This window comes from Phascolarctos cinereus, unplaced genomic scaffold (genome assembly GCF_003287225.1).
Source record: "Phascolarctos cinereus isolate Bilbo 61053 unplaced genomic scaffold, phaCin_HiC Scaffold_4;HRSCAF=312, whole genome shotgun sequence".
Lineage (NCBI taxonomy): Eukaryota > Metazoa > Chordata > Mammalia > Diprotodontia > Phascolarctidae > Phascolarctos > Phascolarctos cinereus.
Window position 1 is genome coordinate 587,139,307 of NW_027555847.1, and position 72,089 is coordinate 587,211,395.

The 72,089-nt window shown below is 39.4% G+C and overlaps 1 protein-coding gene, 1 non-coding gene and 1 pseudogene across 2 annotated transcripts; all 3 read right to left on the reverse strand.

Moving 5' to 3' along the window:
- Positions 1–23,698: 23,698 nt before the first annotated feature.
- CFAP418 (cilia and flagella associated protein 418) lies at positions 23,699–55,670 on the reverse strand. Its single transcript, XM_020968798.2, has 6 exons — positions 54,654–55,670; positions 50,130–50,220; positions 48,118–48,182; positions 47,539–47,604; positions 33,052–33,147; positions 23,699–25,453 (listed from the first exon to the last, which is right to left on the reverse strand). The coding sequence occupies exons 1-6, from the start codon at positions 54,863–54,865 to the stop codon at positions 25,294–25,296; spliced, it is 690 nt and encodes a 229-aa protein (XP_020824457.1). The 5' UTR covers positions 54,866–55,670; the 3' UTR covers positions 23,699–25,293.
- Positions 26,477–29,804, reverse strand: LOC144457203 (survival motor neuron protein pseudogene; annotated as a pseudogene).
- Positions 55,445–55,526, reverse strand: TRNAS-AGA (transfer RNA serine (anticodon AGA)). Its single transcript has one exon. It is a non-coding gene; the product is annotated as a tRNA-Ser (tRNA).
- Positions 55,671–72,089: the final 16,419 nt, after the last annotated feature.

The window sequence follows — 72,089 nt, forward strand, 5'->3', positions numbered from 1 at the left end:
GTGCTCTATCCACTATTCTTTAATCTCCTTATGATATATAAGTAACACAAGGATCTCTGAATCACATGGTCTGGGCAAGGCCAGAGGTATGAAGCACATGCAGTACTCAATGCTCCTGAGTACCTTGGAATGAGATTGAAATGTGATTGGGAAATATTTACCAAAATCAATAAAAATACAATAAAACATAGATAATATTGATATGTGATTTTCTAAGTCAGTATGCAGCCAGCAGAGATCCATATATAAGGGTTAGTGGCCCTAGTTCTATCTGAGTATGATACCATTATTCTAGGCAACACTCTAAGACTATAACTTTCAGAGGAGGTGCTGACCTGTATTGGAAGAGGGTCTTTCCTCACCTGGGAGTTCCTGTGTCAATGAAATCACAGGTTCAGGCCCTACCTCTTACACTTTTTTAGCCTAATTCCAAATTGCTTTCCAGAAGAGTTGGACCATATCATATCTCTGCCAATAGCATGCTAATGCAGGCATACCATTTTAAAGGAAATTTTCTTTATCCCATTTTCCAGCTCAGTCCACTCACCATTTCCCTCCAATATTCTGTCCACATGTTCTCATTCCTCTGATATTTTTTAATTTTTATGGTAGCTTCATGCCATTTATAAATAATCAAATAAGCATAATATATCCCCTCCTCACCAAAGCCCAGCTGAAGAGCACATATAGAAACAGTACTTACATATCATTAATACAAAATGGAAGACATAGTCATCAACATATAGCAACATATGAAATGTTTCATACAAAGCATATACAATTATCCCTTCCCCATCGTGGAGGCAATGGGAAGGGCCTGGCACCCCTGTGATCTGGAAAATCTGCGTGAAAGTTTTTGACCCTACCTTTGGACCAGAGAAGAAATATGAATTATTATGGTATTAAAAGATAAAATGTGTTGATATTATATAACACTATACATATATTTTATGCATTTCTGAATTTCTAAACTTTTTTCTGTGTCATCTGCTGGCCTTTGCCTGTTGTCTGTGGCTTCTGCAAAACTCCCCAAAATTCCCAGTTAATTTCTTAATGCAACCCACAATATATTGAAACCAGTGGGGAAAGTCGAGATGTGGAGGGGATAGATAACTGTATTATACATGCAAGCATTAGTATTGTTCGGTGACATGAGTAACTGCCTTTCCAATTTCTCTTGCAAATTCATTAATTAGTCCTTAGCACAGTTCCTGGCACATAGTAGATGCTTAACAAATGTTTGTTTGATTGATTGATTGATTGATTGGTGGTTCTAGCTGGTTCTGTACCCTCTGACCTTTCTCTACCTATACCTGAGCTGGTTGATATTTTAGCCTGATTGTCACCATCTTCAGACCTGATGTCCTCCGTTTCCAGGCCTGAGCCTAGGATAGCCCAGAATGACTCTCAGTTATCTCAGACACTATGGATAGTCTCTGGGGTGGAGGGAGGGAGGATTTGTGAAGGAGAGGGAAGGGGAGTGCTTCACAGTCCAAGCATTAGGCAGGAAAGAGTCCACCTTTCTGTCCAGTCTTCTCCCATTTGGTCTGTGTCAGCCTCCGTGAAGAAACCTCTCCTGTTGCCCTTGACAGAGATATGAATAGGGCAGGGGAGAGATAAAGTCTCCTGAGGGACCATGTCCTATATAATCAGGCACCATAGCCAAAGTTAGACTGTGTTCTTTCAAACAACTGCTCTCCCCATGTCTCCTTTATGATGAGAAGAAAAAAACCAAACAAACCTCAAACCTAGGCAGGAGACTTTCCTGTATGCTTTAAATAGATTTAAACTATTCTATGTGACACAATGGCTCTAGGAGAAGAAAGCTGCCCCCCCCATTCATCTTAGGATGCCAGGAATGCTACTTGCTTCGTGGGGAGTGGAGGTATCAGTGAAGAGATGGGGGCAGGCAGAGGTGTCAAGCCCCCCCCCCTCCCACCTGCTGAGCAGTGAGAGCTGAAATTTCCCTATCCAAGAACCTGGGCTCCAGGCCAAGGAATTGTAGGGACAGGAAGTCTTGTCATTGTATCTGCTTGGGGACATTTCTTTCTCTTTCTCTTTCTCTGTCTGGAATAGGGTACCTCCGTCATTCCTTTTCTTTAATCTCAGGGGGCCCGGGGATTAAGCAGACCTGTTTCTGTCATCCCTACAAGGGTTAAGAAGCTGGTTATGCCCTGCGTGGGTGTTAGTGGATTTGCAAAGTCTTTAAATAAAATTCATAGGATCACAGATCTGGAAGGGACTTCAGGGGCCATGCAATCCACCCCCCCAGCCCATTTTACAGGTGGGGAAACTAAGGCCCAGGGAGGTTAAATGATTTGCCCTAGGTCCTTAAGTAGTAAGCAACAGAGTCAGAATTTGAACCGAGGTCCTTTGACTTTAAATCCATATGAAGATGTAAAATCTTTAGAGGAAGAGAAGATTTACATTATCCTTGGCATCATTTTATTGCAAGAGCAGGCCAGAGGATGCCCAGGTTTGGTGGGGTGAGAACGATATAATCTCTTTATCTATCTATCTGGATCTAGAATCCATCTATCTTATATGTAAGATCTTATAGATCTTATAAATATATATATATATATATACATACATACACATAAACATACACATAAGAAATAGATCTTATTTGTACATTGTTGTTTGCATTCCATCTCTCCCATTAGACTGTAAGCTCCTTGAAGGCAGGGACTGTGATTTCACCTATCTTTGTATCTCCAGTATTTAGCACATAGTCTGGCACAGAGCTGATGTTAATAAATGCTTGTTGTTGATAATGACGATGATGGTGATGGTGACAGGCTGGCTTCCTGGACATAGCATCATCTATAGTTTAGCGCAGCCTTAGCCCTTTAAATGTTCCTTTCTTTCTCCTTCCCTTTTCTTCCTGCTCAGAGCCAAGTAGGAAGAATATGGAATCTAGGGGGGAAATTGCACCTCTTCTTATATTTTATTGTTTAGTCAGCAAGTGTAAGGTGATGCAGTGTGTAGAGTGCTGGATTTGGAGTCGGGATGACCTCAATTCAAAACTTGCTTAAGATACTTACTGTGTGGCCCTGGGCAAATCACTTACCTTCTTTTGACTTCAGTTTCCTTATCAGTAAAATTAGCCCTTTCCTTGTGAAAAAAAAAGGTAGATATTAAATGTTTTGCAAATGTTAAAACACTGTATAAATTATTATTATTATTATTATTACATACCTAATTCATTAGATCCATAATCTCACTTAGACATGTTCTCTGTCTAACAGGGCAGATTACAGTCCGGCTATGGTCTTATCCTTTAGGGAGGTGATACAGTTCCCACAGTTCCCAGTAGGATATTTTAGGAAGAACATTGCTAAGGGGGACAGCATCCAGAAGAAGGCAACCAGATAGTTGAATGGTTTCAAGATTGTACCATAGGAGGACCAAAGGAACTAGAGATGTTTTAGCCCACAGAAGAGGAGCCTAAACCCAGGGTTTTGTTTGGTTGATTTAGGGTCTCAGAAAGCATTTATTACTGAATTATGGATTGGATGATTGAATTATGGAATGAATGGATTACTGAATGAGTGGCCTTGCCTTGTCAGAACTTTCTGGGAAGCATTTGAACTATTCTGGATCCTCGCAAGAGCTGACTTAGCACCTAATGGTTTTCAAAGAATATCACGCTCAACTTTCTCATTCTATCTTCACGATGGCCCTGTGAGATGGATACTACCATTGTTATCATTAGCTCCCCATTTTACAGTGAGGGAACAGGGAAAGGAGAAGCTAAGGGCCTGTGGTCACTCAGCTAGTGACACAGTCCACGTATTTCAAATGCTATTGCCTGGAAAAGGGATTATTAGACTTGTTCTACGTGGCCCCAGAAGACAACCGTGAAACAATTGGTGGAAGTTACAAAGAAGCACATGTAGGCTTGATTGAAAGGAAAGCTTCTGAACACAAGGGGCTAGCCAGCTGTAAAATGGACTGTTTTAGGAGGCAGGGAATTTCCCTAACTTTAATAAGAAAAGGCAAGATTGGTATTTGAGGAAATTTGGTGATTTAGTGGATAGAGCACTAGGCTTGGTGCCAAAAAGACTTGAGTTCAAATTCAGCATTGTATACTAGCTGTGTGACTATGGAAAGTGGTTTACTCTCAGCCTCAGTTATCTCATCTGGCCTCTAAAATGCTTTCAGCTCTAAATCTATGTATGATCCTATCTTCCTGAGAAGATATAGTGGGTGCAGGAAAGGGGAGAGAGTGAGAGTTGGACTAAAACAGGGGTGGGGAACCTGTGGCCTTCTATGTCCTTGGGTACAGCCTTTTGACTGAGTCCAAGGGGATTTGTTCTGTGAAGTTTGGATTCAGTCAAAGGGCAGCACTTGAGGACCTAGAGGGCCACATGCGGCTTCAAGGCTGCAAGTTCCCCACCCCTACACTAAATGGTTTCTGAGATCCTCTCCCATCCTGAGATCCTGTGATTCTTGCCTTTGTCCTCCTAGAAGTCCTTCCAAAGAGGATCTTCTCAGGATGCTGGAGGCCTTCCTTGGAGCCTTTCAACATTTCCTGGAACTCAGCATAATTATCCTCCTTGTTTGTTTATTTGTTTATTTAATGCCACTCCTTTTGTGTGGATCATATTGGTAATGTACTGCGACCTATTATTCTCACCATTAGCCTCTCCATTGCTCTTTGAATCACCAGCAGTTTTGACTGTGGTGTTCCATGATTGACAGCCATACATCACCTTCATGATACCACAAGGTAGGTCCCCTATAGACATATAGCAACACAAAGCTCCTTAATAGCTGCAGCTAATTCTCAGTAATAAATGAGGCATTAAAAACCTTATCAAAGATCATAGGGTCATAGATTTAAAGCTTCAAAGACCTTGGAGGACATCATATTCAATCTCCTTCATTTTACAGATAATGAAACTGAGACTCGGTTTAAGTGCATTTGTTAAGGGCATTTGTCCAGAGCTATACAAGCATTTCAAATAAAATTTGAACTTAGGTCTTCCTGACTCTGCAAACAGAACTCTATCCATTGCACTACCTAGCTGCCTCTAATGTGCTTGGGTATAAAAGCATAAACAAAGGTGTTTGCTAATGGAAGACAAGGGGCAGCTAGGTGACAGGGTAGATAGGTTGCTGGACCTGGAATCAGGAAGACTTCTCTTCATGAGTTCAAATCCAGCCTGCGACACTTCCTAGCGGTGTGACTCTGGGTAAGTCACTTAACGCTGTTTGTCTCAGTTTTCTCATTTATAAAATGGGAAGGAAATGGCAAGCCGCTCTAGTATCTTTGCCAAGAAAACCCCAAATGGAGTCACAAAGAGTGAGACACAATTAAACAACAACAATGGAAGAGTTCCTTCATGTGCTCCTGTTTGCAAGTGACATTGAGTGGGAAGCAGTCAAACCCCAGAATACTCTAAGGTCTCCTCTATTAGATCCACAGTCACTAAAAACTTATTGAGACGAATTTAACACAAAATTTGTGCTAATTTCAGCTGGACCTTCACTGCTTCATAGAGAATATGGCAGCTGGGATGGGATGGGCTTAAGCAAATGAAGGGGAAAGTCCATTCCAAGAACATGGAAAGGCACAGAGACAGAATGGGAGATAGATAGATGACTGGAATGAAAAGTATGTGAAGGGGAGTGGAATGAGATACAACTCATTTGGAGTTATATTAAGGAGAGCTTTGGCTATCAGAGTGGTCTGGAAGACAAGGGGAAGGGCATTCTAGCATACCAGCAGCCCAAAGTCTGGATTCCTTCTGAGGCAGTCCAAACCATAGCATAGCACTGAGTCTGGAAGAATTTAGGAATCTGTGGAGAGCGTGCTTAATCACCTTATTCTCAATTTAAAAAAATTATCAAGAGCAAAAATATTTTTTTTGGTACTATTACTAAATAAACCATTTTAAAATTCTTTATTTTATTTTATCTCTTTAATATCTTTTTGTGTGTTTTATGGTATAATATATTTGTAATACATACATATACTTTATAAATAAACAATTTTTAAAAAGTGATAGGGGTACAGTGTCACAATAATTTGGAGAACATTGGCCTAGAACATGGAGCGCATAAGTCACATAGCTAGCCTGGGTCAGGGGCCAGTCTGCTCTAAGCTAAGTGGCCTCTCAACAGTTAGTTTCATATTGAACTGAAATCTTCTTCCTTGTAGATTAGAGTCACTACTTCTAGTTATTCCCTTCTTCTCTCCTTCACCCCCTACCCACACCCCACTGAAGCAACAGAGAATGAAAAAGTATCTTTCCAAATCCAAATTGACTATTTCCGAGGTTTCAAACAGTGATTAAGATGTTTAGTCTAGGTTATGCAGTGGAGAGATTACTGGACCTGAGTTTGAATTTTGCCTCTGACGTTTAATGGCTGTGTGACCCTGGGGAAGTCAATTAACTTTTTTTTTACCCTCAGTTTCCTCATTTGTAAAATGTGGATAATAATAACTCCCACCTCAGAGTTGTTATGAGGATTTAATGAGATAATGTCTGTAAAATGCTTTGCAAACCTTAAAGGGTTATGTAAATGCTAACTGTTGTTGATGTTATTATGTCTCCACTGTATACGTGGTCCTATCCCATGGAGTTTGAGAGTTTTGAGAGAGGCCCCTGGAGCATGAGTATGACATTGACCGAACATTCCTGAACTTTTCCACATCATTCTGCTTCTGGAGGGAAGATTTAGTTTGCCTTTAACTGAGTTTTTTTCGTGCACCAAATAGAGGACTTTGCAAATCCTGGGGAAGGCCACCTCCATAACATCCTGAGAGAGAGGGCAATTCTAACAGCCGAGGCAGCTCCCAGAAGGCTCAAAGGGCTCCTGAGAAGGCACTCAGACCCCAGCATGTTGTCTGGCCCAGACTTGACCCCTTGTCTGGGTGCTGCACTATGAACCATGCCCTTGTGGGGGGATTAGGGTGGGGCAGACACTCAACAGCTGACCTGAATCCTGCCCAGTTTACCCTGAGGGTTCTCTAGAATTGAGTTTCTTCTCCATCCCCCTGTTCACTCCCTCACCTCAAGCTCTGTTGGTGACAGTTTGGGGCGGGGTGGGTGGGTTAACAGGGTGAAATAAGGTCCCACGGACAAGCCTCAACAGCTCATTCTGACAGGGCTGAGAATGGAGACTTGCCCCTTGCTGAAGTTCTACCACCTCGTTACCTCCACCCCACAGAATCCAGGACTGGCTTAATTAGTTTTTTTCAGAATTTCCATGTCCTGTACTATGCATCTCATGCAAATCAGGTAACATTTCTTTGGTTGTGTTGATCATTAAAATTATTTTGTTTTATCCTGGATATTTTATTTTTTATCTTAATAATTTTTTCTTGTTTGTGATGAGCAGAGTCCTCCAAAGCTTGGTCCCCATGAATGATGTCTGGGTCTCGGAGGTGCTGTGGTCTGCTGAGAGGTTTTTGAAACTATGAATAGGGAGAGTTTGAAGAATTATCAGTTTGGATATTGAAGTTTCTGAGAATGATGGCGAAGTAAGGAAGAGGGGGATGGGAAGATTTTAGCCCATTCAAAGTCACAAAGGTTAGTTAGTATTCCTCGGAGATTAGTAGATTACCAGTGCCAAAGAAAGAAAAGAATGGTATGGTCAGATGGCATAGACTTCAAAGGACAGTTTGGTTTTGTCTAGCTCAAGAATTCTGGGATTTTAAGAATACTCTTTCTCTCCCCCTCTGCTCCAATCCCAGCCTCAGAAAGAATTGTAGTTAATCATGCAAACAAAAATCTCTCATGCCAGAGCAGACCCTGTGTACTAAGAATGTGTTTAAGAACGAGTGTTTTCCCTTTTCTAATCTATTAAGCATATTCACACTTCCTTCCTGTGTTGAACCATGGCTTATCAAGGGTAAGTATAAAGTCAGGGTATAAATGACCCGTGTGCAGCTGACGTCTTTCCTGTTCTGTCTTGACCCCATTCCCGTCCCATCCCTCCCATCCCTCCCATCCCCCACCACCCTCCAACTCCTTAGCCTCCCACTGTTTCTGCTAACTTGCTGGTCCAGCTATTTCATCTAACTACCTAGCGATAGGATCACTCCCTTCCTTAGAGTATTTCTGTCCACTCTGCTTTTTTTTTTTTTTAGGAATACATCAGGACTTGTTTATCGTGTGTGACGTTAGAGAGAAGTCATGGAGAATGACTTCTCCCAGGGGAAGGGACATTTGAGGATGAGGTGTCTCAGTGGAAAACCTGACCCTCAGCTGGCTTCAAGGGTAGTGGAGATCTGCCCAAACCACCACAAAGGCCAGTGGGAGTCAAAGCATATGCTATAGGATGAGACGAGTGATCTGTGGTATAGAAATAGCCACCATCAGGGACATCTTCTCAAGAGTGAATGACCCCGGCAGAGATATTGCAGCACCCTTCGGTGACAGGGGTGAGAAGGGGCAGAAAAGACTAGTTATCCAGGTTGTTAAACTATAAGGCATTTGCAGTGTTGAGGGAAGGACACTGATCCTGAGAGCTCTTGGAGCAGTTAGGCACCGATGCCTGGTTTCACATTAATCCCCTTCTTCCTGCCAGCTGCTGCCCCTGGCAGCAGCCTTCTGGCCACCTGTGCTTGGCCAGTGGCCAGGTGCTGATTGGCTGAATGGACAAAGGTATTTCAGGGGGGAGGAGAGGGAGGGGCAGGGCAAGGAATGGAACTGGGCTGTATAACCGATGGCTAGCACTAGGTCTTCCTGTGTTGTGGCTGGAATCCAGGGGCCAATGGGCACAGAGGGGCTCAACTTTCCAGGTACAGTGCTCAAGCTCTGTATAGGTATTTTTGTTTGGAAAAGCATTCATTTGTTCAACATTCAGTGCCTACCCTGTACAGAATATATTGTCTAGCAGTTAATGGCATTTCCCACGCATTTTTCATCCCACGATAGGAAGGGAACAAACATTTATTAAGTGCCTGCTATGTGCCAGACACTGTGCTAAGTGCTTTACAGCTATTATCTCATTTAATTCTGGGAGGTAGGTGCTGTTATTATCCCCCTTTTACAGTTGGGGAAACTAAGGCAAATGAAGGTTAAATTACTTGCCCAGAGTCACACAGATAGTAAGTGTCTGAGGCTGGATTTGAACCCAGGTCTTCCTGACCTCAGGCCTGTTACTTTATTCACTGCTCCCCATAGCTACCAGTATACCTCCTTCCTGCTTGTTCAGGGTAAAGGAGGGAGGGAAGGGAGACTGAAAAGTAGATCGGGGATGGGTTGAAAGGGTAAGGGGAAACAAGAGCTCTTGGAGAGCTTGATTGCTAAGGAGTAGGCTGATTTAATCCATGCTCATTATTTCTGTTTTGTTGTCTATGTTGCTAATAAAGGCCTCAGCTATTGTGATGGATTAAATATATTGAAACTGAAACTCTGGTTGCACTTGGTTGTTAGTGCTGTCCTTCTACATACCCCCACATTACTTTGTATTTACTTTGCGTATAGTTTGCATCTTTTCATTTGTGTACATGTCTAGAATGTAATTGTCTTGAAGGCAGGGATTGCTTCTTTTTTAATCTTTTATTTCTGTCACTTAGGATATTATCTGACACAAAGTAGGTGCTTAATGAATGTTGAAATAATGGAATGAATCCAGTTTTTCTACTTGAGAGGTTCTATAATTGCCAGTTTCATAACGTGCAATCAGTGCCCCTTGTGTGGGGAGGTACAAAAGAGATACAGATGGAAACAGATATATTTTCTTTTTTTATCTCCTTTGATCTTTATTTTATTAAATTTTTTTATGAATTTATTTTGATTTATCAACAATCACTTCCATATGCTTTTGAGTTTAAAATTTTTCTCCCCCTCCCTCTCCACCTCCCTCTCCAAGATGGCGCACAATCTGATATAGGCTATGCATATACATTCCTATTAAACATATTTTCATATTAATGATGTTGTAAGTAAGAATTAGAACCAATAGGAGGAACCACCAGAAAAAGGAAACAAAACTCAACAGAAGAAAAAAAATAGCAAATAGTATGCTTCCATCTGCATTCAAACTCCATAGTTTTTCTTTGGATGTCGATAGCATTTTCCATCATGAGGCCTCTGGAGATGTCTTAGATCCTTGTATTGCTCGGAAGGGTTAAGTTTATCAATGTTAGTCATTGCACAACATGGCTGCTATTGTGTACAACGTTCTCTTGGTTCTGCTCACTTCACTCAACATCAGACCATACAAGTCTTTCCAGGTTTCTCTGAAGTCAGCCTGAAAACAGATAAATATTCTCTAGGGCTATATCCCAAAGAGATCATACAAATGGGAAAAGGACCCACATGTACAAAAATAGTTATAGCAGCTCTTTTTGTGGTGGCAAAGAAGTGGAAATTGAGAGGATGCCCATCAACTGGGGAATGGCTGAGCAAGTTGTGGTATATGAGTGTAATGGAATACTATTGAGCTATAAGAAATGATGAACAGGCTGACTTTAAAAAAACCTGGAAAGACTTGTATGGTTTGTGCTGAGTAAAGTGAGCAGAACGAAAAGAACGCTGTACACAATAACAGCCATGTTGTGCGATGACTAATATTGATAAACTTAACCCTTCCCAGCAATACAAGGATCTAAGACATCTCCAGAGGCCTCGTGATAGAAAATGCTATCCACATCCAGAAAAAGAACTATGGAAGTTGAATTGCTATTTTTTTCTCTCTTCTGGTGGTTCCTCCTATTGGTTTTAATGTTTACTTACAACATCACTAATGTGAAAATATGTTTAATAGGAATGTAAATGTATAGCCTATATCAGATTGTGCGCCTGTCTTGGGGAGGGTGGCAGGGAGGAAGGGGGAGAAAAATTTTTAAACTCAAAAGCATATGGAGGGACAGCTAGGTGGCACAGTGGATAGAGCACCGGCCCTGAAGTCAGGAGTACCTGAGTTCAAATCCGGTCTCAGACCAAACACTTGACACTTACTAGCTGTGTGACCCTGGGCAAGTCACTTAACCCCAATTGCCTTAAAAAAAAAGCATATGGAAGTGATTGTTGATAAATCAAAATAAATTAATCAAATAAATAAAAAAAGAAAACATATATTTTTCAAAGTGTTTTTAATCTCCCACTCTAGGGTGGGAGAAAAAAAATACTACAAAACAAGAAGTTTAACAAATAGATGTTTCTCTTATTATAAAAAAAATACTTTGGAGACTCTGGATATCTTTCCTGAATAACCTATTCAAACATGGAGACCTTGGTTTATTGGCCTCATAAATGTTGTCAACAGAAGATCATTCTCCCTTGAAATTTATTTACTTGGCTATGCTAAAGGTTTACATTGGTTTTTAATCTCCACATGAGGGAGGGAGAATCCTTTACTTACTATCCGTGTTTATGTCTTACTACCAGAGCAATAAATAGCAATTTTGGTACCTAGAGCAACCAAAGTAGCAGGGGTGGGAGATAGCCAGTGAAAGGAGGAAGCATGATCTTGGGAGCCAAAAGATTTCTAAATTTCTACAAGGGGAAGAAGTGCCTCAGGGATTAAGCCCTAAGGGTAGGGTGGAACAGGATCTGAAATTTGATCTGGGATGATACTGCCTCCTGCTCTAAATCTGCCACCCTAGGGCAAAACTCCAGATACCTGGCCCTTGTTTGTTGATGACACACGGTAGGGAGAGGGAACATACTTTATGACAGAATCAGGAATCCAAAATGATCTTGAGAAGTTAGAATTTTGGGTTGGATAAAATAAGATGAACTTTTAATTGAGATAAATATAAAATTTTACATATTTTTTCTTTCAAAAATCAATTTCACAAGTACAAGCTGGGGAGAGGTGGCTAGAAAACAGTTTGGCTGAAAATGATCTGGGGACTTTAGTGGATTAGAAGCTTAACATGAATCAGTTGTGTAATAGAGTGGCCCCCAAACCCTAACGTTAGGTGGATTTAAGAGAGTTTTGGTGTTAGCTAGGTAATAGTCCCACTGCATTCTTCTCTGGTCAGATCACACTTGGAATGTTGTGTTCAGTGCTGGGTATCAAGTTTTGGGAAGGATGGTTAGCCTGGAGAAGAGGAAGCTGCTGGAAGTGAGGGGAGAGGAACTACCTCTGAATATTGGAAAGGCAGAAGGATGAGATTTGTTCTGTTTGGTCAAAGAAGGCAGAACTAGGTAGAAAAGGCAAATTCCGTCTTGAAATCAGGAAATGCTCCCTAAAACTCAGAGATATTCAGGACTGGAATGGGCTGTCATGGGAAGTAAGATGGATATAACAGCACGCTTCTCACAGGGCTGTTGTGATGATCCAATGAGATAATATTTGGAAAGCGTTTAGCACAGTGCCTGGCACACAGTAGGTGCTACATAAATGCTAGCTATTCTTATTAAGTATTAGATTACTTGTAATCTACTACTGGAGGTCTTTAAACAAAGGCTGTATGGCCACTTGTCCAGTGTGTTATAGTGGAGATTGTTACCCATGAATTGGACAAACTAGCAGCTGATAAGGTCTCTTTCTGCCTCTGAGATCCTGTGATTCTAGTTAAGTCTCTGTTTCTTTCTTTATTTCCCCAGATAGGATTTCTTGTTTCCATGAGTTTTATGTTATAGAGAGCTCTAAGGAATGGATTTGATCAAAGTCTCAGTGAAGCATGTTGATTCACTTCCAAGGGAAGTCAAAACTCAAACACAAGGGTATAGATACTTTCTGAAGGAAAGACAAGGCAGAGATCTTTACCAGTCCACCAAAGGATGAATTCTTTGGCTACAGCCAAATAGAATGTAATACATTTATTAGTAGGTAGAAACATTTATCTAATATATTTGTGTGTATTTATAATATATAATAAAATACACACACATATATACACATAAAGAGAGAGAGAGAGAACATATTATTAAGTGCTGACTATGTATTTAGCACTGGAAATAAAAATGTAGCAAAAAAGGAAGACAGTCTCTACCCTCAGGGAGCTTACATTCTAATAAAGGAAGACTGCAGTACCCACAAGGAGAGCAAGGTCCAGAAATCCCCACAGTCATGGCCCCAATGAGATTTGAAATAAGCATGGCATTGTCAAATGGAGATTTGGGCAAGAGCTCATCACTATAGGAGGAGGCTGTAGACCAGGGATGGGGAACCTGAGGCCTTGAGGCCACATGTGGCCTTCTAGACCCATAAGTGCGGCCTTTTAACTGAATCCAAATTTTACAGAATAAATCAGGGTTTGTAAATAAAGCAAGATCCCCACCCCTGCTCTAGACCTAAAAGCATTGCTAGATTAAAGTTGGCCATTGGAGCAAAGGTCCAGAAGAAGTCTCTAGAGTCACGGGCCAATCCAGATTTAGACTATTTGTCTATAATGATTTCTTTCATGCTTTTGATACTTTTTTTCTCCATCATTCTACAATTTGAGCTACTTTGAGCCATGTCTAAACTAGGCCACCTGTACTCTGGTCATCCTCTTATTCAGCAGTGTACAGGTGAATGTTTAGCAACCAGCACTCTGGAAAAAAAATACCCTTGGCACACTTGTAAGTGTAATATGCATCATCAACATTTTCTCCATCAGTTTCTTAAGTCTAGATGATCAGTAAAACACTAAGCCAAGTCCTAATTTGGGGCATTTGCTGATTTCCCAGCTATAAATGCTCCCACTGAAAACTGAACAATCAGGGCCTGGTAAGAGCTGCTTCCAGGACATCCCTGCAGGCTCAGAACACAAATGTTGCCCCTATATCCTGTCCCTGTGTCCTGCTAGAGGTGAGCCATTTCTAAACCCTCCCCACTAACCCCCTTTTTAGCTCCAATTGATGGATTTTCTTCCTCTGTTGGAATGTTACCTTCTTGGAACCAGGGACCTCCTCACTTGTTTCTATTTGAATCTCCAGTCGTCAGCATAATGGCTGGGACATCATGAGCATTTCATCAGTGCCTTTTCATTTATGTATTCAGGGTCCAAGAATTCAAAAGGCTGTGCCTTCTCATTTCTTCTGAAGGAGGCGAGGCATACATATAGGCTAGGGTGGGCTAGATTAGCTATAATTCATTACTACAGTATTAGGCAAAGCCAACTCCAGAGGCCTTGAGAATGTTTTTTAGAAACAAAAGCAGGCTTGTTCTGTATATTGAAATTATTTTTTTAAATTTTATTTATAATTTATGGAGTAAAACAAGCATTTCCAGGGCTGGTGCTCTATTCACTGAGCCACCTAGCTGTCCCAATATAGTATAATTTTTAAAAAATGTTTGCACATGAAACTACAAATCAAGCATACAACTTGCTGTTCCTTTTAAATATAGAATAAAGTTATCATGTAAATTTCTTTTTTTCTCCCCCCCATGGCTACCATTAGACACAAATATATATGTAAAATCATTCTATACATACTTCTATTTAGCAGTTCTTCCTCTGGATGTAGATAGCGTCTTCCTACATATGTCCTTTGTAGTTAATTTGGGTATTTATAATAGTCAAAATGATGTAGTTGTTCAAAGTTGTTCTTAAAACAACATTGCTGTTCCTGTGTACAACATTCTCTTGGTTCTGCTCATTTTGCTCTTCATTATTTTGTGCAAGTCAATCCATGTTTTTCTAAGATCATTTGAGCTTATCATTTCTTATAGCACAGTAGTATTTCCAGCAATACTACTAGTAGGTGTATTTCCAAAGATGATCACGGAAAAAGGAAAAATTCCTATATGTTCTAAAATATTTATAGCAGCTTTCTTTGTGGGGGCAAAGAACTGAAAATTGCAGGGTTGTATATTGAAATAAAAAAAAATTCTGGAAGAGTTCACAGAGGAACAAAAGCCTGAAATGAAAAAGGATGCCTTTTACCCAATGCAGGCCTGCCCCCTATAGCTAAGATGATGAAATCAGCATTTTTCTCTCTAAGTGGGTGCTAGGGTTGGTCATTTAAAATACTAGGCTCCCAAATTCAATTCTGCAAAGTTTTTTTCCTTCTCTTATTTTGATTAGGTGACACTAAGAAGCCTCTCCCAGAGGCCTTAGTTTTTGCCAGCCTTGGGGATCCCTTAGAGGAGTGGCTGTGTCTGAGCTCAGAATGTCATCTAATGACAGGCCACACTAACTAGGATGAACCCAGGACCTGGAGTCAGAAGAGGAGGGTTCAAATTCTGGCCCTGCCATTTCAGTCCCATTCGATAATCATTGAAGTGACTTTTATTCATGGGGACCTTACTAGCTCAGTGACTCCCGGCAAGTAGAGGAACCTCTCAGGGCCTCTGGGTCCTTATCTGTGAAATGAGAAGGCCAGACAAAGTGGCTTCTAAGGGCCCTCCCGCTCTAATCTATGATTGGTTGCTAAGTGCCCATTTAAAACTAGACTAGTCTAGCTCATCCTAATAAGGAGTTGCCCAAGAAGGAAATTTACAAAGCTAATTACACATGCATTGTCCATAATGCAATGAGTTTCTTGCCCTGATATTTTGTCAATGAAGACTCAATCTTCCTGAGTTCAAATCTGTCCTCAGACACTCTATAGCTGTGTGACCCTGGGTAAGTCACTTAACCCTGTTTGACTCAGTTTCCTCATCTGTAAAAACAGCTGGAGAAGGAAATGGCAAATCACTTCAGTGTCTCTGCCAAGAAAACCCCAAATGTGGTCACAGAGTCGGACATGACTGAAAAATGATGCAACACTGTGAAATAAGCCTGTAACTCTGTGTGACTGGTGGCACAATTCTGTGGTCACGATTTTGTGACTAATCTGCTGATTTGAAATTAGAGTCGGAATCTTAGGCCAGAGGCTTTCTACTGGGTTTCATTTTATAGCATTTCTGTTTGGGAGCTGTGCAGTTATTGATAAATAGCTGAGTAATTTAATTTTGGTCACATTGTCATCAGTGATGACAGAAAACAAGACATGGATGAATAAAACGCTAGAAGCCATGAGCTCAAATCTTGCCTAGGACATTTACTAGCTGTGTAATCCTGGGCAAGTCACTTATAATAATAGCTGGCATTTATAAAGTGCCTTATGGTTTGCAAAGTGCTTTACAGACATTCCATTTGACCCTTACAACCCTGGGAGGTAGGTAGTATTATTATCTCCATTTTTCAGGTGAGAAAACTGAGGCAACCAAGGTTTGGTGACTTGCCCAGGGTCTAATGCCAGATTTGAACCCACATCATCCTGACCTGAGGTCTGGTGGTCTTAGCTATGGCTAAATAGCCACTTAGCCTCTTCTGAGACTCACTTGCCTTTATCAGCAAAATGAGGGAAATAATGGTATTTACTCCTTGGTTTTGTTGTAAAGATGAAATGAGATATAGACATACCTCAGAGATGTTGTGGGTTCAGTTCTAGACCACCACAATAAAGTGAATATCGAAGTCACATGAATTTTTTTGTTTCCCAGTACATATAAAGTTATATTTACACTATACTGTAGTCTATTAAGTATGTAATAATATTATGTCTAAAAAAGCAATGTATATAACTTAACTAAAAAAGATTTTATTGCTAAAACATGCTAACCATCATCTGAGCATGTTGTAATCTTTTTGCTGGTGGAGGGTCTTGCCTCGATGTTGATGGCTGCTGACTGATCAGGGTGGTGGTTGCGGAAAGTTGGAGTGGCTGTGGCGATTTCTTAAAATAAGACAAAAATGAAGTCTGCCTCATCAATTGTCTCTTCTTTTCACTTGAATACTTAGAGGCCATAGTAGGGTTATTAATTGGCCTGATCTCAATATTATTGTATCTCAGGGAACAGGGAGGCCCAAGGAAAGGGGAAGAGATGGGGAATGGCAGGTTGTCAGAGCAGTCAGAACCTACAACATTTATGGATTAAGTTCATCATCTTATATAGACAGGGTTTGTGGCACCTTAAAACAGTTACAATAATAACATCCAAGATCATTGATCACAGATCACGTAACAGATATAATAATAAAGAACATGTTTGAAATATTGTGAGAATTACCAAAATGTGATACAGAGACACGATGTGAGCACATGCTGTTGGAAAAATGTCACCCATAGACTTGCTCGACACGGGGTTGCCACAAACCTTTGATTTGTAAAAAACGTGATATCTTCGAAGTATGATAAAACAAGGCATGCCTGTAATGCGCATAGGAGAGAAGCGCTTTGGCAGACTTAAGGTGCTATGTATCTTATTTCTATTACAGATTTTATTTGACTTGGGATGTCATAGGCATCAACTCTTCCTACTAGTTGGCTATTTTTTTGTGAATGGATTTTTCTTTCCATGGGCTGATGTTTCTGTTGTGGTGTTTGCCAGAAGAAAGCTGACTCATCACTCTCCTGGCCAGGAAGAACGTGGCCTACAACTTTCCTTTACACCAAGACATTTATGCCTCTAATTCCTTGAGGGAGGCAGCATGACCTCTGGTTTTGGAGTCTGACGATCTGAGTTATTTATTGGGTTATGTGGTCCAGGGCAACTCACTTGACTTTTCTGCTTAGTTTCTTCATCAGTCAAATGAGGATAATAATATTTATACTATCTAATTTATAAAGTAGTTGTGAGGCGCGGGTGGACTGCTCTCTGGGAGGTATCAATCAGGTGAAGCCCACCCCTCGAAATACAGAGGAGTCCAAGCTGGGTTGAAAGCACAAAAGTTATATTAGGAGGAAAATCAGACACTAATGCCAAGGTGTGCTCCCCTCCTCCCCAGCCCCCACCCCCACCCCATACAAAGTACAAAGAAGCCCATAGCCCAAGAGAGGCAGGGGAGATTATGCGTGAAAACCTCAAAGGGGAGATTCAGGGAGGGGTTGGGGAAAAGAATGGACAATCTTTCCCATGAACAGGTGGACATAGAAGCGGGATGTTTTGCAGGAACGTTTGACCACCAGGTTGGTTTGGGCCAGTTTGGGGGGGGTCACAGCTCAGCAAGGTCAGCCAGTGAACACTAGCAAAGGCGCCTGGGAGTGAGCAAGACTTTGGCTCACTGCAGGCTCCTGGTTGGCTCCTTTCAACAAACAGGCTTACTGGGTGTCCAGTGCATCTGCCTGCTAAGGCAACTCATAGAAAACAGGGGCACTTCCACAGGGTTAACATATGTGGTGGGCATAATGAGCTAGGTGGTGCTATAGACAGAAATCTGGGCCTGGAGTCATGAAGATCTGAGTTCAAGTCCAGCTCAGACATTTACTAGGCAAGTCACTTAATCTCAATTGGTCTCAGTTTCCTCACTTGTAAAATGGAGATAATTATAACACCTACCTTGCGGGGTTGTGAGGATCAGATGACATAAAAATTGAAAAGTGCTATCACTTTTATTAATAATAATACACACATATGATTAAGGTGAGTATTGCATGGGCCTAGCTCCTTTAGAAAGACTCTCCCCCCCCCCCCTTCTCCTTTGTAATGGGCTAGCCCAAGGCTACCTTCCAGGGGGCTTATTTTCTCCTTGTTTCAGAAGATGTTTTTATTTGCGTCAGCTGATTTCTCTTTCTCTGTTTATATTCTCTCCTGTAAATCATCTTCGAGCTGGCTCATGGGAATTGTGTAGTGACTGACAAGGTTTGCGATCTCCCAGGATAGCAGTCATCACACCTCTACCTTCCTGTAGGCCTCTTATGATAAGCTGCATGTTTTTTCAGATACCAGTTTCCAGAACTTCTCGTATTGATTACTCAACAAGAGTCAGTGGCCACTAATTTCTTTTTAGTAACAATGGGAACATGTAGTAGTGATAAAAGAAGGGACAGAGGATCAAAGGGAAAGAGAACATTCACTAGGCCTACAGAAGCATCAGGGGATGCTGCCAACTGGGGCAGAACCCTGTCTCCTCTAAATTCCTTTTCACGAAGTAAAGTTGGAGCATCTGCTTCCTTCTCTGATTTGAAGTCAAGGGAGAACAATATATAATTTTTAAGGAGCAGATGGGATCATTTCACCCAAAACTGGCCCTATCAGAATCCCTTGTACTAGTCACAATATTTCTTGGCCCATTTACTGAGCAAATCATTAGACATAGCAGCAGCTTCAGCAGCATAAATTCCTTTTAGAATCATTATAGGAAAAAACAGAGCAGTGCGTGTCTGGAGCTGCTGTTCCAGTTCTAGAAAGTTCCCGAGGGATCAAGATGGAAGGCGCCACACAGGCTCTGAACCTGCTTCCTTAACTCTGCTCTTCCTAGCAAATTTCTCCATGAAAGCTCTTCCAAGGGAGCCAGGTCCAACAGGTTGATGTTGGCTGATGGGAGCTGCGTGGCCACATGGCCACACTAACAAATGGATGAATTTTTTTTTTTTTAGGCAATTGGGTTAAGTGACTTGCCCAGAGTCACACAGCTAGTAAGTGTCAAATGTTTGGTCTGAGGCCAGATTTGAACTCAGGTCCTCCTGACTTCAGGGCTGGTGCTCTGTCCACTGCGCCACCTAGCTGGCCCTAAAATGGATGGATTTTTAATGTCAGATACTTCTGCCTTCCATGTCACATATGTATTTATGCTTTCACCTGGCAGTAGCCCTCCTCCTCATCCTTTACTCCATAATTCAAAATCTTGCTTTTTCACTTGTATCCAGCGTTTAGTGAGAAGGAAGAAGATATACACTTATTAAGCACCTACTATACGCCAGGCACTGTGCTAGACGCTTTACAGATACTATCTCATTTGATCTTCACAACAACCCTGGGAAGTAAGTGCTGCTGTTATCCTCATTTGACAGTTGAGGAAACTGAGGCCAACAGAGGTTAAGTGACTTGCTCAGGGTCACACAACCAGTAAGTATCTGAGACTGGATTTAAACTTGGGTCTTCCTGACTTCAGGCCTGTTGTTCCATCCGTTTCACCACTTAGTTGCCCAGCATGGAGTAAGTGCTTAATAAATGCTTTTTGAATCCTTGTCTGGGCTCTGGATGTTGATTTTATTTAATTTTATTTTTGACAAGCCCCTAATCTCATCAGATGATCTGAGCATTCTTATCTGAAACTTGTCAAAGTCTAGGACCCCTAAATTTTTGTATATACTGTCTTTATATTTTGGAAGGTTCCTTCAAGCATGTGGTTTAGATTAAGGGTTGATGGGAAGATGGACTTTTTAATGTACTTCATGGCCTGCTATAGTATAGATAATGTGTTCTAAAAGTTCCAACATTTGTCTGTTATTTGGAAATCAGGAAGGCATTTTCCTCAGAGAAACACACAATGGTGGTTAATGGCTCACAACATCCAATTTAACTCAAGTTATATCAGAAGCATTGTGATACAGTACCATATGGATACAACCTCACAAAAGCATCATTCCTAACAGTTTCGGTTTCACAAAAACACAACTTTAGCCGCATTGTGGGGGTGGGTGGGTGAGTGATCAGGGTTGGAGAGCAGTTTCTTCCAGAGGAACAATATTAGAGACAGTTTGAAGGTTGTTTGTGGCTTACTCTTGGGAACAGCAGTTGGGATGGCCAAAAATTGAGGGAAGCTCTGGGCCCAAGGCCAATAGAGTTGGAATGGACAATACTGGGGACTCTGGCCTGGGCATGAGACTGAGTGGAACTCCATGGGTTCTAGGGAAAGGGCAGGGTGCCCTGATGTTGAAAAGAGAGGAGTTGGACCCAAGAAAATATGGATTAGCTCTGGAATCAAGGGTGGGAGTAAAAAATTCCAGGAATGCACTTCCAGAGGCAGGGATCCTCAGCTGGAATTTTTCTTTTAACTTAACATTGTACATTTTTTAATTAGCAAAAATCTGCATTCTCCTTGTGTCCCATTGAGAATGGAGAAAAAAAAAAGAAACTCCTTTTACAAATGTGTACAGTTAACAGCAACAAAATTGTGTTTGTCTCATTTTGCACTCTGAGCCCCCCCTACTTCTCTATCAGGAGCTGGGTACCATGTCTCATTCTTGTCCTCTGGAATTGTGGCTCGTCACTATGATGAGCAGAGACCCCAAATCCTTCAAAGGGGTTGGCCTTACAATATCGTTGTCACTTAACAGCTAAGAAAAGGCAGCTTTCTTAGCCATAGTAAGGAAAGGGTATTCGTGAGGACGCAATATTGATTCAGGTAGATGTTTGCTTCCCTGCCTTTGTGGTGGGTTATTCTGGTCAGCTGATCAAAAGGTCTGACGGAGGAGCCAGGTGATTCCTCCTTTCTTGGCATCCTTGGTACTTAAATCACCAGGAAGTTGTGTCAATAGCCTGAGCCAATTAAATTTCTGGGATGGTTTCACTATCTTTTGAGGAAAAACAATCCTAGTCTTCATGGGGGTTAGCGTGAGATGGGGAGAGACTTTCCCAGGGACTTGAAGGTTGAGGAGAAAGGCAAGTTTCCAGCGGCAGTTTTAGGTAAGAAAGGGAAGCTCTATACTTACCCTTCTCTCCGTCCTCCTTCCCCTCCCCTTCCCTAATTCTGAACCCAGAGTGATATACAAGCATTTGAGAATGGTGAAATCTTCATAATTGTCAAATCAAAGAATCTGATAAAAAAAACTTTTAGAGGTAGAAATAAATCATGTAGGTCAATTTTCAGTTTACAGATGAAGAAACTGAGGACCAGAGAAAAAGCCTAAACTGATTCTGCCCCCTGGTGGCCAACAGAGGGATCTGTCTGTTTGCTTCCTCTTCTCAGGGATCATATACATAACTGTATTCCGTCCTCCCCCTCCCCTTTTATAAACTATATTTTCATTCTTTATAGGTGATACAATTTCACATCTCTGCAATATCCATTTCTCTTAAGTCCTTCCCTCTTGCTTATAACTATTATTTAGTTATTTTAGGAAAATCCAAATCCTTTATCTCCCCCTCCTCCTACCTTTCCATTTATGAGATTTTTAAAAATGACCTTAATCATGGCTGATAAGTGATAGATCTGTAGGAAGAAAAGGGAAATTAAAAAATTTTTTTTCTTTGCATGAAATTAGACCTGCTACAGAATCAGTACCATACATGTCCAAAGTCTTTGAAAGATCCTTGAAATCCTTTCGGAGCTAGACTTCTCACCAATACTTTTGCTCCTTTAGAATTTGCGCAAAAGGTTTTCTGCTGTCTCTTCCTCCTCCTCCTCCCCCCCTCCCACTCCAATTAAATCTGATTTTCCTTGAGCACTAGCATTTAACTTTTAAAAATCATTATAATTTTTTTTCATTTTCTTATTGTAACAGCATTGTTTCTATTACTTTTCATGGCACATGTACAGTATTTCAGCTACATGTATATTGGCTAGGTTCTGTGGGCTAACCTGGGAATTTACCCAGCCCTTATAACTTTGTTTCTATAGGAAAATGTACTTTAAGCATTGAAAGAGGATTTCCTTGAGGTCACAGAGATTGGCACTAGAATCCAGGTATCCTGATTGCCAATCCAGTGATTAACCTTTGTAGATAATGTTTAGTGTCTTACAAATATTGGTGTAAAGGGAGAATTAGTAAAAATGTCTATTTCCTTGATGCTTTAATTTTTATGTTGGCCTTGGACAAAACTGTGAAGTGGTCAGGGCTAGCTTTCCCAGTGATCACAGGTGTCTGTGCTCTCATGCTGCTGACCTTCTCTCTGACCATCCCACCTCCCTCGTGAAAAAAATGTCATTCCTTTGTTCCATCTCTGTCCCTATGTCCGTAGCTCTCCCTTCGAGTTTTCTATTCATCAAAGTTGACAGCTAAGTTAATAAACACATTCATGTGAATGTGGGCTTATTATAGCCCATGTGGGCTATGAGGAGAGGGCTGATTCTGGGTTTTCCACCGTCCTCCCTCTCCCATACCATGTACTTTTAAATGGCTTCCTGAAGAAAATGTCATCGTTTTTGTTGTCAAATCTTGTGGAATAACTGCGTATATTTCAACCTGGGCAGAAGAAAAAGGTGGAATAGAGATGCAAGTCAACTGGGGACCTACTCTTGGGCAGGTGGGATCTTACATTCAATATTATGTAATAGTGTTGAATAATACTATCTTCAACTTACATTCACCTCTGTATCTCTTAGCACTTAACAGTTTAGTATCAAATGCCTATTCAGTGTTTGTTGAAATGAACATCTTGGGGTTTACTTCTCTGGTCAGTTTCTTCATTTGTAAAATAAGGGGGTTGGATTTCCTCTCTTGGGGCCCTTTTTTTGACTCTGACTTGTATTTGCAGTTTCCAAATCAATGACCTAGGTACCATACAAACCTTCTTTATATACTCCCCCCTACCCCCCAGACCCTCCCCATACAAGCTGCTTCAAATTAGCTCCTATATTATTATCTTTATTGTACTGGCAGCTGGAAAGGATTTAAGAGAGTATAGATGGGAGTGAAAACAGGAACTTTTAGACCTTATTTTTACATCAAGCACTTCTGTTGTCAGTAACATATAAGTGTCAAGCAACATTAAATATCCATTACACATATCTCATTAACTTTGTACTCAAGGAGATATAGAGCTACTAGACATTTTCTCTTTAATTTTTGCAGCTCCCAAAATATGAACCTGGATTTCTTGGGAAAGTTGCAAAGGAGTTCTTTCTGTCTGAAGTATGGAAAAGCTAAGAAAAGAGGTTCTTGGTAGTTCCCCCCCACTTTCATCTAGAAACAGAATGAATAAAGGTTGGCTAAATGGTCAAGGTGCCAAGGTTGCTGGAGGCCAAGGGAGGTGGCCTCCTGGTCTGATATGTGAATCCTGTCCACACTAAGAAGTCCAAGCAAACCAGGAAGAGGCAGGGACAAGGGACGATATATGGGAAGCATGGGGCGCCAGCTTGGCAGTTCAGCAGCAGCCAAAAGCTGGTGCCCTGTCTCCAATTATTTCAAGGGATGCTGGGAAGTTCTTAAAATTTAATTCAGTTTAATTAAACATGCATGTTATGCACCCTTTTACAAAGGATGCTGAAGGACCAGACAGTTGTCAGCATATCAAACAAATCATGACAGGGTGATGTCACTACTGGCATAATTTAAATCATGACACTCGGAGGTAAGGATTCTTATTTAAGAAGTGCCAGCTGCTAAGTCAGTACTATCTTTATTGAATAATATAGAAAATGTTAACAAACACAAACTGTGAAACTTATATTTGATGTCTTATTGAGGCAGGATGAAGGTCTGAGTGCACAGAACAAAGTCACTGGCTCCTTTTTTTTTTTGGACAAGATACACATTAGGCAAAGATAGAAAAGATTCTAAAATTTAGTAAGGATTTCGGTAGGACATCTGTAAACAGTTTAAAATCTATTAGCTTTTTTTTCTAAGATCTGGAGAAATTGTAATTTTCTTTTATATTGATACTAAGAGTCACATTTTAATCAGATTACCTATAATAAAATAGCCATTTATACTTAAACATAATACTTCATCCACATTTTAGATACAAGATAGTGTAGTACTAAAAACCTTATAATTGAGAACTCAAAACCATTTTACTGACATTGGGATATTATTAAATCATTTGTTGAATGTCAATAATATGCTGGGGACTGAAGACACTAATATAGTGGAAACAGAAAAAAAAACCCAATGGCATCCATATACCATTATTGCATTTATGTATTATGTGTGTATGTTTTTGATGAATATTTATAGTTTTGAGTCCCCAAAATTTCTCGCACTGAAACAAGCATGTACAAGTAAAATGGCCCATCAAAAGATGTTTTTCTGATATAAATGGAGTGTCAAAGTGACCAGGATGAGGTTACCAAAATGCCAAAAATGGGTTAACCTATTTGAGAATTCTGTAAAATGCCTCCAGAGGGATGAGAGAACACCAACTGGGTATGAGATCACAGTCAGTCTGTGGTTTCTGCTACAACTTCTTATGGTCTTTGGCAACACTAGATTGGACAGATATGGAAGATACCAATACACATATGGTTTAGAATGAGGGACTTTTTGTGTGCAGTAGTCAACATTTCAACAATATTTACATTAGATGCTACTTGTTTATATTACTATGAAACTCAAAACTTAAAAAACCCATCCAGATGTTAAAAAATGGTTTTAACATGTAATCAGGGGAAATATATAAATATGTATGTGTATGTGTGTGTGTGTGTGTGTGTGTGTGTCTTTATAATACTTGATGGTGAAAGAACATCATGTGGCCTAAAAAGAGACAGAGAAGAGGGCAAACACCAGGGTTTCAAGAAATGGGGAGAGTTTAACTTGTGACTTTGCTTGTAACAGGCAATACTCACACATATTAGTAAGGAGAAAAGAATGATTCTGAAGTATTAAAGCCTGATTATCTTTCCTAGCCCATTGGACTTTGGAAATTTGTAAAATTTACTCAAATAATTCCACCCTCTTTGGCTAAGAGACACAAATGATGACAGTTGTCTTCCTTGCTTCATCATAAAATCATCCCAGAGTCTGCTCCCATAAAAGCTGGCCCTTCCATAATAACTGGCTGGAAGGTGAGAAAACTTCACTCGTTATGTTTACCACAAACCCATCGAAGTTGCTGATCAGTCCGGAGGTCAGTGAGTTCTTCTACATCTCTCCAACTACACTGGCAAGCATAGGCCCGTGTCCCTTTCCGCTTTGTCATCTTTGCTTTCAACTTGTTGAATTCAGGCATGTTGTTCCTGTAAATAGGTAAGTAAAGTAAAATAGGCAGCTTTTAACATTATGGTCCTGTTTGGCATTTTCTATATTGGTAATAACTAATGATAATTTACAATTTAAAATCATTTTAAAAAAGTAAATTTTAACACTTGTAATTCCCCAACTTTAAAGGTGACATAAGGGAAAAACAAGACAAAAAGAAAAAGAAAAATTGCCCAAACGAAAGCCTCATTCCACTGTCTCCAACAAAAGCAGATAGAGTTTGTTGTTCTGCTTCCTGCTCTATGCCTTCAATGGCCTTGAGAATGTGAGGCAATTCTTTATTTCTCTTTACTACTCAAAGGCTGTATATGTTGACACAAGGGACAAATGAATAACTGATTTCATTATCGGCAAGATCATAGGATACAGAAGAGGGCGCCAGTGCACCTCTTCCTCTGGAACGTGTGGATGTGCAGAAGGATCAATGTTGGTGCTGATGGATACTGGGAGAAGTGTGGGTCCACAGATCTTCCTTTGGATGAACTCATCATGGGATTACTTCATAAGACAGGGCAGGTCTGGGGGTAGCTTGGGGTAAGCAGGTATTTCTACATATTAAATTGGCATAGTACTTTTTCATGTGCATCAGGCATCTGCCTATTCATTGTACTTACACTTACGCATGCGCACACGTGCGCGCGCACACACACACACACACACACACACACACACACAAAGACAGCATCTGTGATTTCAGCAGAATGAGGAACTTCTGGTATATAAATTCCCTCTACTAATGTAAACCCACAACTTCTCTGTAATTCAGAGTCTTAGAAAGTCTGGTACATTGGGACATTAAGTGGTTTGCTTAGTCACAAAGCTCAGAGGGAGGACTTTAATATAGGTCTTCCTGACTCCAACATTGGCCTTCAATCTTTCCTGCCACAATGATTTTTATTTAACAACATAACTGCATGTTCTAGAATGCTTTTAATTAGGTTAACCTAATATTATTTTTTGAAAAGTAAAACTTTATTGACATCAATAATAAAGTTGACTAAGAGTTTTCAACATTTAGGACTTTCACATTCTCGCTGTTTGTTCAATTATTCAAACATCCTTTTTTCTAAATATACTTTGCTGATTAAGAAATTAAAAACCTTGTGTACATTAGAACATATTCAACAATTATACAATAGATTGCGCTCTCCAGTCAAGTCTTCTTAGAGGGCGGAAAAAACCAACTTTGTTCATCACAACCAGGACAGGATAAAATACCACTCTCCTTGGGAGAGATTTGTACTCCTTAATTGAAGTGCTGGTGTCTTCCTTCTTTTTGATGTTGTTTTAAGCCCAGGTAGTAACCAGTATGATAGCCACTCATGTACCAGGCTATTAACATACTTCCCAAAGCATCAGCATCTTCAGGAGAATCCGGAGACATGGGAGGTGGTGGAGGAATCGATGGTGGTCCCAAAGGAAATGGTGGGGGCCAGCCTGTGAGGAAGGGTGGTGGGCCACTGAACTTCAGTCCAGGCTTGCCTAGCCCTGGCACTGGAAGAGGAAGTGGTGGTGGAGGAGGGAAATAAGAATTCCAATGAGCAGCTTTGGATTTGATATGATTCTGTTTGCTTCCAGGTGATCTGGAGGATTTTTCACTTTCATCTGTTGAATACTGACTTTGACTTTCATTTTCATTTTCATGTATAGGTTCTTTATCACGAACTCCTTTGGAAGAAGAAGATCTGACGAATTCTGTTCTTCTTTATTTCCATAGCCAGTGTAAACTACAAGACATATCCCTCTCTTCAGATCAGTTGATGCAATAGTAGCTGGATATATGTTACCATCTTCAGACCAAACTGCACAATAAGCATCACCAACTTTCCACTGTTTCAGTGGGGCTGGGTTACTTTTTTTCTTGTTTCTGTTAATACTTTTTCTTTTTGGTCCAGCATTTTTTTGTTTGTCTGAAGTTTCAGAAATTTCACCATTCTTTAAAGCATTCTTAAATGATGCCACAGCTTTGTCATATGCTTTTATCATCCCAAATATCAGAATCATCACTCTGCCCGGTACCTCTGCGGAACAATACTGGTTTCTCGTGCTCTCTGACGATGCCACCTAACGCAGCTGTGGCGAGCAGAACAAGCCACCCAAAGCGCAGGCTCCCGGTTAAAATAATTAAATCAATGATAGTGACCACCCTAGAAAGTTACCACATGACCAACAGCATTAAAAAAGTTATTGTGTTTTAATCTGAGCTCATCAGTTATTTTCATAATAAACTGGAGATACTTATATAAATTTCCTATGATAGAAAAAAGTAAAGTTCCCAGTGATATCAAAAGGAAAAGTAAAACAGATCAAAACTATAAAAGGACATGTAGCATCATATGCATCATCTGCTACTTACATTGTAGCATACAAATATAATGTGCCCTCTGGTGGCCAAATGGGCACTATAATTAACAAATGTATTTTTGTATAGCAAATGTCATTTTAGATCAGATTGAAGAAAAATAAGATGGCTAAATTAAAGACAATGTCCTCTAGTCAATTTACTATATATATATATATGAATTAACATTTTTATAAGCATTAATATGTTTAATATGTATTTGAAATAGTCGGGAGCTAAGAAATAGAAAGAATTGCTATAAAGGCAATCCAAAATTTTTTTAAAACACAAAATTTGCCAATCTTCAATAAAAAGATCACCCAAATATTTCTTCCCAAGGAAGCATATCCTTTAGTTTGGCATTTTTTTAGGGGGTGGGGTGGAAGGTCTGAATCTGTGATTTCATCAGTGCGGGGGATGCTGGGCATGGAAATTCCCTGTACTGATGTCTGTATGTCTGTAACTTAGAGTCTGCTAAGAGTTGCCTAGGACACTGAGAGATTGAGCAGTTTACTCATGGTCTTACAGCTAGAAGGTGTCAGAGACAAGGCTCAAACCCAGGTGCTCCTGATCCCTGAGATGAAGCTCTAGTACTAGGACATGTAGACTCATAAATGGTCCCTTATTTCTTCATGTGTCGGTGTGGACAAGCACACAATTTAAAAACAAGCCAAGTGTCATTTACATGCTCTATTCTTTCATGCCTTTTCTTCTTCACGAGGCAAACAAAACTCACTTTACAGTGCTTCAATGTAGCAGAAAACGAATGGTTACAAAGCATCTTGTCGTGTATAAATGCCAATATGAAAAACATTTATAAGAAGTTCTGTATATTAATCATACTAATTCTTTAATTGCCTTCTGAACAGATATCTCAAATGAGTATGTAGTATACATCGGGAGCACAAGAGTAGTATCTATTTCTTCTTAGAGTATCCAGCACAATGCTAGGCACATAGGAGGTGCTCAATGCTAATTTAGCTATAATCACTCAGCCTTCTGTTAACCAGAACACCATATGGACCAGCCCCTCCACATACCTGTAACAGTAAACACTTGATGTTTATTATGACTCTGGGGCAATACATGACCTTTAAGTGCCCAGTGGATCATCAAAAGAGATTAAATGACATTTGCTTTCAGTCTTAGTGGTAAGTATATTTTATTGGATTTTAGATTTTAAAAAAATAACTTATAATTACTGAAATGGTATATTTTGCTTTTTATGTCAATACTTCAAAAGACTTCAGTGGGATAGCTACTTCCCCTGCTGGTATAGGTCATGTCCTTTCCATACTTAGTAGATGTATAAAGGGTTAAAAAAATGTAATGACTAGCTGCCAACTTGCTGGTGATAAGCCTCTCTGAGATGCATTTTGTGGCTGGACTTGTAGACTCTGACAGAGCTTACTCTTCACTGGCAGAATTTTCAAGAACTTAGGTTAACTCCATGTCAAGTGGAGGTACAATTTACAATTATAGCTCATATATACATGGCATTTTATACTTTATAAAATACTTTCTCGTGTGTGTGTGTGTGTGTGTGTGTGTGTGTGTGTGTATGAAATCCCATTATGTAGTAAAGATTAATATAAGATGCTGGATGAAAGAGTTCCGTATAATAAGTAAAGTAAAAATGAACACAAAGCTTAACACAAATCTCCAGGAGCCAGGCTTCCTAATCTCTGGGTTGTGGGGTGAGCCGGTATAAACCACAGCAGCATCACAGGACTTGAGAGCTGGAAGGGACCTCGGCATGAGACGCCTCCCAAATCATGAAGCCCATCTATAACGCCTCCAATAAGTGGTCATCCGGCCTCTTCCTAAAGACTTGCGGTGAGGGGCACTTGCCGCTCACTCTGAGGCAGCTCATCTCACCTTTTGACAGTTCTAATAGCAAGAAGGTTTTTCCTCATGCTGAGCTGAAGCCTGTTTTCCTGTAATATCCATCTCTTGCTCTTAGTTCTCTTTTCTAGAAGCAAGGACATGACATGTCCTTCTTCCAGATAATAATTCTTCAAATATCTGAACACTCCCCCTCGCTCCTGTTTGAAAATTGAGATGCGGCGTTTTCTAGTCCTGCAACTCTCTCTTCTTCAGATTAAACAGTCCCAGTTTCTTCTACTGATCCATGTATGGCATGGATTCAAGTCTCTACCATTTTGGTCACCTCATTTTGAATACACTCCAGCTTGTTAACATCCCTGCTAAAACATGGTGCCCAGAACTAGAAACAATCATTCCCATGCACTCTGACCAGGGCAGAAACACTACCTCTGCTGCTCAGAGCACCATATTCTATTAATGAAGCATTAGTTCTTTGGGCTGCCACATCACACAGCTGACTAATAATAAGACTGAAGTTTGTGAGAAGCTCCCATCTTTTTCACGTGAACTAGTTTCTAGTCATATTCTGTAACTTGTGCAACTGATTAAGGTGAAGGACTTCAGATTTACCCTTATTAAATTTCTTTTTATTATTTTTTGGTTCACCATTTTAGTCTCTAAAAATGTTTTAGGATTCCAGTTCTATCATCGAATATACTAATTATCCCTCTTAGCTTTATGCCATTCAGACATTTGATAAGCACATCATCTGTGCCTTCATTCAAGTCACTGATAAAAATGCTGACCAGAATAGAACTAAGAACAGCAATGGAGCATTTTACTAGAAACCTCTTTTCAAGCTGCCATAAATCTATTAATTAAAACTTTCTAGGTCCAGTCAACCAATTCCAGATGTACCCATCTAGTTCACATTAGCTCCACCGTGTCTACAAGAAACTCTGCCTAATGTCTTGTTGAAATTCAGATATACTATGTTCATGGTGTATGTCTAATGTATCAATATAGTAACAATTTCTATAAAAGGAAATAAAGTTATTTTGCTATGACTTGTTTTTAATGAACTTGTACTGGCTCTTAGAGATCACCTTTTTCCAGGTGCTCAGAAATCATCCCTCTAATAATCTCTCCTGGAATTTTACCAGGAATTTTAGTAAAAATCACCAGCCTGTGGTCTGAAGTGTCTAATCCCCCACAGTCACATTTGGAAATCAAGACATTTGTCTGTTTCTAGTTGTATGGCCCTCGCCCATTTGCCACATTTCGTCAAAGATCACTGACAGCAGTTCAATAATCATACCCACAATTTTATGATACATTTCATGCAAGCATGGTGACTTGAGCTCACCAAAGACAGTTAATACTCTCTTATTATTTCCTTATCTTGGATTTCAATTTCCTATTCTATTTTTCTGTCTTTCCAAGTCCAAAGATTATTTTCCATGGTAAGGAAAACAAAAGCAAAATTGTAATTGAGTTCTATGTTCTCAGTCATCAATAATCATCTTCCTACCTATACTGTAAGCAGGGGTCCTATACCTTTTATTTGCTCTCCCTTTTTAGTAAAAAATATAATTTTTACTGTCTTTAATATTTATCACAAGCTCTAGCTCAAATCAGGCTTTGTCTTTCCCAAGATTGTTTTCATACTGAATTACTTGACTTTGCTTCCATCTCTTGTACATGTTCTTTTAAAATATGAGTTGATCAGTAAGATCCCTTTAAAGCCATTTCAGACCCTTCTTCCTTATCAAAATTAGAAGTGATGGTGTCATTAAAATTTTCTTCTGGAAAGCTTTCCATTCCTCTTGAGCCAAGTTCCTTTTTATAGCCTCAGATCATGAAACTCTCTGCATCTCTGAACTCTGTACTCCCTAAGTCTGGAATTCACATCAGACTAAGACCAGTATTTCCCTCCTTATCTCTCACATACACTAAGAAAGCCTCGTCACTGCCTCCTAAGGGCCTTGTCATCTCTAGTTCAGCAACCAGTTCTTCCTTAATGGTCAGAATCAGGTCAAGGACAGCAGTACATTTTGTCTCTTCCTCCACCTTCTGAAAGATGAAATGATCAGCAAGATAAGTAAAAAATGTATCATCTGTTTTGTTTTTAGCTGACAGAGAATTCCAGTAAATGTTTGTTCTGATAGTTAAACATCCTCCCCTGACTCCCTTCTCTACAGTCACAATTGTATTTATTCAGCCTCCATGCCAGCTTTGTGGTCTGTCTCATGACTCTGTCATCTAATTGCTCCAGATGGTTTGGTGGCTTATCGTACATTTCCACCACCAATTTGCTCTATTTCTTCTCTGTTAATCCTCACCCAAATGCTCTATCATGCCTCTCTCCTCCCTTAATTCTGGGAACTTCCACACTTGTGAATATTTTCTTGATGTACAATATTCCTATATTACCTTCCTTCTATTTAATGTTTCTCTTGAACAAAGCATATCCTTCCTCATTGCCCTATTACAGTCAAGAGTTATATCTCACTAAGTTTCAGGGATACTATTAGAGAGAAACTTTCTGTAGATTTACGTGAGGATGTGAGTGAGGGTGGCCCTCACATATGTATGTGATGACAATGGGTCCTGGATGAGAAAATGTCTTCCTTATTTATTCTCATGATAATGTTGATAACATAGTAGGATTGTACAAATGTTCAAAACTGGCTTTATATTTGGAATTTACATAACTGAGTACTACTGCCCAGGCATACAAGCTCCTATGTGCTTGTCTTTTTTTGAATGTTTTCTAAGAAAGTCTACTATTGTGCACAGTGCCTGGCATATAGCAGGCACTTAATAAATGTTTACTGATTGACTGATTGACTAAAAGCCATAAAGGCCAATGGCTACAACCCAGCAATTCATTATTAGACTAAAACAACCTTGCACAAACTTTAGGCTTATGTTAGTTTAAAGAATTATATTAAGGCTAAGGGAAGAAGCCATATGGTGGGAAAAGTTTTTAAATCTCTATAGTTCTGAAGGGTTTATTGTATTAAGCTTAACAGGTAGTTGGAGGGAATTCAAAGGTATGGTATACTGAATTGTTGCTATAAAGCTATTTTTAGGGTCATATGCCTGATAGATAAGATTTACTTATTTTAAAGTTCACTTCGTATTTCGGTAACCAAACTCCCTAGGATGAAGACCAACATAACGTGCCATATAGTATATACCACTATATGGTAAACAGTGTTGTAGCAAGATTCCCACAAAGAAACAAAAAGGCACTCAAATATGTCTTATGTCTAGAAAGACACTAAATGCTGAATTTGTTCACTTTATTACTGAAAAGAGATTGTAAAGCAGAACAAGAAATAATGAACTATTCTGGACAAATTTTTCAAAGATAGTATTAATTTGAGACTTTTTGGAACATACCTGAAAAACAGATAATCACAGGATTTATCCCACTTATAGTCATCAAAGCTTAATACACGGAAGTCACAGGCTGTACACCGCAGTTGGTCACACGTTCTAGTCAAAGAGATCATAGATTCATTAAAATATTAGAGATGGTAGGATGTGACTAATAACTGGCATATAGTTACAAAAGGATACTTATTTAGTAGTAATAATAGATATTCTTAATTGAAATGTACTTTAAAGTTTACTTAAATTTAACTTATTTAATTTGATCCTCAAAACAATTTTGTAATGTAGATACTATTACATATTATTAGCTCCATTTTTCAAATGAGTAAAATAAGGTTAAATGATGTACTCATAAGTACTGGAAGCTGGCTTTGAACACAGATCTTTTCAGACTTCAAGTTTTACTCTGATACCCCATCCACCATGTTAAAACTCTGGTATTAATACTGCTCATATTATTCCTGCTGCCTTTCTAATTTCTACCAGAAATATTCCCCAAATTTTCTGTAGAACTAAACTTTAAAGAATTTCAGAATTGGAAAAAACCTCAGTAGACATCTAATACAACCCATACCTGAAAAAAATTCCCATCTAGCAAGTGTTCATTCAACTTTGTGCTGACTTGGAATTGTCTGAGTAAATGGACCCTGGGGTAGCCAGCCCATAGTACCCTGAGGCCCTCTAGCAAGATGCCTTCTAGCAAAGGCAGTTCATTCCACTTTTGGACAGCTCAAATTGTTAGGAAACATTTCCTTGATGAAAGGTAAATCTGCCTTTTTTCCACCCCCAATCAGGTCACTAGTTCTACTTTTTGTGGCTAAAGAGATTAAGTCAAATTCCTATTTTAAGTGATAGCCCTTCAAAAACTTGAAGTCAGCCATTACAAATCTGTCTCCTCTTCTCTAGACCAAACACCTCCATTTTCTTAAAGCAAACTTCGAATGACACAGATTCTAGGCCTTTCACTACCCTAGTTTCTCTTCTATGGATACTCTCTAGTTTATCTGTCCTTTCTAAAATGTGAACTAAAAACGGTATTTGAGATAAGGTCTAACTGGAAGAGAGTGCTACAGTTGGACTATCACTTCCTTACTCCTTGAAGCTATGCCTCTTTAAGTGTAGCACTGGATCACATTAACTTTTCCAGCTGCCAGGAGGTAGTGGATAGTCAGACTATAGACTGGTGAGCTTGATTTGGATTCTTGATTCTTTTGTTTTTGTTAAAGGGAGAACCTGTGGGCATTTAGAAAGGGTCATGACTACTGAGAAGTTTCCTGGTTTTAATCAATAACAAATCAAGCTGGACATTTTTGACGGAGTACCTAGACTGGTAGGTAAGGAGAATCCTAGAGTTTTGCAAACTATATGACAAAAGTCTCTCTTGTTTTCCTTGCAGTCATGATAGAGAGATAAAAGCTGAATGTTAGAACAGTTGAATAGATTTGGAATTGGTTGAATGACTGTGCCTAGCAAGTAGTCAGTGACTCCAATTGGTCAGCCAGTCAATTAATGAGCATTCTGTGGCTTACTCTGTGCCAGGTACTGTGGTAAAAGCTAGGGATACAAAGAAACTGTTCTTGCCATCAAGGAACTTGCATCTGATTGGGGGGGGCAGGGGAAGAGAGACAAACATGAAAATTACATTACAAGGTACACATAGAATAGATAGAAGGTAATCTTGTTTTCTTTTCTTTTTATTTTTTTAACGTGTTTTTAAAGCTTTGGGTGGCACATTTTCTCCCTTTCTCCCTCCCCACCCATCCTCATTGAAAAGGCAAGCATCTTGATACAGGTTACAGATGTGTAGTCATGCAAAACACTTCCATAGTAGCCATGTTGTGAAAAACTAAGTATATTTCCCTTCATCCTATCCTACCCCCCATTTATTCTATTCTTTCTTTTGACCCTGTCCCTCCTCATAAGTGTTTGCTTCTGATTATCCCCTCCCCCAATCTGCCCTCCCCTCTATCAACCCCCTGCTCTCTTGTACCCGTCCCCCCTTATTTTCCTGTAGAATAAGATAGATTTCCATACCCAATTGAGTGTGTATGTTATTCCCTCCTTAAACCAAATCCTATGAGAATAAGATTCACTCATTCCCTCTCACCTTTCCCCATTTCCCCTCCACTGTAAAAGCCTTTTCTTGACTGTTTCATGTGAGATAATTTACCCCATTCTACCTCTCCTTTTCTCTTTCTCCCAGTATAATCCTCTCTCACCCCTTAATTTCATTTTCCAGATATCACCCCTGATAGAAGGTAATCTTGGAGGGAAAGGAATTAGTAGTGGAGAGGGGAGGAAAGCCTACTACAAAGAGGTGGGCTTTGTGCTGAATCCTGAAGGAAGTCCTGGAAACTAAGAGGTGGAGGTGAGGAGGGAGAGCATTCTAAGCATAGGAACATTCAACACAAAAGGCACAGATATGGAAGATAAGAGTGCTGTCTGTTGAGGACTAGCAAGCAGGCCAGTGTGGCTAGATTACAGAATGCGTGGAGGGGAATGAAGTGTAAGAGGGCTGGAAAGGCATTATATAGGACCAGGTTGTGAAGCACTTTAAATGCCAAAGGAGGACTCTGAGTTTGATCCTGGAGGTAAGAGTGAGCCAGTGGATTTTTTTTTTTTTGAGTGGGGGTTGAACAGAAATCTGTGCTTAGCTCTGTTCTTATCATTGTTACCAACAGCTAAGGGCATAGATGACATGCTTATAAAATTTATAGATAAACTTAAGGCTTGGAAGACTAACTAATACAATATGCACCAAAAAAATTCTTGCACTATGGCACAATGTTGCAAATTTAATAAGATGAAATTTTGTAGAAACAAATGTGAAGTCTGACATTTGAGTTACATGATGGGGAGGCATAGTTTATTATTTTTTTTAAAATCTGGGAGATTTTACCAGACTGCAATCTCTATACATACAATCAGTGTGAAATGGTTGGCAAAAGAAAAAGCAACTGATCTTAGGCACCAAGACCCAATTGGGGCCCTTAAAGTGAGAAGTGTGATCGAAGGTGGGAGATTAAGATGGCAGAGAGACTGAGACCAAGCTATATGAGGGCTGGATGAAAGAACTGGAGATATTTAAAAGCCTGAAAACAAGCTGGCTGTCCTGAAGTGTCTGAAGGGCAAAACGTGTAAAATGAATTAGAAATATATTGATTGATCCCACCAAAATGGCAATTTTTGACAATTTTTCTGACAATTAGTTGTCTCAATGTGGAATGAGCTACTTTAAATGGTAGTGAGTTCTCCATTATTAGAGATTGTTTAAAAGAGATTAAATGATCATTTATCAGGGATATTTTATAGGAATTTCCCATTCAGCTAGGGATTATATTAATAAAATCTGAAATCCCTTCAAATTCTGAAACTTTGTTGATTCTCAGCATTCATAAATAATGCTCTTTCATTTTCCAATTTGGAACTCAAATCAAATTTCAAGAATCTGCTGCCCAAATGTCTTCTTTAACGAAAAGAAACACAGATGAAAAATGAAATCATAAGCTTGACCTGTGTGGTTCCTCATGGGAATACATGGAATGTTTGTAAGGATCTTGATTATCCTGTTGAATTTCACCTCAAGGTACCTTCAATTAAACTGCATTCAAGTGCTTAAGTTTTTTCTAAAAAAAAATTTCCTTTTCCTGTGGAAATTTTACTCTAAAACCTAGATCTCAAGGGGATGTCAAGAAGTTCTCAAAACAAAATTAGTGTTAATTAACTTAAGAAAAAGAAATACTGTATTAACCACATAGTACTTTTAGGGGTGGAAGCTTTGCAGCAAAAATTAAATCACAGTGTACTGCAAGTACAGAAAGAGTTTGGATTGTGTGCTGCGAACATTTAATTTAAATGCTTTCTGAGAAAAATGTGATTTATCCAATCATTTTAAATTATAGAGAGAAAGAACATTTTAGTACTCCCATTCCTTTTTTTAAAAAAGTTTAAAAATCATTTGTTTACCCTTGAAAAACTCAGATGGGTTAAACTTCAAATCTTCATACTTTTTATAATCTGAAAATTTATTTAAGAAATACTTTATATCTAAAAATATTCACTTAGACATAGCAAAAACTATTTTAAATTTACATGCTATTCATGCAGAGTTCTCTCTTATCACACTGTTAGCAATTTACCAAGATGTATTCATGCATAAAAAAAATTCGACAATTAAATTAGTGCAAAGTTAAATTGAAATTCTGAACACACAAGTCAAGAAATGCAAAATTATAGTTCCCAAAGCTACCGTAACTTGTCTTCTTTCACATATGTACTTTATTACATGGCTGTACAGAGTGTTAACTTTAATGCCTTAATACATATGTGCAATTTGGCTGAATTATAGCTGTTGTGGGAACCATAACTCTGAATTTCCTGACATTTTGTATGTGTAAAATCTCAACCATAATGTTGAATACAGCTTTTGAATTTAATTTAAAATATAGTAGTTTATTCAAATCTATTCACACTACCACATTTTCCTACAAACACTATCCTCAGAGAAAAATAAAACCAACTTGCAGTTAAGAAATCATTCTGGTGCTGTGATTTCTATGATTCACTCTATTAGATCATAATTAATACCAGTCCATGGAATAATCCAGCCTTGCAAGTAGTTTTAAAAAATCATTAGCCTCACTGAAATTCTACTTGGCTTGAAATCTCTGCATTAGTTTCATACACACTTATACCATCTTTTCATCTTTTAACCATCTCCTTCTACTGCTCCCTATATCAACCAGCTAAAAATAACATAACATGGTATACACCATGGTTATGTATGTAAGTGTTTCATACCCTGAACAGACGGATAATATATGAGAATGTAACTTTGCAAGAACTGTCTATCTAACCTTTGTATTTTCCGTAGCATCTAGCAGAATTCTTTGAATATAGCAGGTGCTTAATAAATTTGTTGAATAAATATTATGGAGTTGTGATTAACACATAAGATAAAGAACAGATCCAATGAAGACATGGAAGTAAAAACTAATATAGGTGAATGGACATATGATTGTAAGTGCAAAGGAGATGCCAGATTGACTAGAGTGACTTGATTTTGAGGTAAGTCAGGGAGGAGGAAGTGCTCAGCAGAAGGATGATTATGTCTAGGCAAAGAGGCTAATTTCCTATTCAGAACTAGCTACAGATTACTAACTACTCATGAGCAAAAAAAGAATAAAATAAATGTTGGTGACAGCAAATATTTTCCTGGAGATTCCAAATCAGATTAGATGGAATAATAGAAGAAATGATAGGATAACCTAATAACGGTCACCTCCTGACAAATTTAGTGTTAATGTATATTACTGAGTTCTACTTTAAGGAGATTATCCTCATTGCTATGAGTAGGCTGGACTGGGACAAATAAATGTCATTTTATGGTGTCTCTAAATCCATTAAGATGACTGGTAAAAGGAAAAAGCTGGGATCTAATGAATCACAACCCCTCTTTTTAAAAAATGTTTTGTTGATTTGTAAAAATGATGTGGAGATTTAAAAAATCTAATGAAACACAAACCCTCTTTTTAAAAAAATATTTTTATTGATATCTTCTGTTTCTTAAACCGTCATAGTTATCAATCAATCAACATTTATTAAATGCCTACGTATCAGGTACTCTGATAAGTGCTGGGGATATATAAAGAGGCAAAAGACAGTCCCTGCCCTCAAGGAGCTCACAGTCTAATTTGGGAGACAATATGCAAACACAAACACACGCGCGCGCACACACACACACACACACACACACACACACACACACACACACAACAAGCTATATATATGATAAATAGGAAATATAAAAAGGAATAGCTATCCCAAGTATCTATCTCTTCTCCCCCTTCCAGAGAGCCAATTTTTCTCCAGAGGAAAAAAATTAGTACAATTGATCAACACATTGAGTCTAAAAATATGTGCAATTATCTAACATTGTGGACCTCCCACTTCCACAAAGGGATGGGTTGGGATTGTCTTCTCATATCTCTTCAATTGAGTCCTTGGTCTATATATACTTCTGTTACATTTACTTTATTACTTTTTTGGAGTGTCACTTTCTTTCCATTTATATTGTTTAGTTATAATGTATGTTGTTTTCTTGGCTCTGCTTACTTCAGTCTGCATCAGATCATGTAGACCTTTCCAAGCTTCTCTTATTCATCACACACATATTTCTTATAGCATGGTAACAGCCCATTACATCCTTGTACCACAGTTTGTTTATCCATTCCCCAATTGATGGGCATCTAATATGTTCCCAATTTTTAGCTGTCACACAAAGTGCTGCTATAAATATATATATATATATTTTTAGGCAATTGGGGTTAAGTGACTTGCCCAGGGTCACACAGCTAGTAAGTGTCAAGTGTTTGGTCTGAGGCCGGATTTGAACTCAGGTACTCATGACTTCAGGGCCAGTGCTCTATCCTCTGCACCACCTAGCTGCCCCTGCTGTAAATATTTTAGTGTAGACAGGGACTTTCTTCTTATTGATGGCTGCCTTGGAGTATATGTCCAAGGAACTGGAGTCTCTGGTTCAAAGGGTATGGACATTTTAGTCATTTTATTTGTGTAATTCTAAATTGCTTTCCCAAATGGTCGTACCATTTCACAACTCCACCAATGATATGTTACTATGCCCACTATCATTAATGTGCCCATTGTCATTCCATAACCCCTCCAACACTGAATTGACTATTGTCTTTTTTTCGGCTGATTACCCAGATATTTTATGCATTTTGTAGTCCTAAGGATTTAGATATTTCTTTCTATTATTGTTTCTTGTGTTTGGTTATTATTACATAGAAATGTTGTTGATTTTTGAGGACTTTGTAGCCTATAATTATGCTGAAGCTATTAGTTGTCCCAATTAGCATCTGTGATGATTCCCTAGGATTTTCCAAGTAAGCTACCATATCACCAGCAAATAAGGATAGTATTATCTCCTCTTTACCTATCTTTATACCTTTTTTTTCTCTTGCTTATTATTGTTGCTAGAATTTTCAGAATTATATTATCAAATAACAGTGGGGAAAGTGGGCATGCTTGCTTCACTTGTATTTACTGGAAAAGGTTCTAATGTATTTCCATTGCATATGATACTCGTTTTTGGTTTTAGATAGATTTTTAAAAAATTGTATTTAAACAAGGTCTTTCTATACTTATACTTTGTAGGGTTTTTAGCATAAAAATGTACTTTGTCAAAGACTTTTTTGCATCTATTAAAATGATCTTGTGGTTTTGGCTTTTAACATGATTAATTATATTTACTGCTTTCCCAATACTGAACCATCCTTGAATCCCTTGTATAAATTGCATTTGGTCATAATGAATGATTGCCTGGGTAAACTGCTATGACTGTTTGACAGGATTTTATTTAAAGTTGTTGAGTCAATGTGCATTAATGATATTGACCTATAGTTTTCTTTCTTTTAGTTTTCCCTACTTAAAGTGTTACGGTTGTATTTGTTTCATAAAAGGATTTTGGAAGGGTGCATTCTTTCTCAATTTTTGAGAATAATTTGTGAAGCATGGGTATTAACTGTTCTCTAAAAGTTTGGTAGAATGATCCTGTAACTCCATCATGACCAGGAAGTTTTTCCTTTGGCAGTTCCTTTATAGCTAGCTCTATTTCCTTTTCTGAGACTGGCTTATTTAAAATATTACTAATTTTCTGGACATTTTAGGTATTTTATATGTTTGAAATTATTCCCCTATTTCTTTTGTGTTCTCAGTTTTGTTAGTATATAAATGCACAATATATTCTGAATATTCTTTTTCTTTTGGTTTTGCTGTGATTTCACCTTGCTCAATTTCTATTTTGATTTGATTTTTCTGCTTTCTTCTTTTTCATCAGATTAGCTAAATGTTTATCAATTTAAAGATCTTTTCAAGGAACCAGTTTTAGTATTACTATTTTAACTTTTTTCCAATTTATCTATTTCCCTCATAATTTTAAATCTCCTTTTGGGCTTATTTAGGTTTGCTTCTTGGCTAACTAAAAATGCATATTCAGTTCATTAATCTTTGTTATCTATTTTGTTAATGTATTTTTTTAGGTATAGTATTTTTTCTCCCTGCTTTAGCTTCATCCTAGAAATTTTGGTATGATATTTCATCATTACAATTTTCTTTACATGGTAACTGTTTCTTCTATTTATTTGACCCAATCATTATTTGGGATTTCATTGTTAAGTCTCCATTTGAGTCTGTATCTTTTATTTGTGGTGCCTAAACTAATTGCTATCTTTATTGCACTATGGTTGGTAAAGAATGTGATAGCTATTTCTGCCTTTTTACATTTGTTTGTAACTGTGCCTTAATACATGGTCAGTTTGTTAAAGTTCCATGTGGTACTGGGAAATATGTATATTTTTTGCTGTCCCATTTAGAAAACACTAAGTTTTTATTATTTTTAAAATTAGATTTTTTTTCTAATTACATGTGAAAACAATTTTTAACAATTCATTTTTAAAAATTTTGAGTTCCAAATTCTCTCTCCCTCCCTTAACCTTTCCTTGAGAAGGCAAGCAATTTGATATAGATTATACATGTGTAGTCATGCAAAACACATTTCCATATATGCCATGTTGTGAAAGAAAACACAGACACCCTCCCTCCCCAGTCAAGAAAAATAAAGTTTAAAAAAGTCTGCTTCGATCTGTATTCAGTTTCCATCAGTTCTTTCTCTGGAGGTGGATAGCATTTTTCATCATAAATCCTTTGGAATTGTTTTGGATCACTGCATTGCTGAGAATAGCTATGTCACTCATGGTTGATCATAGTACAATATTGCTGTTACTGGGTACAATGCTCTCCTATTTCTGCTCTGTTCACCATGAGTTTCTCCAGCAATTTGTTCAGTTCCATGTTTTCCTTTTTGTTTGTTATTTATCAAAACTGAGAGAGAAATATTGAGTATTCTGCCACTATTGCATTAGTGTCTATGTCTTCTTGTAGCTCAGATATTTTTCTTTATGAATTTGGAGGCTAAGGCATTTGGAGCATATTGGTTTGTTGGCTATGGTTCCTTTCAGCAAAATATAATGTCCTTATCCTGCTTATTTTTTGTATATTTGCATTTGCTTTGTCAGACATCAGTGCCTGATTGCAGTGCCTGCTTTTTGGATTCACCTGATACATAGTTAATTATTTTTTCCATCCCCTAAGTTTTATTTTGTGGATGTCTTTGTTTTCTAAACATCTTGTGAGCAACAGATTGTAAGGTTGTGTTTTCTTAGCTAACCTGTAATTTTTTAAATGGACTGTTTAATAAATTTACATTTAAAATTACGTTAGGATTATATTTTCCTCCTGTGTCTAATATTATGATTATGGTTCCCCCCCACCCCCGGCAAGTTGTGATTTTTCCTTCCTCTACTGTAAACAAAGTACTCTGTTTGTTCAATGACTTCATTTTTATATTTTTAAGGTGGTCCTGTTATGGCTGCCTCTCTTCCCCTCACCCCTCATCTTTTCCTCTCATTTGTTACCCATTTCCCTTTGGGTTTTTGCTTATTAATGCCTTTTTTCCCCCTCCTCTCAGTCAAGTAGATTCTTCCTTCATCTCCTCTTCAATTACCCTTGTGTTTTTTATTTAAAATTTTTGCACCCTTTCCAAAAAATGAGTTCTCTTATTCTATTCATTATTCACCCTCTTTCTGGATACTCTAAACTCTCACTCTGTCATTCACAGCGACTGTTAAGTATCTGGTTTCTGTCTTTTCTTTGTATTCCTTATGCAATCAAAACTTCCAAAGTATCCATTCTAGGCTTTTCCCTCTTGGAGGTTTCTGCCATTGCCTTATCAATCTTGCTCCATATGTTCCCCCTTTTCATTGTGCCTCACCCCCAGAACAATGTCATTTATTGCAGGTGTCAAAGAAGACACTAATTCTCCCCTACTGTGTTCTTGATTATGTGGTCCCTTCCCCTGCTTACCTTTTTCTCCCCATTTGCCTCAAAATCTCCTCCCTGTATCCATGCTCCCCCGATGCCCCTGGTGCCAGTCACCCTTACAAGTTTCAACTTCCTTTCTCCTGAGGTAGGACAAATGGACTTTTCAAACACCAAATCCCCTAGGGTACACCCAGTACAAGGTACCCCCCCCATCTTCTTTCACAGACCATCTCTCTTTAATCATTCATCAGTGGAATCTTTTCCTATCATCAAAGCAAGGCATCCTTCTCCTTCCTTCCTTTTTCGATCCTTCCCCCCACCCCCACTCCCCTATAGGATCTTCTCTTTTTGAGATCATAGGGGTCCCCTTCCCCTTAGTGCTTTTCCTAGATTTGACCCTGGGACATCACACATTTTTCTATATCTTTCTGCTTCTCCTTCCCCATTTTGATGTACTCTCCCACACAGTAAGCAGTCCCACAAACAAAACAAACAACCCACAATGATTCACCTGTAGGAGGATATTACCAGGTTCTGTCCATAAATGCCCTAGGGCCAGCCCACCTTTTCAGTGTTAACCTTCACAGGAATTCCATCTTCACTCTTGTCTCCCTGAGTACATTTAAAAAGTTCTTATTGTTTTGTCTGCTAGCATCTGTTGTTGCTACTATTCTTGGAAGCTGCATGTACTCACTCCTCCTGCATTTCTGTTGTTTGGGGTATTTCAGAACCAAATAATCTCTTAGGTCTTTTTTTTTCTCCTCAAAGTATTTCTAACACCTCTTTAGTACTGAATGTCGATCTTCTTTTCATTTTTGTTTAAAGTCATATTTGCAGGGTAAATTACCCTGGGCTGTATCCTCAGCTCTACTGTTCTTTGGAATACATTATTCCATTTTCTTCTACATTTTCTGGTGGAATACAAAAGACTTGAATTATTCAAATTTCCTTTCTTTTGCATCTCAGGATGGATTTCTCCTGATCACTTGCAGAATTTGTTTCTGAATTGAATTGTTAAATTTAACCACTATTATGTCCTGGAGTTTGCAGCCTTGGGTATTTTCTTGGAGGTGATCCATGAATTCTTTCAATTGTTATTTCATTTCCTATATCCAGAAGTTCAGGAGAGTCCTTGTCTATTATTCTACATTATGGTGTTAAGGGTTTTTTGGTCCTGTTATGGTCTTCTGGGAGACTTATGCTCCTTGGGTTGTCTCTAGACATTATGGCTTTAAGATCAGTATGTTTTTGCTTCAATAGTGAGCACATTTTCTTTTTAACTTTTTTTTTGGTTCTTTTCATCTGGACTTTCACTTCTCTATATTTGAATTCCCAATCTATTGCTCTCCCTTTTGTTTCTTTGGTGAGACTTGCCAGTGCAGATTCTAGTTTTTCTATATTGCCCCATTATTTTTGCCGTGCAGGCCAAAAATTCTACTGTCATAATTCTCATTTCTCTTTCCAATCACTAAGGAACAGTGCACTGTGGTTCTATGTTCTCCCCCCGTTTTACAGGGTTCTCTTTTTATCAAGTGTTGGATCATTATCCTTTGCTTTGCAGACACCTGAACAGACACCTGAACTCATTTACTACATCAAGAGGCCACTTTGCCTTCTGCTGTTAATTTCCTTCTGTTTTCTTTTTCTTTTTCTTTTTTTTTTGGCAGTTGGGGTTAAGTGACTTGCCCAGGGTCACACAGCTAGTAAGTGTCAAGTGTTTGGTCTGAGTCCAGATTTGAACTCAGGTCCTCCTGACTTCAGGGCTGGTGCTCTATCCATTGCACCACCTAGCTGCCCCCCTTCTGTTGTTTTCTTATTGATTTATCTGCTTACGTTCAGAATCTTTGGGTTTTCTTCTTCCTGAGATCTTTGGTAGCTTATTTCCCCCCCTAATTTTCTCCTATTCATTCTGATTGTTCCTCTGATAATGGTTTCCTTGGGGGCTGCATCTCAAAGTGTCTCAGCATACTCCCACATTGGGCATGGTTCAACACCCTAGGGCTCTGCACAAAATGACTTGAGTGATGAAAACTGGCCCGACCTGGATGTCATGCTCTTTCTCTCAGTTCTGCAAAGCACTCCCTCTTCACCTGTTCTGACAGCCTGTCCCACTCCCTCTGTTCCTCAGTTGTTTGGCCTGGCTCACAGAGCAGCCATGCTCATGCTATGGGGTTGTCCACACAGGCACCAGTAATTCAGAGCTTTGCAGTGCTGGTGCTATCAGGTTCTAGTCCCCAGAAAGCATTTGCTCCTGGTGGGCTGCCGCCTGCTGCGCTTGCTGTTTGAAACTGCACTAGCAAACTTCCACAGTCTGAAAATTTCCATAGCATTGGAAAAAGAGTGTGGGGACTAAGGTCTGGGGCTGGGTTTTGTTGCAAGTCCCTAGCCACGTGCTGGGTCCTTAGCTAGTGCAGCCTTGCTGCTGGTAGCATGGGAAGCAAGGGAGGGATGCTGAGTGAGGTTGGGGGTCAGTGAGCATCAATTCATAGTTTTTTAAAACCTTCTCATGGATTCTGGAAGTCCTAGACCATAAAGACAGCTGATGCTGCTTCATCTTAGGTGCATAATTTATGTTTTAGAGAAGTCTGAGAGGTCGTGGGGATTGGAGAAAACGTTTAGTTTTCCATCTTGTTGCTAACATGATCCAGAAGTCCATAATATGCTTTTATTAGGCAAAATTTAAGGTTTTGCACTGAGAAGAATGAAAAGAGCATGGCTCTAGGGTAAAAAAAAAACCTGGATTCAAATCCTGCCTCTGACACTTACCACTAATGTAACCTTGGGAAAATTATTTAACTGTTCTGGGCTTCAGTTTCCTTATTAACAAAATGAGGGGGAATCTGTATCTATGATCCTATGACTTGTGGCTGGGATGAAAAGACTCATAATTTTGTGCTGAGACCAAACTTAGCATTAATTTGTGGTTTGCTGGGATTTTTTTTGGACATTGTGAAGCACTAACAATGATCAAAGAATGGAAAATTCAGTGAACATATACATTAGTTCATGAATTTTAAAATTATGGTGTGAGCTGAGGCTTTTAGTGTTGGTGTTTTATTGGTGAATTAATAGCTCAAGAAAGCAAGAAATCTTTCAAACACAGAAAGACTAAAAACTTGATCTCTATAAAACTCACATGTGTTCTTGGTCCAATCTGTACATAACAAAAATCCCTTCAACAACATTCCTAATGAGTAATTATCCAGCCTTCTCTTGAAAACTTACAGTGAAAGAAAATCTGCTACCTTCTATATATTAACTCATTCTACTTCTAGATAGCTCTGTTAGGAAGTGATGTTCAAAAAGACAGCATAAGACTTTGCCAGATGCTCTGCTAAAATTTAGGCAAACTATATCTGGTTCTACTACATATAGGCAAACTATATAGCATACTCTTGGTCGACCAGTAACCCCGTCAAGCAGGAAATGAAGTTAGCCTGATATGATCTATTCCTATTCTTGATGAGTCCATTCTGACTCTTTAAGATCACTGTTTCCTTTCTTAGATACTTACTAGCCATATTTTTAATGTTTTGAATTTTGCTAGGTAGCAAACTCCAAAAACTAAGGCTGCTATGAGAAAAGGGTCATAAAAATGTTGTTTTTTTTTTTAAAAGGCCACTAAGTGCCCAAAATCTTGTCAAGGATATTCATTCCAACTGACCCATAGGCACTCGCTTTCTAATTCCATGACTGGTGAAAATGTTTCATCATCAGATGCAATGATTTGTTGCATTAAAAATAAGGCAGGAATTAAGAAGATAAGAAGTTGGTAGATCATGATACTATATCATATTTTGTACAGTTTTCTGTGACTGGCTGATATAATGCTCTGATTAACTGGCATAGAAAACTTTATACTTTGCAAATATATTTTTATTGTTGATTAAATATGATCTTTGCAGTTATTTCAAAATTGAATAGTAAGCCTTTGATCAGGAATGTGTAACCCCCTTATTGTAATACTGTTTCTAAGTGAGATTGCACTTACAGCACCTTTTCCAGGACCTTAAAATCCTCTAAGTTTAAAGTCTGTCAATGCCCATTGCTTTTACATACTATTATGGCTCTATTCTTTGGCTTTTGAATTGAATCAGAAAAAAAATCAACAGTAACAACTACAGAAGAGGCAAGGTATATGTCCTACCTGCTAAAATTTAAATTCAGTATGGGAAAGAGATTTGTAAATGCTCAGACTTCTTTATTTTTTCAAGTAGTTTTTAAGGCAATTACTAAAAAATACAAACTACTCTCAAAGAAGAAATGGTAGTCACAACAATGAGACCACAGAGCATTTAGGCAAACAAGCTAAGAGACAGAAATCATGCCAAATGATCTAACCCTCTGGGATCCTAATCTTTTTACCCCTTATACAAACAAAAACTAGCATCAAAGCTCCAATTATCTAACAGAAATGCTAAAAATTACTGTATATTGAAGTTAGCTAAGAAATGCACTAGGCATTATAAAACAAAATTATTTTGTCACATTTATTACACTGTCATGCAAATGATGGTAGACACTAAAAACTTTAAAAGCTGCATATCACTTTTGGAATGAATGATGAAGTACCATTTATTTCAAATTTCCTACCTCTGGGAAGTATTTGTTCCTATACCACATGGAGCAGAACTTCCTCCAACGTATACTGGACTGCATCTAGATGTGATTAACAAATGTGAGAAATATGAATTACAATTAAAAGGCTATGTTTTGGTAATCAAAATGTTCTTTTCCATAAGTTGATTGTTTCAGGAAAGGAGATACTTATTCATGATCATGAGCTCTGCTTTATTGGATGTAACCTGCACATTCTGGAACACTCAAGGAGTTAAAATGAGTCACAGAAGAATAGTGTTTGCCAAATAATAAGGGGGGAAAAAGCAAACTCTGGAGAATATAACAGAACATTCATTCTGAGCAACTGTTCACACTCTTTTTCATGTGGCAGATTATTTACAATAGCAATAATCTCCAATATGGAAACTTCCTTTACACTATGGGGTCACAAGCCATCAGTCTATTATAAGATACTGCTCTTGGTCCTTCTCCTGAAAAGTAATGCTTTGTTATTTAATGTCAATGTGGTCTAAATGGTAACAAAAAAATGACTAGACCACATTCCTAGCTTTTGCTCACTGGTGTGTTTAATTCACTAAAATCTCAACTTACCTTTTGCCAAGCACTTGAATGGAAGTTCTGACAGATGTGTGATTTGAAGATTTAGGTTTTAATTTCTGTTCAAAAAGCCCAAAACAATAAAAGAGAAAGGACAGCTTTAGAGAAATATAACAGCAAAATTCAGGTTCTGCTTTATTTTGTAAGAAAAATATTATTTTTTCAACAAAAATTTGAATGTAATCTTTTTAAAGTTTCTGGAATAAAAACAATGACTAAATTCTTGAGAGGCAGCAAACATAAAGAAGCAGAACTCCCTGAGGAATCTGTAAATCATCCTGCTGCCTTTTGGTCTAGGGAAATGATATACTGCTATTATTAACATGTGAAGATTTAGAGTTACTTTCTAACTCTTCTATTAATACTTCAGTTAAATGATTTAATATGAAGAACCCGCTGTTTAAAAAAAAATGTTCTGGAAAAATTCAACAGAGGAGGAAAAAAATCAGACTCATTTGTAAGGTATGTGAGTAGTACTTACCTAAACCAAAAATAAACTAGCCAACTCCTGGTTACTTTCAGTAATACTAATTTTAATCAAATGAAGTGGTCTTAGCCAATAGAAATTCAGGGAAAATGTACAGATACTCAGTTACAACTATACAGTAGTTCCTGTATGGTTACATAACATCCTCATCATTAGCTAGCATTTATTAAGTGTTAACTATGCATATGATACTGTATAACATATAGCAACCAGGAAGCAGGCTCTCTGCCAAAAAGAGATGAAGAGAAAGAGAAATGGCTGCATTAATTCTGCAGAGACAGGCCTTTATTTTGCCTGGTGTGTGACCAAACTTTTAATGAAGACAAAAATGTCTCTTTGCTTTTTCCTTTCTCTTCTTCCAGAAGTAAACTTCCTATTTTAAGTGAAAAGAATTTTTTCCCCAGTACAAGTGTATCAATCTCCCTTTTTTGTTTGGGGAGCATGGTCTATGTGAATGGTTGGTAGGGTCATCACTCCTTCCTAGGATCACATTTTCTCCAACATCTGGGCTAATGCTTACCCTGCTGGCTGGCTGCATGACTCTGAGAAGGGAAAGAGGAAGGAATAAGCATTTATAAAGCACCATTTTGTGTCAGGTGTTGTGTTAAGCACTTTACAAAAAGTATCTCATTTGAGCTGAAATACAGAAATGTATCATCAGGCACTTAGGAATTTATGTCTCCTCTTCTCAGGAATATTTGTGGCCCCTATGTACAGCTCTCTCCTCACCAGCCCTGTTTCTTCTACTACCCTCCCAGTCCCAATCTGTAACCACAACACCAATCTACTTGTCTTATGTAATTTCTGTATTGTTGTCAGACTGAGGCACTAAGGTCATACACAACAGAATCTAGGTCAGGGCTGAGTCTGGCTGTGATGGGCCACCTCAGGTAGTGTGGGATCACCTGTCATGAGAGCTCTTTAAGGGCTCTTTATTCAATTCCATAATTTATATTGTTTATTATTAGGTACTTCCTACTAACTATTGTACACAATAATGTATAAGGCACTGTGCTAGGTACTAAGGATACAAGGACAAAAAGTGAAACTGCCCTGTCCTAAAGAAGCTTGCATTTTATTAGCTCAAGGGCTTTGATAATCTAGGAGATCATTACTGGCAATGAAAACACTCCTGATTTCTAATGACTGCTGCCAACACCTAACGACTATCAAATCACCAAGTTTCTAAATGCCTTTTGTCACTTGCAGTCAAAATAACAATGCTATTTTTTATAATTAAATTCAAGGTCAAAGGGTTTAGAGAATTGTAAAAGACTTTTCAAGTCATATAAACCAAATTCCTCATTTTTCATATGAAAAAATTGAGGGTCATAGAGATTAATTAGCTTGTCCCAGGTTACACAGGTAATATGTAACAAAGCCGAGGTAATCGAGGTCCTTTGATTCTAACGGCTGTGCTCTTATTCAACTGAATGTGTATAGTTACTTGTGTCTTCAAATTTTTTCAATGTTCTAAATACAGAAGGAAAAATCACTATATTCATGGGACTCTACTTACAACAGGCTTTTTGTCAAAACAGGGCTCTTCAAAGATTTCATTAATTAGGCCATCAAGATCATCATCAGCTTTCAGTAATATTTTAGTTGATCTGAAAATTAAAAAAAACTTCAGAGTATAGAAATCAACCAGTATCAGAAGAGAGAAGTGCTATTTAAACAACTCAATAATCTAAAGTCACAGTATAAAGAGAAACAGGATATTAATTAACAAGTTTTCTAATTGTTCTCCATTATGAACTTTAATACCATGTGCCTTGGAATACAGGGCAAATTTTATATACTCAACACATATTACTGTTCCTACATTCATAATAGAACATTTAAAAAGTTATAATGTATAGTTTAAGAAAAGCTAAGATTCTTTGCTAAATTATATTAGCAATTTGAGGTATATGCAATACTAAAATAAGAAAATATATAAAATGTTTTACAAATCTTAAAGTGTCACATAAAATATTATTTTAAAAAATCATTATTAGCAAAAAATCAATATTAGAAGTAGGGCTAGGGGGCAGTTGAATAGTGGAATAGCAATGAATAGAGGACCGATCCTGAAGTCAGGAGGACCTGGGTTCAAATCCAGCCTCAGACCAAACACTTGACACTTACTAGCTGTATGACCCTGGGCAAGTCACTTACCCTCAATTGCCTAAAAATAAAAAAAAAAATTAAAAAAAAAGTAGGGCTACCTCAAAAAAAACCCCAGGGTTTCATTATTAGAGAAATCATTACCTCTTTAGTAGTTAATAATAGCTAGCATTTATATAACAATTTAAAGTTTGCAAAGCACATTACAGATATTATCTCATTTTATTCTTATAAAACCCTACCCTTACACTTACCTGAGAGGTTAAGTGCTATTATTATCCTCATTTTACAGATGAGGATACTAAGACACAGAGAGGTCAAGTGACTTGCCCAGGGTCACATGACTAATACCTGAGGCTGGATTTGAGCTCCTGTCTTCCTGACTCCTGATCCAGTGTACCACTTAATTGACTCCACATTACTGGGTTGTTGTGAGGCTCAAATAAGATTTTATATACATGTATATATATAAAAACCACACTGCAAATCTTAAAGTGCTTTCAGCTATTGCTATAGAGGTAAAAAAGTATATAATTACTGGACAAGGATGGAAAAAGATGGACTACAGCACAAATCAGTTGGGTTAGTTTCCAATAAAAGATAAGGAGTGTAGATAACCTTATGTAGGCCTTATGAAATACACTATCCTTATACAAAAGACCTTTGTCTGGCTATAGCTGCAATTCCTCTGGTTTCAGTTCTGCCTCTCTTATTTTCTCAGATACAAGCCATTAAGCTCACCATTCCTATAACTCTGACACTACCTCCCTGAAAAAGTTAAATGGCTATCCAGAGACTAGATTCTAGACCACTCTTACAGTAGTATATAAACAAAGCTTTCAGAAACTATTTACTACTGACCCTCCATAAAGAGTGTAATTCACTACTGCTATCTTACCACTCTCAAAAGACACAAAGTTACTTTTTGATTACAGACTAATTTCATTAGTCAAAATTTTTATTAAAAACAAAACAACTATTTGTACATTTTAATTTTTCTGAATGTCCTCATTGCTTCTGTATCATTGCTTTTAGGCGAGGAAATTAAAAGCCAATCTAAGCTAGAAATTCTTAATTACTTAGGTTATTCTAGAGAACATGAGGTCAATTACAAACTTCTAATTTCTTTTCTTTTTTTGGGGGGGGGCTAGGCAATGGCGTTAAGTGAGTTGTTCAGGGTCACACAGCTAGCAAGCATCAAAAGTGTGAGTCCACATTTGAACTCAGGTCCTTCTGACTCAAGGGCTGATGCTCTATCCACTGCACCACCTAGCTGTCCCACAAACTGCTAATTTCCAAATAATGTTCTTGTGTTTAAAATTTGAAATTGTGCACATAGCATACAACAATAATAAATGCTAATTGGCTGGAAGGAATGATAGATCTCCAGTTATAGAGCTGATTTGCTACACTATGCTTGGATTAGGCAATTTTATTTGGGCAGTTAGGCGGTAAAGTGGATAGAACACGGGGCCTGGAGTCAGGAAGACCTCTGAGTTCAAGTTTGTCCTCAAGGACTTACGAGTTCTATGGTTCTTGGCAAATCACTTAAATGCTGTCTGCCTCAGTTTTCTCATCTCTAAAATGGGGATAACAGACCATCTACCTCCCATGAATGCTCTTAAGATGAAATGGGATATTTGCAAAGAACTATGCAAACATTAAAGAGCTATATAAATTCTAGCTATTATTAAATAAATATTAAATTGAACACTTGGTTTAAGTAGAGCTACAAAATACCAGGACTGTAGATTTAAAACTGTAAGGGATTTTGGAAATTGTCTAGTATAAACTCCTCATTTTATAGATGAGGAAAACAGGCTTGCAAAGGTAAAGTGACTTGCCTAAAGTGACAAGAGGTAGTACCCAACAGAGCCAGGACTGAACCTAGGTGCTTAATGTCATGGAGTTGGATACCTGTAAATGGTATTGGCTGAACAGAATATTTCCAGGGCTCAAAATGATCATTTACTTAAAATTCTGGTTTGGGTACTGGGTCAGAGAACTAAGTAAGACCTAAGTGGAATTAGTCAATAAACATTTATTTAGTGTCTACTAAATAGGGGCACTTAGGTGGCACAGTGGATAGAGTGCTGGGCCTGAGGTCAGGAAGTCTTCTTTCTGAAGAAGACTTCTTCCGGAGTTCAAATCTGGCCTCTAATACTTACTAGCTGTGTGATCCTGGGCAAGTCACCGTTTTTTTTTTTAAAAAGGCAATTGGGGTTAAGTGACTTGCCCAGAGTCACACAGCTAGTTAAGCGTTATGTGTCTGAGGCTGGATTTGAACAGGTCCTCTTGACTCCAGGGCTGGTGCTCTATCCACGGTGCCACCAAGCTGCCCCCTATTTGCCTCAGTTTCCTCATCTGTAAGATGAACTGGAAAAGAAAATGGCAAACCAGTCCAGTATGTCTGGCAAGAAAAGCCCAAATGAACCACAAAGGGTCAAACACAACGGAACGAGTGCTTACTATGTTCCAGGCACCATGTTAAGCCCTGGGATACAAAAAGAGGCAAAGGACAGTCTCTGCCCTTTAGGAGCTCACAATGTAAGGGGAGCGGGGGAGGCGACAAGCAAACAAATATGTACAAACAAATTCTGTATACAGGACAAAGAGGAATAATTAAAAGAATCACAGAATTTCAGAGCTCAAAAGTACCTGGGAGATCACCTGAACCATGTTTCTGCCTTTGCATCCCTAGGGCTTAGCACAATGCCTTCTCTCTGTTAATTATTTCCTATTTATCCTGTATATAGCTTACTCTGCAGATATTTGCTTGCCTGTTGTTGAGGGTAGGGGGTGGTCTTTTGCTTCTTTTTTTTTTAAATCCCCATGGCTCATTAGCATAATGTCTGGACCATGCTAGGCATTTAATAAATGTTTACTAATTACCTAGGGTCACACAGCTAGTAACTATTTGAGGTAAGATGTAAGCTTCTTGAGAGCCAAGGCTGTCTTTTACCTTTCTTTGAATCCCCAGCATCTTAACACAGTGCCTGGCACACAGCAGCCTCTTACTAAATACTAGCTGACCTGACTGCAGGTTCCAACATAGCATCCATTGTCCCTCCTAGCCACTTCAAACTTCTGGCAAATTAGGGCAAATCACTTAACGTCTTAGAGCCCTGTTTCCAAATCTGTAAAACAAGCAGTGCTGGAAAAGATAATATCCATGGTCCCTTCTGGTGCTGTACTTGTATTTGGAAGGAGACCGGTCTCATTATATATTTTGGGAGAGCTCCAAAACACCAAGACCAACCAGGACTTTAGAGTCACAGCCTCCAACAGTTTTGCAATAAAGGTTTTACTAAAACATGAAGAGAAAAAAAAGGTGGTCTTTTTTGCTTTTCAGGTGTAAGCACTTCTTACGGACAAGCACATGTACCCCCTTCGTGCTGGACCTGGTGAGACACACAATTCTGGATCGAAGAGGCTGACCCATCAGCACACACACTTCTGAGTTGAGGAGTCTGCCCCATCAACATACACAGTTCTCCACTGAGGAGTCAGACCCATCAACGTATACACACTCCCCTAAATTGAGGGATCAGATACACTTCTGGTTTGATAAGTTAGACCCAAGACACACCCCCACACCCCTCCCACCCACCCACCCCTGGGTGAGGAGGCAGACCCATCCCCCCCACCACGTTCGGACCCCCTCGGACGCCGCCGGCAGCCGTGGCAGTGCGGAGGGGAGTGGCCCCTCCGCCTCCCCCGGGTCAGTTTCAGGCCCCGAACGCCAGAAGTCGGGGCGGCCTGGGGAGCCGAGGGCCGCGCGCGGACCGGCGAGAGGACAGCCCCAAGGCGGGAGACAGGACCAGGGGCGGGGCAGGCTCCGGCTCCTCCCCGGCCGCCCGAGGGTGCTTTCCTTGGGGGCCTCGGGGTCCGCCTCAGGCCGTACCAGAACCCCTCCCAGCCCTTCCTCCATCACCTGAGGTCTTCGTCGTCATCGTTGTCCTCAACGTCTTCGTCGTAGTCTTCGTCATAGTCGTAGTCCTCCGTGTCCCGGTCGGCGCTGTTCCTGCTGCAGGTCACCGCGCTGCTCCTACGCGGCGGCCGCTCCAGGGGTCCCGGACTCAAGGATTTGGGTCGGCAGAATTTAGACTCCACCTCATCCAACAGTTCGTCCAGATCCTCCGCCATCTTGGCCGGTCCTTCCCCTTCCTTCCACAGCCTCCCGCTCCCTTCCCACTCCACTCTACAGTAATCCCATAGTCCCGGCTGGTTGCCTAGGGCAACGCGTGGCCTGGAGGAGCGCGCCGTCTGCTGCTCTCGCGCGCCCCCTGCCTCCCAGTCCGTTTCCCTACTCTTGGCGCGGGCGCGCGGCGGGGGGCCTTGGAGCACGCGCCTTTTCCTCTTCCTCCCCTTTTCCCCTCCTGGGTTCGCTCACGGCCGAACGAGAGAAGCACTTCGGAGGCTCGGAGCCCGTGTTGGACTCCACAGCTCCTGGGCGTGCCAGTCTGCGTGTGGAAGGAGGCCGGAGTCCTGGATGCCACTTGGTTTCCGGCTTGCCTCTGTTACTCTTCTCTCCCTCTTTCGGCCCAATGTATGAAACACGCTCAGCACACGCTCCGAGGCCTTCTCGTGCCCCTGCCTGGAGGATCCCACTCTTCCCCACTTCGCCCCTTTGCTGTAATTCTGTGGGAGGCGAGGTGGGGAAAGAAAAAATGAACACCCGGCACATTTGAAAAAGAAAAAAAAAACAAAACGCGTTCTCCTTCCCGTAGTCGGCAGGATTCGAACCTGCGCGGGGAGACCCCAATGGATTTCTAGTCCATCGCCTTAACCACTCGGCCACGACTACCAGTGGTAGAATCTTGGGCAGCAAGCCTATAAGACGCTGTTGTCACAGTACCCTTCTCTCGCAGAGCGCAACGTTTTTGGGGAAGTTGTAATTGATCCCTCCTTTCTCTAGAGGACTTCTCCTCCTTGGTACCGCAGATTTTCTCCCAGTTGCTCCTACTACGAAATTTAAGGGCCCTCAAATCTTTACAATTTTTCTCTCCACTCGCTCGGGTTAGACCCGCCCCCCACTCTGGTTGGATGCCCGTCAGGTAGGCGTGGTCGGGACAACTCCGATCACTCCGGCCTTGGTCTTTTACCTGTTTTGTTCCCCCGGATGAAGGGTGGAATTTCATCCCGCTGCCCTTTGAACGCCTTACCTCCCTGGGTCACATCCTTTGGTGCACATCTTCGAAACCTCCTCACAACTGCATCCCACGGCCGCTTCTTGGCCCCACCCCGCACCACATCCATCCACCCCTCCCCCCACTTGACACCTACGGTTCAAGCTCAAAGTGTCTGCCCCCAGCCCCCCCCCCACTCCCCCAGCTTTGTAAAATAACAGCTCACTCTGCCATGCAAGGCACTGTTTTTAGCATGGTGATGATTGCCATCATTATTTAGCCCCTGAGCCAATGGAGGTAACTTGCATTCCCCCCCCCCCCCTTTTCAATATTGGGGAAGCAGAAGGGCCTGCTGTGCCTGAAAACTGCCTAGTGACCATCGTGCCCTGTGGAGGGAGTGTGAGCACAGAATATCTAGAGCCTGCATTCAGCCAGCTTGCGGAGGGCTGTCTATAGAGAACCACATTTAAACCCCACAGCAACTTCAGGTTGTGCTAGCTCAGCTTTTTAACAGAGGAGGAATCTTAAGGCCAGTAACTCAACCTTCCTGGGCCTCAGTTTTTTCATTTGTAAAATCAGGGGGTTGGACTAGGTGGCCTTTGGAGGTCCTTTCCAGATCCAGATCTGTAATAATAATCATATTAAATGATTTTGGTAAGCTAATAAAATTCTAGCTTTCCTCTATCTCTGATCACTTTCTGTGATCAGGAGACTGTAAACCTCCCTGAAGGCCAAGAGTATTTTGTTTTTGTTTTTGTATTCTCAACTCCAAGGACACTTTTTCTTACAGTAAACACTTAGTAAATGTTGGTGGAATTGGGTACTTTGTTGAAGTGTCAGCATGTATTTGATTTGTATATGTCATATACCACTACCCCCATATCTTCTCTATATATCTTTTATCTTTATAGATGTCTATGTGTGTCCTCTCTCTCGGACATGTGTGTGTATATACACACATAATATTCACATATATATAAGTATATGTGTGTGTATGTGTGTGTATCTATCTACATACAAGAGAGAGGGGACATATATGTACATGAATATATCTATATGTGTGTCCATGTTACCTTCCTCATCAGAACGTAAACTCTTTGAAGGCAGGAGCTATTTTGTTATTGTCTTTGTATTCTCAAAGGTAAGTGGTTAATAAATGCTTGTGGATTGATTAAAGCCATCCTTATTTCATTCTTGGTTCTGCTTAACTTTCCCAGGGCGGCAACAGTGAAAATATATACTTAATAAATGTTTTTGATAGTGATAGGAGTTCCTTGAACCCTAATATATATATATATATATATGTATATATATATATACATATATATATATATACACACACACACACACATATATACATATATATACATACATACTATTTATATATAAGGGACTGGATCAACCTAATGCCTAATTCTAAGTGTAGGTAAAGTTAGGTGGTGTAGTGGCTTGAAAGGCTTTTGTTGTCCCACATTTTCTTTGCTACCTCTTACTGCTGGTTTTGTAATGCCATCTGTAGAAACTGATTTCTTTGGTTTATTGTGTCCCCTCTTCAAATGGAAATTCTCTGTCTCCCTCCCCCACCCCCCCAATCTCAAGGGATTTCTACAGTTCAAGCACAGAACGTTAGAATTAAGACATCAGAGGGGTCCTCCAGTACAACTCAAATCTGAAAAGACAGTCCCTGTGATATTCCCAGTAAGTGGTCATCCAGTTTCTGCTTGAAGACTCCCAGTGAGGGGAAATGCAGTATCCTCTGAGACAACCTTGGACAGTGCTCATTGTTTAGAAAGTTTTCCCTTATATCAAGTGAAAATCTGTCTTTCTATAAACATTGTGGCTGCTAAGCACAGGCCTAATCCTCTTCCACATGATGATTCTTGAAGTTGGCTGTTATCTTCCATACACACTCTATCTCTTCTTCTTGAGGCTTAATTTCCTCATTGTCTTGATTTCCAGATCTCTCACTATTCTTGTTCTCCTCCTCCCAATGCACTTGAGTTTTTCAGCTTCTTGACTAAAGAGTGGTACCTAGAACTGAATACTAGACTCCGGGTCAATCTGACTCTCTATTTATTATTCCCTATTTATCCTGTATATAACTTCTTCACACATATTCGTTTGCTTCTTGTCTTCCCTATTAATTGTGAAATCCTTGGGGTCAGAAACTGTCTTTTGCTTTTCTTTGTAACCCCAGGGGCTTAGCACAGTGCCTGGTACATACTAGGCACTTAATAAAAGGCTTATTGATTGACTGTCTAGTTATTCTTTCGTTCTGAACTTACACAGTTGATTTTTAAAAACAGTATAGGGCTTTATAGTTATCTGTTCTGTTCTATCTTAGATGCAGCTCCTTGTTCTAGTATGGTGAAATCTTTTGGATCCAGATTCTGACCTTCAACTTGATTATCATTGTTTTTATAATCAGGAGGCCCTGGCAATTGATCTGTAGAGCAGGTAAGCAGTATCTGTTTCTGGTAATCCTGAGGGAAAGAGAGAGCTTTTCTCCTCTTATGCTGCCTGTAATCAGACTATAAAAGATGACCTAACCTAGCCTAGGAAGCTGAAAGACAGGGAAGGGGTGAGGGAAATCAGTCAATGAGATTTATTAAGCACCTACTATGTAGCCAGCACTGTGCTAAGCATTGAGGATACAAAAAGAGGCAAAAGACACTCTCTGTCCTGAGGAGCTCACAATCGAATGGGGGAGAAAACAAGCAATTATATATAAACAAGCTATATACAGGAAACATAGGGAAGGCACTAGAATTAAGAGGGGTTCAGAAAGGCTTCCTGTAAAAGAGGGGATTTTAACTGTGACTTATAGGAAACCAGGGAAGGCAGTAGTCAGACTGGAGGAGGGAGGGCATTCCAGGCAAGGGGGACAACCGGAGAAAATGGCCAGAGCTGAGAGATGGAGTGCCCTGTTCATGGATCTTTGTCACTGGATCAAAGAATTTGGTGTTGAGTGACTAGGGAACAGAGAAAGGCAGCAGAGTCAGGAGTCTGGAGGTGAATGAAGGATAATATTATTATCCCCATTTTGCAGATGTGGAAATTGTGACTGATAAAAATTAAGTGATTGGCTCAAGGTTGAAGCTAGTAAGGGTCCTAAGCAACATTCAAACTCAAGTCTTCCTCACTTCAGGCCCCAAACTATCTACTGAAAGAGAAATGGATCCTTGCCACCCACATACTGACTTTGAATACCACAAATTAACATTATCTATATTGTATTGTATTTTTTTTGGGGGGGCATCAAACATTTCCCAGTCACATTTTAATTTGATTCAGGCCATGTTTGGGAGTTTTGGACTTGCCAGCATGGGCCACAGGTTTGATACCTCTGCCCCATAACATCTATCTGTCTTCTACTCAGATCCCCTTTTCATTCTAAAATCTGCTTGCCCCACTCCACACGTTTGTTTTAAATGTGTTTTAAATGCCTGTTTTAAATGCCTTCATCAATGCCTTTGTCAAAATGTTGAGCAGAAGGCCAAGGATAGACCTCTGGGGCACTTCACTAGAGACTTTTCTTCAGGTTGACATAGATCCATTAATCACTATACTTTGCTTGTCATTCAGATAGTTCTGAATGTCCCTTTCTTTAATGCTATCTAACCCATATATCTCCATCTTTTCCATAAGACTATCAGGACAGATTTTGCCAGATGCTTTGCTGAATCCAGGCATTCCATATCTATCACATTTCCCTAATCTGCCAACCTAGTAACCCTGTCAAAAAAAGGAAATGAAATTCATCTCTGGCATAAAGTTAATCTGCTTTTGAAGAATACATGCTGGGGCTTCACTTTATGAATTCTTACAAATCATTCCTTTTATTACACAGTCTATAATTTTGCTTGGAATTGAAGTTAATCAATGATCTGGAATCTGACAATTCCAGCCTCTTCTGCTTATTTCCAGTCCTACTGATAGTGGTTCAAAGATCCACTTTACCCATTCTTTTAGCCCTGGGGGATATAGTTTGTCTGGGCCTGAAATCTTAAACTCATTGAGGGCAGTTCCTTACTTTCCGACCATCTCCTTATATATCTTGAATTTCAACCCCTGTTAATAATTTTTGTTCTCTCCTTCAGAATCTGAAAATCATTCTCTTTTGGGGAGAAACTAGGAATAAAGTAAGAATTGAATAATTTTGACTTCTTCATTATCTGCTGTCATCATCCCATCTCCCGACCCCCACCCACCAGCAGTACTATACCACACCCCTTTTTGATCTTTCTCTTACTGCTTACCGTCATTGCTCAAAAAGTCCTGTTCAATCTGGTCATGGTGAGGTTTGCCCAGTAGTCACTGATTTGGGGAAGGCAGAGGCTGACAAATCACTGGAGCTCAGGAGCTCAGAACCACAGTAGGGCTAAAGCCCATCAGGTGTGTACACTAGGTTTGGCATTAATAGGATGAGACCCTGAGATCAGAAAGCCATAAGACTACCTGAGGAAGGCTGAATTGACCCAAGTCAGAAGTGAAGCAGGTAAAAGCTTCTTTGCCAGTCAGTATTGGGACTGGCTTGTGAGCAGCCACATCTAGCCACGATGAGATAGAGAGACTCAATCTCAAAAAATAAAATAAAATAAAAGGCAGCTCTGTGTTTTAGTATCTACCATAAGCCTTAGTTTTTTCCTTAATTTTAGTTCTGGTGAAACAATTTTCACCAAACAATTTGTATGTGTATTTTAACAACCTAAGCTGGTTGATGAGTTTCCTGTACATTCTCATCAACTTATCCCCTACCTCACGTAACACCCCTTTGTTGTTCAGTTGTGTCCGACTCTTTGTGACCCCATTTGGGATTTCTTGGCAAAGATACTGGAGTGGTTTGCCATTTCCTGCTCCAGCCCATTTTACAGGTGAGGAAACTGAGGCAAACAGGGTTAAGTGACTTGCCCAGGATCACTCAGCTAGTAAGTGTCTGAGGCCAGATTTGAAATATAGAAAGATGAGTCTTCTTGACTCCAGGCGAGGTACTCTATCTACTTTGCCATCTAGCTGCCCTTAAGTCTCAGCTAAAATCCCATCTTCTATAGGAAGTATTTTTCAAACTCTCTTAACTCTGGTGCCTTCCTTCTTTTTTTCGAATTTCCAAAAAAACTGGAAACAATAGGTTGATGATTTGTCACAAGAATTAAAGATGTTTTCTAAGAAAGGAAAAAATTGTAAATTGGATCTTATTTGTTTACCCTATTTATCCTGTGTATAGATATAGATAGCTTGTCTGTACATATTTGTTTGCTTGTTGTCTCCTTCACTAGACTGTGAGCTTTTTGAGTGCAAGGAATGTCTTTTGCTTTTTTTTTTGTCCCTGGGGCTTAGCACAATGCCTGGCACATAACAGAGCTTATAAATGCTTATTTACTGACTGATTTTTTAGTAGAGGGATCTCTAAGGGATGTCTGGGATTGTTGAAGTCTCTTACCATCACCATATCATGCCTCTAAGTCAAGTGATTAATTCCTTGGATTCATCATTGATTTCTTCCTACTGACCAGGTGGTCTTTAGTATATTCTTACTACAATATTACTTGAGTTTTTTCTTCCATTGATCATCTTCCAAATAAGCTCCATCTTGCCTCCCCATTTGCTTCATGGATTTCCTCATCTGAGCACATATTCCAGTGTACAGTGTTGCTTTTCTACTCTTTTTTTTCGCCCTAATCTTTTCCTTTTAAATAAGGCATAGCATTCCACAGCAATTTCCCAGTTATGAGTTATGTCCTATCAAGTCTTAGCAAAACCTCTGAGGTCAGATTTGCCTCCTTTGCATTATGGTTTCTACTTTACGTTGTTTATTGTTGTCCTTTATGCCTGGGCAGAGATTAATCCATCAGATTAGCTAGTTCTTATAGGAATTCATGGAATCTGAGTTGGAGGAGACCTTAGGGATCAGTCGATCTCACCCATTAAGTTTACAGATGAGGAAACTGAGAAAGAGGAAGGAGTTTGCCCAAGACCATAAAAGCAGTAAGTGGCACAGCCAGATTTTAAACTCAGGTCTTATGACCCCAAATCCAGTACTCTTTTAACTATACCACACCAGAGAACAGTGACTTGAGTAAGTGGGATGTGGCAGAATCAGTCCATAAATATTAAGCCCCTACTGTGTGTCTGGCACTATGCTAAGCCCAGGGGATACAAAGAAAGTCATCCTCTGCCCATAAAGAGCTCACAATCTAATGGGGGAAACTACATCTAAACAGCTATAATATACAGACAAGTTATATACAGGATAAATAGTAAGTAATCATCAGAGGGAAGAATTAGGAGGGGTTGGGAAAGGCTTTCTGTCCTGATTTCTAGGATGAAGAGGAAGGAGGGGAAAGTCTACTGTGGAACCCAGGATTTAGCTGGGTGTAGTATAGCCTGAGGAATCAGTGGGCCATAATACAATCCTTGGCACAGTGTTGGACATTTAGTAAATGCTTAATAAATGCTTGTTGCTTGACTGAGGGCCAGGCTTAGGATGAGTTTGAGGGGATTACAGGTGGAAGAATGCTTTTACCAGCTTCACACAATTTGCCACCCTTCTAAGGCCAACTTAAAGTTCAGGTCTTTGTCAAGGTAAAATGCCCTGTGTATTATATATCTTCTGATGTAGTAGGAGCTGTGGGCAGAGAAGGGCTGGTGTGCCTCCAGATTTTCTTCTACCTCCCATGCTGGCTGAGGCCAACCTCTCACTCCAAATGACACGATTTTCCAGCCCCAGCCCTGGTTCTGTGGGAACTACACATAGGCAGCACAGCATCCCAAGGTCCCAGACAACCACTATTTATTGTAGCATTTGTGTATTTCTTAACCATTTAACATATACAAAACCATGCTACCATTTTTTATTATCTTCCTATCTTTGTCTTTTTATGTGTTGCTGATGAAGTTTTTGAGTGTTGTTTTCCTAACCTCATTTTCCCCATAGGCCCTATGGTTTTTAGTGCATCATTTTACATAGCCAGGTGATTTTCAGGAATGCATACGTTGTTATAGCAGAACTGACTGTAATTATTGCCAGAAATACATGGTGCCATAATACCAATAGTGGTTGATAGATACCCCAAATTCTTCTCTGGTCACCCAATTTGACCAGTTTAAAGGGATTCTTTTGGTTTCTCTTTGAAAATCTGTGACCACAGATTTATAAATTTAAGGGACCTTGTAGGACATTTCATTTTACAGATGAGGAAACTGAGACCAGAAAGGCTGTGACTTGCCCCAGACCACACAGGTGGCAGAGCTGGAATCAAATCCAGGTCCCTGGACTCCAAATTCACTGTTATTTTTCTGGACTTTAAGGTGCCCTGTCAGAAGTTATAGGAGCGTACCAAGCACTTGCATAAATAATATAAAAAGAAAATATAATTAAGATGAGGTTTTTTTGCTGTATGCCTTTTTTTTTTCCCCACGGGAAGTAAAGCACCATCCACTTCCTGATTTTACAAAATAATACATACAACCAAACGGTAGATTAGTGGTTCTCAAACATTTTTTGCTCATGGTACAGTATTCTTTGCCATGAAGATTCATGGTATAGGGAACATTTAAAAGTTAGTGACAGTACTGGAGAATTGGGAGAGTCATACACATGCAGTTTTCCTTCAATAAGAACAGCTGTTTTTGCTGTGTTCTTTTCCAATTCAAGGTCTGAAGTGTTTTTAGGTTAGTATGTTAAGTGCAACAGGCAATCTCTGTTTACTTTGTGAATACTTACTGAGCTTTATATGCCAGGTAAGTAAAATTTATATTAGACAAAATCATTTGTACATTACCTTTTATCAGCAATAATGTTGCACTCCAAATTTTGCAGCATGCCCAGTGAAACTTATGGCATATCCTTGGAAAACCACCTGCTATCATTCTCCCAGGTTGGGGGATTTTGAGAACTCATTTTAAAGCTCATTCAGATTTTCAATAGGTCTCTTGACTTTTGCTATTTCCTTTCTCCAGTTTGCCTAGGAAAGATTACAGTTGGATTTGGAATCCTCAGAAGGAAGGCCACACATTATATATGTTCTGTAGGGCCATATTGCAAACTGTAAGATGATAGATAACAGCTTATTTAAAAATCCAGATGTAGGCATGGACTTGTAGTAGACAGTTATTCAGCAGATAGTTCAATGTGTGAATTAAAATGGTTTTACAGTCTCCCCCATCAGTTCACACAAAATAATCTGGTAAGGACAATTTGTTTTTTGTTTTTTTTTCTTAAGAGAACATTTCATTTTGGACTTTTCTCATTTTCCTTTGATTTTCCAGAGTGCACAACATAATTTATTATCTCTATATTTGTAAGTGTGTATAAACAAGATGTGAGTTCCTTGTCTCCTCACACATCCCTTTCCAAGTCTTCAGACTCACAGAAGGTCAGATGGCCTGTGTGGGCCCATAGCCAAACACCTTCAGTGGATAACACATTAATAAAAGTGATGAAGGGGCAGGCTGCATATTATGATGTTTGCTTAGTAACTCAAGGACACATTTTTAGGGAGGAGGTGGGCTAGATTAAGATAACAAAACCTGGCTGGCTTTTCCAGATAATTGACAGAAAGCTCTGGGCCTACTCTTTCTTTCCAGCCTGGGTTACTGATGAGTCAGAGGCTAGCTAGCATGAGTCTGGAGCCATGGGCTGCCCTGCACGCATGGCCCCAGGTGAAGTCCCTTCTGTTGCAAGGTGTTTTATCGTCCTCCTGGTTCTACAAATAATGAACTGCAAGGCCTCTTTGAATTCCCAAGCATAACAATTGTGTTTGCACAACTGGGCTCTGCTTTCCCTCCTCCCCCCATCCAAAGGCCTTCTGACCATCCATCCCCCTTGGCCCCTTGGTATGCTGGAGGCAGCCAGCAGAAGAGTCCCAGGTCTCCCAACAGTTAATGTGAGGGAAGAAGTGAAATAGCATTGATGCTGGCTCAGTTCTTTTAAGTGGTCCCTCTGCTCCTCCTTGGTGTCACGTAGGTAAATTCAGTACAGAAGAGGCTGAATCTTGAGTGGAATGTGGGCCTTCATCTCTCACAGCTGTGGAGAGTTTAGACTAATCACCCTCCTCCCTGGGATGCTATCATCTTGGTAATTTGAAAAAGGAGCAGCAGCCTGAAGGCTTGGAAAACCTTGAGGAAACTCTGGTCCTGAAAATACATCATTAGATGTGGAAAGACCACTTGCTACATCATCACTGAGTGTTTAAGAATGCCAAAATCAAGTTCTTCTCTGGTGGGATTTCAGATGGCCTAAGAAATCTGAGTACCTGCTTTTTCTTAACTGTGATACAGAATCTTTCCCCTTCCTTCAACCTTGTTGCTGTCAATGCATCTGATGTTGGGTGGCAGAAACAAGGAATAGTCCCTTAATGACGGCAGTACCAAGGTTAGCACTGCCATAGTAGTCTGTCTCAGGATCTGAAAGAGTGTTTAAGCACCCCCCTTTTTTCCTCTATGTATATACATATTACATAGAATATCTTAATATGTGTATTAAGCTTTATGTATAGTTATATAATTATATTATAAACATAATCTATAAATAAATAAAAATCTTTATATATATAAATCTATGATGCTATGATATATATATATGTGTGTGAGTATATACATGTACCCCCAAATATATATATGTATGTATATATGTATATACATATATATATACAAATTTATATATATGTATGCATATGTGTATACAAATTTATATATGCATGTATATATATGCATATATGCAAGTCTATGATTCTGTGATATATAGGATCATAGATTCAGAGCTACAAGGTACCTCAGAGGCCATTCAGTCTAACTTTCTCATTTTATAGATGAGAAAACTGAGGCCCAGAGAGATTGATTTGAATGCAGGTCCTCTGGCTCCAAATGCATTGAACTTTCTTTTGCTACTCTCCTCCATTCCTGATGACATCCTTCCCCTTCCCCTCCCTTTCCCCAACATGCTATCCCATGCAATAAAGAATAAAAAATTGAGGAAAAAAGGCAGTTCAGTAAAACCAACTAATTCATCAACCCAGTGTGATAGGACAGGGTGTCCCAAAAGTCTTAGTTCAGTTTTAAGTTTTCATAGTTGAAAGTATGATGATTTTTGGAACACCCTCTGTGTGCAATATTCCACACCACCAGTACCCTAGGTCTGAAAGAGAGAGAAGGAGGTACATTTTCTCAACTCTTATTCAAGTCTAGCTTCTCAGTCATTGGAATGACCAGTTTTCAGTTTTCCTTTTTTTTCTTTTTCTTTTCATTAACCTAGTCAGTGTGTACCTTCCTTTTCTAGGATTGCTTATGCATCAGTTCATACATGTTTCCCCTTGCTTCACTGACTTCTTCACATTCATCATTTTTGTGGTATAGTAACAGGCTATTGCATTCATATGGGCCATTTGAGTGTGAGCTCCTAGAGAGCAGGGCCCGTGTGTAGCCTGTGAGACTCTTAGATCACCCAACCGAATCCTGGGCCATCATGCCCAGTCGTCTTGAACTTTGTCTCGACGCTGAACTAGGATGACTGTGGACGAGACAGCCAGGCTGAGGACTTTCTCCAACTCTGCCTCACTTAAATCCAATCAAGACGTCACCCTCTTGATGAAACTGGTCCTCTTCAGAACTAAGGATGAACAACAGCAAGGGCTCTTCATTAGTATAAGGAGCTCTTAGTGAGGCACTCCCTCTATCAGGGCAGATCAGCAGTTGCTTTGCAATTTTGTTTTTGAGAATTGCCCCAGGGCACAGAGAGAATAGGGGATTTACTATACATGTCCAGCATGTGTCAGAGGCTCCTAGGAGGCCTGAACTCCAAGTCATCCCCTCTTGAGTCTATGGCTGGCCTCTAAGGATGATACTACACTGCATCTTATGCTGATGTTAAACGCTGATGTTAAAAAAGATGGATTGTAGTTTCACAGAGAACCTTGGGATCACCGAAAGAACCATGCAAATTCCCCAAAGCAATTCAATACAATCTCTTCTTTCCATTCAGTTCTGGCCTTAGTTCACTGTCTATCTGCAGTATCAGTCAGATATTCAATCAGTCAACAAGCATTTATTAAGTACCTACTGTGTGCCAGGTACTATGGTAAGTGCTGGGCACACTAAGACAAAATTAAAAAAAAAAGAGCCATGCCCTCAAGCAGGTTAGAATCTAGATTGGGGAGATAACATGTATGTGTATATGTAGGCACGTATACAATTTGGTGTTCATTCATTTCAGTAATATCTGACTCTTTGTGACCCCATTTGGGTTTTCTTGGCAAAGATCCTGCAGAGGTTTGCCATTTCCTTTTCCAGCTCACTTTACAGATGAAGAACTGAGGCAAGTAGGATTAAGTGATTTTTCCCAGGATCACACAGCTAGTAAGTATTTGAGATCAGATGTGAACTCAGAAAGATGGGTCTTCCTGACTTCAGGCCTTGGTACTCTATCCACTATACCACTTAGCTGTCTACAGATAAAATAGATATACAATAAATATGGAATGATTCGGAGGAGAAGTCTCAGTATTTGGGGAGGGGGAGGGTAATCAGGAAAGGCCTCCTGTAGAAGGTGGAAGTTGTTCTGTGCCTTGAAGGAAACCAGGGAATTGTGAGCTGGAGGTGAGGAAGGAGTGCATTCCAAACATGTGGAACAGCCAGTGTGATAACACAGGCCATATATGAGGAACAGCCAGAAGTCTAATTTGGGGTGACTTTTAAATGCCAACCACCATGCTACATGCTGGGAATACACAGACAAAAACTAAATGGTCCCTACTCTTAAGGATAGGGGCAGCTAGCAGTACTCTGTTAAGCTTCTGGGGAAATAAGTAGAAAAATGGAGCCAGACCTGGCTCTTAAGGAGGTCACTTTCTAATGAGGGAGGCAGCAGGTATAGGAGGTTTCAGCTGTAAGTCAGATGAAAAAAGTCCTTAGGGAAATCCTGGTACATCAGCTTCTGTGGAAGCTGCTGCTGAAAGGTCATTGCCTGATGGTGGGGTAATGGAGAAACAAGATGGCAGTGGGATGGGAGGATTTCACCTGGGGAATGGCCAGTTTGGGGAGGAAGTACATTACCTGGAAGCTTCTTGTTTTTTTGCTAATGATTCTTGCTAGCTAGACTCTAGGCTCAGTTGCTTTTTTTTTTGTCTGATGAAAGACTGAAAGTGTTATTAGAACTTTCCAAATTTCAGTTCCTTGAGGGAAAGTCTTGGTGCCCCAACCCTAGTTAAAGCCCTAGTAAGAGGCACAAAGCAACTCCCCAGTCCCCTTCTCCCCCCATCAAAAAAATTCTTTATGCTGATTGTTTGGGGTTTAAAAATGCAGGTTTCCTGACCTATTAAAGTTCTCCACCATGCTACCATAACTATGCAAGACAAGCATTTGGAAGTTCCCATTGCAATGCTCAGAAAGTGGATACCACATGTCAATAGTCCTATCATTATCAGTGTCATTGTTTTGTCCATGTAGTCTTAGGGCTGGAAGAGGCCTTAGAGATAATCTGGTCTAAACTTTTCCTTTTACAGTTGAGGAAACTGAGGTCTAGTGATAAGGAGTGACTTGGAAAGCTTTTGTTGATGCAGAGATTTTCATTGTAACAGTATTTATTTCATATTTCAATCAGAGCCCCCTATGGGAAATCAAACACTTTAAGCCCAACAAGATTGTATAGAGTACAGTGATTATTCCTTTTCCTTGTGGAAATTTATCTTATTTCTTCATCCTGTTTGTTGTTTCAGCTGTGAAGATTTCTAGTGGTCATAAAATCACCTGTCTGTCTTTAATACCCTTGTTTCTCTTCCCTGAACTATTATAGAATTTATTACATTTGATTCTCTGAGTCTTATCACAGACCACATTGACTTGTACGGTTATTTGTATAAACATCTTATCTCTTCCACTAGAACATAAACTTAGTGGATCAGGATAATATTGTTTATATATTTCTATCATCTGAAAACATCTAACATACCTGGTAGACATTCAATATAGTTTGTTGAATAAAGGAATAAATACATGAAAAGAAGATATCTTTGAGCACTTTGAAACCATTCTAAACTTTTAAAATTCCTAATTTTCTTGCATAGGGCACCAGTATTATATTTTAAAGAGAAGCCAGATCTCAGACCTATGAGTTGGAAACTAAGCATCTATAATCTGTGGATTATATATTCTCTCCCTTCCTTTTTTTTTTATTCTGTTCTCCCTAAAACAGGAGTAGAGCACTCTTGCCCAAAGTCTCCAATTGTGTTGGATTGCAAAAGAAAAATTCGATTTCTGCATAGTTTGTCTAGAGTATGGCAATAGGTCACACATAATATGCTGTATAGAACTCTTCCAACACTCTTACCCCTCCCCTCCCACCAGACCTCCCTTCTCCCCCATTGCAACTTCTACAAATACAGAAGAAAAGTGTCTGTGGCCACATATACTGTTACTGTTGGGAGAATGATTCCCTCTTAACAGTTAATCATAGGCTTATAGGAGAATGGGAGGAACTGAGGTGGGGGGGTCGAGGGGGTGTAAGTGTGAGTGAAGGAAGGGGGCAAGTGGAATGTGTATTCCCTGGAAAAGGGGAAAGTTTCAGTCAACAGGCTCAGTAATGGTGGTTTGGTTTTTTTTCTTTTTTCCTGGGCTTCTTTCCACCTTTTCTTTTTCTCTGAAGTTGACATGATCCTGGACTAGATAGGATCATGGTCTTGAAGACAATGTAAGGTTCATTGGCATAATAACATTGCACTTAAAAATTTTTTTTACTTTACATATTATTATTTATCTTAATCTGATTACACTCCTCCTCCTCCCCCACACATACAGAAAACATCTCTTTAAAATATGGCCAGTTATTCTAACTACTGATGAGTCCTTGGCAGCTGATAGTACTCAACCAGACACCTTTATTCCTAAATTCTTTTCCTTAGGGAATCTTTCCAGGTCAGAGTTCATCAGTGTATGTTTATAATACTTTTGCCAGTTTTTAGCATTTCACATTTATCAAAATTCCCATGTGTATTAAAAATCAGTCCATTCTTTCTTAACAATTTCCAGCAATCAACTTAAAAGCACAGATAGAACCAGACATGCAAGTAAAAGAAAACTCCAATATGTTCATTCAGCCAAGTGCTCTGAAAGTGGGAACCCCCCCCAAAAAAATCTTGTCACAGTGAATCAATAGTGCAATACATTTACTTAAGAATTTTCTGATCAAAACATGGGTAAAATACCATGATGACAAATTCTCCTGCACTGAAAATCTCTGAATGACCCAATTTTCAAGTCACTTAACTTGTATCTACTTATTTTTTCTGTTAAAGGAAGTTATATAAAATCAAGTGAGGCAGTTATATGAAAACCCTACAGAAAGTGTTGTAAGATACAGTAATTCCCACTTCTTGCAACCTTACCTATCAAGATCATGAATATTATCTTGACTGACGAACTAAATGAAAAAACCATGCACTTTACTTTGGAAAGCTGAACTTCTGTAAGGTTCTTCACAGGAAATTTTGTGTAAAACTAGGCAGAAGAGAGTCAGTGTGGAAAATTGGAAAGAGCTGGCTTTAGAAACAGGAAAACCTGAATTCAAGACCTGTCTCTGACACCTATTGGCTGTGAGACCCTGAGCAAATCATTTTAACTTTGGGGTGCCCCAGTAAATTGCCTAAGACTAGGTAAGTTGCAAAATAGGTGCTTAACCACATTGGTAGAGTTTTTTTTCCCCCTCACCAATAATTCCCTATGCCAACTCACAATTCTGGGAATAATAACATAAAATAAGGCAGCAGATTTGAGTGAGGAGTACAGAACAATGATACCAAGACATGGAAGCTGAGAGCCTCCTGATGAGAGAGGAGCCAAAAATCTCTGAAGGGCATAGCAGTTTGGGGTCATATTTGTGTTTAAGTAATGGGGTCAGGGCAATGGTGTACTCAAGCCAATACAGCATGAGCATTTACAATTGTTTTGTTGATTTCCTAGACTTAAGAAAGTGATGGATAAAATGTAAATAATATAGATTAAGCCAGTTAAACATTTAATGATAATAATAATAATGATAGCATTTATATAGCATCCATTGTATGCCAGGTACTGTGCTAAGTGCTTTACAAATATTATCTCATTTCCTCCTCACCACAACTCTGGAAGATAGGTGCTATTATCAACCCCATTTTACATTTGAGGAAACTGAGGCAAACTGCTTAGGTGACCTGCCCAAGGTCAGCTTGTAAAATGTCTGAGGCTCTATTTGAACTCAAGTCTTTCTGACTCCAGGCATAGCACTTAATTGTGGTGAGAGACTTTCTGGCTCAAGCCTCTTGCTGACACTATATTAAGAGAAAGACTGTGATGGAAAAGAAACTCTGGCTCAGACTTCTTGCCATTACTATGGTAAAAAGAGGACTCTTTTTGTATTTGGTAGAATTTTGTAGAATATTTGTATTTTGAGCTTCCAAAAACTATTCCTGGAAACTCAAAGGTCACAATACCTGCAAAATAAAGGCTGGGAAAGAAGCCACAGCTCCTGCTTTGACTAGCTAGCAGATGTCCATATCTTGCTTCTTCTATTACTTGTTCTCAAACGTGTATACTCTTATTTTCCCCTCCTGCTTTCTGTAAAATTCCTCTTTTCTCTGCAGTTCATGCAGTCACATTCTTTATAAGGTTGCTGAAGCTACTGCTCTGTGCTTGCTGTTTTTTCATACAGATGAGCCTGTGCTCTAAGGGTAAATCAAACATGCAGATAACTATCTGTGTGTTGGTTCACTGACTGGCAGCAGTACCTAATCAATGGATCTACCCTTGTATAATTTTTAATCACACTAATCACTGCGCCACCTAGTGGCCAATGCCTTACCAGTATACCCATGGATCAGAGCAAGAATCCTCTCGTTAGTGGAAACTGTTTGAATTATGCCCCCCAAAATCACTAAACTGTACCTACCCTTTGACTCAGTGATAGCATTATTAGGTGTATACTCCAAGGAGGTCATAAACAGAGGGAAAGGTCCCACGTATAGGAAAATGTTTATAATCAGTACTTTCTTGGTAGCCAACAATGGGGAACCAATTGGGTGCCCATAACCTGGGGAATGACTAGAAAAATTATGGTATGTGAATATAATGGAATATTACTATACTGTAGGAAATGATGAATATGTAGAATTCAGAGAAACCTGGGAAGATTTGTTTGAATTGATGTAGAATAAAAGAAACAGAACCAGAAGAATAATTTATACAATGTCTGAAATAATGTAAAGAAAGACTTTGAA

Bases quoted from the DNA above. Each gene is read 5' to 3' on its own strand.
- CFAP418 (XM_020968798.2), bottom strand. From the start codon at position 54,865: ATGGCGGAGGATCTGGACGAACTGTTGGATGAGGTGGAGTCTAAATTC. The intron at 50,221-54,653 runs GTGATGGAGGAA...TTTAATTTTCAG, and splicing joins GATGACGACGAAGACCTCAG to ATCAACTAAAATATTACTGA. The intron at 33,148-47,538 runs GTAGGAAATTTG...CTCTTTGACTAG, and splicing joins GGAACAAATACTTCCCAGAG to AACGTGTGACCAACTGCGGT.